We start from the raw sequence: 60,948 nt of genomic DNA, 5'->3' as shown, positions 1-60,948 counted from the left end.
CACTCTGTAATGGATGCAGGCAGTAAATCGTATGGAACTGGGACACAGATCTAGTTCTCACAAGGATAACCGTCAAATAAAAACACACAAATAAAAGATTTGATAGTGTTGCACTGTGCTATAGGACGACCTAGTTTGTAGTGAGCAGGAATAGCCCTCAGTCAGTGGGGGGGGTGTACTGTAATTCAGAGTAAACAGAGACGTCACCCACTTTGTCATAGTGCTTCATTACAGACAATATTCAAAAATAACATATAGAAAGATATTTCATTGTAAAGCATTCTCTTTCTATCGACAGGCTGCGACAAGCATCGTTCCATCACATAAAACATTTATTTCTCATAAAATATTACAAATACTTATATTGCCTCAACTGTTATGCAATATAGAGCTGGGCAACACTTTAGTACAAGAGTAAATGAAGACCCTCTGTGTGTTATCAACAAGACTTCCATTCCTATGGTGAGTTGTGTACTTTCTGAATGCGCACTATCTTTGGCAGTTTGTGTTAAAAAGTGCAACAGATCATAATCCCCCTTCATTCATCTTTACATAAAACAGATACATACGCTCAGAAAGCCCAGCTGTTTCATCCACATGCTTGATTTTATTTTCCGGCTTCAGCTTCACTATGTCCAGTTTTATTATCTGATAAAAGTTAAGTAACTTCCAAAGTCTTCTTAAATGGCTATTAAGATATTTAGGCAACTGTGCGTTAATAAATCCATAGAATATATTTATGTACAAAAAGTGTGCTGTACAGTCATAATGTCTTTCAATGTCCGCAATAAACGTTCTATAGTGTCTTTAAAACAGAACGTCAGGGCCACGACTAGAATATTTATACATTTTGAGAAAAAATGGTTACATAAATTAAGCCATAATTCTATGAGTTAATTGTACATTTTTGGAGAACAAATGAAAAAACATCATAGGAAAAAACTTCACAGATAACGTTGTTATTTTGTAGAAATATTATGAAAATACAACTTCTTTATAGGAAGTTATGATGTATCCCTTTTAATATGAAGACTTTCCCTTAGAGTTGAAGGTGAGTTTCATAGCACTGACTTTGAAAATACTGCCTTTTCTTTATCAAAATACAACCAATTTGTAATAATATTACTCTTTTTTTCTTAAAAGTATACCACTTATTTTATAATTGATTCTTAAAAGTCCAATATCCTTATTTCTTTGCAGTGGCCCCAACACATCGTCATACAGATTAAATAAAGCCACATCGAAGCTCAGAAGCAAAAATCTAAAAAAGCTTTAGTAGTTTGAAATACATAAACGCCTTCACTTGATCTGGAGTACAGTCAGAGCAATGAACAGGGAAGTGTGTGTGTGTGTGTGTGTGTGTGTGTGTGTGTGTGTGTGTTTTCAGTGGTCCAGGTTCAGTAGCAGGCTGGGCAGGGTCTTCAGGTCCATCTGAGGCAGCAGCAAGAAACAGTAGAGCAGCAGCCAGAGCAGCAGCAGCAGCACATACAGCTGAGAGTTCTCACCGCACCTACACACACACACACACACACACACACACACACACACACACACACACACACACACACACACACACACACACACACACACACACACACACACACACACACACACACACACACACACACACACACACACACACACACACACACACACAAAACAAAGGTCCAAATAAGGTCAACAGTATACCGATTGTGAAGAAGAAGATGATTTGATTTTAAAACACATTTTATTTACATTTGTTTTAACTATACACACACCCTGCAAAACAGTTGGACAAACCCTAATACATTACAATAAAAAAAAAAAAAAAAAAACAGATTTTCATGACTACCAAAATAAATATCATTTGAAACATATTACCCATTTAAAAACATCCTCTTTTACACACTTACAAAACAAAGACTACACCTGTGACGGAGCGGGTCACAGAGTGACTGACTCCGCCACTGACAGCCGACACACACACACACACACACACACACACACACACACACACACACACACACACACACACACACACACACACACACACACACACACACACACACACACACACACACACACACACACACACACACACACACACACACACACACACACACACACACACACACACACACACACACCAAACATTTCCTGCTCTCTTCCGTCAAATGAACCATGCAATTTCTTATTTATTTTGTGTTTATTAATTATGGGGAATGACTGTTAAGAGGTAGTTAACCTGTGTATGTTTGGTTCAGATAGTTTCCTCATGTTTGAGGAAATTACATTTATGTATATGCATAAAGCATATAAAAACCCTCTTCGTGCCTCACCCGGAAGGACACATCCAGTGTCTGAGTGGGACAATTCAGAAACATGAACACCTGTCTCCGCAGAGATTGGACATGTTTTAGCTTTTCATCTTTACACCCCAGAGCAACAGTGCGGAGATTACTGGCAAACTTACCGAAACGCTTCAGCTCCCGTTCCAGCGCCTCATTCGGGATGAACGGAGGAACGCCAGACACAGTGATCCGCGTGGACGGTGTCGCCAGCGGTGAAACTTGAATATATTCCTTGTTTAGCATTAATCCGCTCTCAATAAGTTCCGTCACATATTTCTGGTCTTTCAAAAAGACCACGACCGCTTTGTTCATGCGGGAAGCATAGGAGATGTTATGTGACCGACCTGATCCCCCACAGCCAGCAGCACCTGCTCCACTGTGCTTGCGGCCTGAGCCACCAAACGCGATAAACATTTGGAATGCTGGACACTAGCTAACTAGTTAGCTAACAGCTCCGATTATCACCTCCAGTGAGAGCACAGCCGAGTACGATTTTACACGGGAGGGAGTACAAGTATGAAAGGGACTTTGATATTGACTACGTTTCTAAATGCGAGAACTTAAAAAAAAGCTAGTACAAAAATGCTCAGTTATCTTCTCTATCGAGGAAAAAAGGGAGGGCCAATGAACTAGTCAAACACTAGATTACAACACCTTGCGACTGGTCAACATCTGTAGCAGTGATCACTTTAAGTAGTAATAATAACTAAAGCATGGAGGACAAAGTTCTTACCACAAACTAGAGTCCCTGTTATCCACTGCTCCGGGCGCTGCAGTCCTGGCTGTCTCTTTGTCCTGAGTGGGGAAAGATTACAAGTCTCTAAGTACACAGAATCATAAAGAACAGTAATACGTCCATATGGAGGGAACCCACCTTGGCCTCAGTGAAGCGGGGCCCCTTTCTGTGATGGAGGATTAGAGGGATCTGGCTTTCATCCTGTCTGATGGAGCTCCTACTGTCACTCCTGAGAAGACAAAATCCATTTAGGTTTCAACAAGAAAGAGGCCCAGGAAATACAGTCAGAGCAGACATTATTAACAGATATGTGGAACTTTCCCAAATAAAAAAAAACAAGACTAAAAAAGCTACTTGCTCGTTGTCCAAAAACCTCCGCGACAAGCACACTTGTTTGAAATATTGAGGCTTTATAAAGTTCATATGGCTAACATGTTGGCGAGCTATTGTCTGTTGACACACCAAACAGACATAGCGCAACATTAGCATTCATTTGGTGTGTGTGTCTGACCCCTGATGAATACTAGTCCAATATTCAGTCACCTTTTAGCTCTGTTTGGGTCTCCACCACGTGCCGAGGGAAGTCTCAGTGTCTGTGTGATGTTTGCTGCATGCAGTGTTAAACTGTGTTAAGCACACATGTTAGATTCCATTTGATACTCCTTTGATATTCCCAGACACCGGGTGTTGGAGCCAATTTGCTTTGGGTTGTGCACGGGGTTTGTCTATGTGTGTGTGAACGCATCATCATCCAATCTGCGCACCTGGGAGCACGGGAGGTAATTAACCTACACTGAACAAAAATATAAATGCAACACTTTTGTTTTTGCTCCCATTTTTCATGAGATGAACTCAAAGATCTAAAACATTTTCTATAAACACAAAATAACCATTTCTCTCAAATATTGTTCACTAATCTGAAAAAATGTGTGATAGTGAGCACTTCTCCTTTGCCGAGATAATCCATCCCACCTCACAGGTGTGGCATATCAAGATGCTGATTAGACAGCATGATTATTGCACAGGTGTGCCTTAGGCTGGCCACAATAAAAAGCCACTCTGAAACGTGCAGTTTTGCTTTATTGGGGGGGTCCGAAAACCAGTCAGTATCTGGTGTGACCACCATTTGCCTCATGTTTTCAGCCTCCAGGAATTGTGTACAGATCCTTGCAACAAGGGGCCGTGCATTATCATGCTGCAACATGAGGTGATGGTCGTGGATGAATGGCACAACAATGGGCCTCAGGATCTCGTCACGGTATCTCTGTGCATTTCACAATGCCATCAATAAAATGCACCTGTGTTCGCCTTTGGAGACGGCTTATGGTAGAGAAATGAACATTCAATTCACGGGCAACATGTCTGGTGGACATTCCTGCTGTCAGCATGCCAATTGCACGCTCCCTCAAAACTTGCGACATCTGTGGCATTGTGCTGTGTGATAAAACTGAACATTTTCAGAGTGGCCTTTTATTGTGGCCAGCCTAAGGCACACCTGTGCAATAATCATGCTGTCTAATCAGCATCTTGATATGCCACACCTGTGAGGTGGGACGGATTATCTCGGCAAAGGAGAAGTGCTCACTATCACACATTTTTTCAGATTTGTGAACAATATTTGAGAGATATGGTTATTTTGTGTTTATAGAAAATGTTTTAGATCTTTGAGTTCATCTCATGAAAAATGGGAGCAAAAACAAAAGTGTTGCATTTATATTTTTGTTCAGTGTATGTGGGCACGGGTGATCAGCTGGGATGAGAGGTTAGAGAGGAAGCCACACGTTTTTCAACCGTGTTGACCGTGATTGTTTGTGTTTGTGCGTGATCGTTATGTTTTAAACAAGATTTTAGATATGTGAGTCGTAAAAGAACATTTTAACCTTGGACAAATAAATAAAGCATTACAAATTACGTCATGGTGGACCTCATCCTTCACCACAACACGCGCTGGGAACTCTGACTGCTAACCTCCATGAGTGGCCTTTTTTGATGAACGATCGCTGCTACACCGGGGTACTTTGACATTTCTTAATTTAACCAGATCTTCATACAAAGATCAAAGTAGCTCTTGAATTATAATTGTCACCAAGTTTAAAAGTCAAGATGTTTAATAATGTCTTATCTAATTTTAATTGGAACACTGACTGCCTGTTTTAAAAGTTATTACAACAAATATGTGGCAGAAACCAAAGTAAGGAGAAGTTAAATGAATGACTGTGCATGTTCAGTATGCATATAATGTATGTGTATCAACACATGATGTGTGTTGGCATAGGCCTGTATGTGTAAATATCTTTCACATTGCTTGTTCAAAAAGTTTTATTTTAAGCACATTTGAGCATTGTTACTGAACCTGAAATGTAAGAAAAACGTATATAAGATTTTTTATTATCTCATGAATCATATGAATGGTTATAAAACAAAAACAAATACTTTAGATAAGCTAAAATGTTGTTTTCGTATAATTAAAATGCCTGCGTCATCATGCATACATGATTATTTTCTGAATCCCGTGTGTTTAGGTACACATACGTTTCAGTGATGATGAAAACTTGTGTAAATATAAGCGATTGCAGAATACATTGAACAGCTTTTCCTAAAAATATATGCTGCTGACCATAAATATTTATTAAAGTCTTAAGTTAAATTTTCTTAATGTCTTTCATTTTTTGTAAAGCACTTTGAATTGTGTTGAAAAGTGCTATATAAACAAACTTGCCTTGCCTTGCCTTAAGAATTGTAACTTGAATTTCACTGCTGAAGATAATAGAGCTCTCTTCCATTCATTAATTCCACCACAATAATATCTGTAACCATGATCCACTTCTTTATGTCTCTCAACCCTCATAGATCACTTCAGTACATTTAAGGCAATATCTGAGTAAAGTGAGAGAGAGTAGGTCAGAACAGTGCCCCCCCCCCCGGGAGTGTGTGGTTCTCAGTGTTTCTCAGTGTTCCAGGGAGCAGACTAAGAATAGAAGGCCTACCTCACAGGCTCTGTGTTTTCCCTGGCCGAGCCCGAGCTCTGCTGCTCAGCCTCACTGAAATCTCTGCCGCCTGCTGGAACATCAGCACCCCTCCGTCCTCCCATTGGCTCCCCGGGCAACGAACAGGCTTCCTGGGATTCAGATTCTTTCTCAGCCTCCTGGTTGGTCTCCTAATACGAGAGAAATACAGAGAGAGGAATCTTTCAGCTTACAGAAGGGGAAGACCTTTCAACAATTTCATTTTGCTTCATTTCAGAGTGCTGATGACTTCATTTCAGAGTGCTGATGACTTCTTATGTGGATATTCATGATCCCCAGATTATGATCCCTAATACTTTAGGGGACCATTTCTCTAGCACCATCTTCAGGTGTTGAGGTTCATGAAATTATTTTATTCCGCAGATTGCATCTTTTCACTCAGTACATGATAAACCCTTTCCATTTTGGCCACTATGAGCCTATAGTAGGGCCACCTTCAGTTGAAAATGTCCAATCGAAATGACTGCATTTTAATATTTCCACTGCCCTTGTTTCAAACTCTACTTTGTTTTAGGTTAGATACCTGAAATAAGGCAGCAGAGGGAGGTGAGTATATGACGGATATGAGGGAGGTGAGTATATGACGTATATGACGGATGACGGGTGCGACGGAAATACAGGGTACCAGATACACATCTGGTACCCCGTGTCACTACCCGATCCGTCACCCTACCCGATCGGTTCTGCGCATGTGCGAGATGGTCCGGAAGTCCGGACGGCAACCCAAGATGGACACTTGACACAGTGGCTTTTAGCAAAGCTCAAAAAGAAAAACCGAGAGAGATGAGTTATTGTTAATACAACGTGACTTCACTATTATTTAACAACTCTTTTTATTGGGTTCTTTTATTTGGGGTTAAGTACATTGTCAGAATAAGTGAGAAATAGATTTAACTTCTGTTAGACAGCTATCATACTGAATACATATTTACTGTGAATGTATGCAAAAATGTATGGCATATGGCTGTCTAACAGAAGTTAAATTCATTCCTCACTTATTCTGACAATGTACTTAACCCCAAATAAAAGAACCCAATAAAAAGAGTTGTTAAATAATAGTGAAGTCACGTTGTAATAACAATAACTCATCTCTCTCTCGTTTTATTTTTCAGCTTTGCTAAAAGCCACTGTGTCAAGTGTCCATCTGGTGTTGCCGTCCGGAGTTGTCCAACATGGCGGACCCTCTCGCACATGCGCAGAACCGATCGGGCAGGGTGACGGATCGGGTAGTGACACCCCGAACACATCTGGTACCTACAGGTGTCGGTGCATCCTCTCAATATTGTCGTGGTAAAAACATGGTAAAAGTTATTCTTTCAGTGAGACAACAGAGCAAGCTTCTACAGTTGCACTACGTTTTGTAACAGTTCAATATTATTTTGATAATAACATATATTTAAATTAGTGCTGTCAAAATTATTGCGTTAACGGCGGTAATTAATTTTTTGAATTAATTGCGTTAAAATATTTAACGCATTTAACGCATGTGCAGAATGGCCCGCCCCATACGTGCCACCAGTGGCAGCGCCAGGGTATGGCTGGGGTAGGCTACACCCATACCAAGAAATGGCGTAGCCCCACCATGAAAAATGATTTTAAAGTAAGCAAAATAAAGTCTGCCAACTCGCGCGGAGTAAATTGCACAGACAGCAGTTAGTAAGATTGATTTCAGTAGCCACGGTTTTGAAAACTTTTGTCACGTAGTGATCGTCTTCTCAATAGAACATCTTTGATAACGGCGTGGTGTTGTTGCAGGAAGTCCCGACGGAGAATACTCTTGCTGTAGTACAGGGCAGAGCCATATAATAGTAATACTATGGGTCTGGTACAGGGGTGCACATAACTGGTACGCAGGTTATGTGCGTAATCTGAAATGCGTACCGTCACTTGTGTCACAAAGCGCATTTGCGTACCGACGTACTTGTGAAGCTTTTCCAGAAGGCGGTTAGATCACCGGACGACAGAGTCGGTCTCCGTGTGCACAGACAGGGCTGCTGTTAACGTCGGTCTGAACAACGGAACTGTGCCAAAACTACGCCAACCGGCTGCGGAGGGAGACCCCCCCCCCCCTTCACTGGAGAACTGCGCTAAAACAGCTGATCACAACGTTCACACTCTGTGGTCCCGAAGTACTCCACTAGCCCCCCCCCCCTGTCGACTTTCCTGAAGTACTCCACTAGCCCCCCCCCCCTGTCGACTTTCCTGAAGTACTCCACTAGCCCCCCCCCCCTCTGTCGACTTTCCTGAAGTACTCCCCCGTTGATAGAAATCAACACGTAATGAATTAAGACCCCACATGATTGATAGGTGTGTGGGTTGTCTTTCATTTTGACACGCAGAAAAATGTTATAATAAACATAGATACTGTATGTTAAATGGATATATCCGCCTTCTTTCATTTATCTTTCCATTCCCAACAATATACATAAATAAATGGCATATTTTGGACATAGTTCGAATGGTGGTTAATCATGATTCATTAATTTTTAAACTGTGATTAATCTGATTAAAAATTGTAATCGTTTGACAGCCCTAATTTAAATGTTGATGAACTTCATACTGTTCATTCATAATCTGATTGTCTTTATAGCTCACTGTTGAAATAAAAAAAAAACATTACAATTACAAAATAATTATATCTACAGCCCCTAAACACACAAACACACCGCTTTCATAAATAACACACTTGTTCTGTAATAATATGTTTTATGTTTCCTGTAATTTTTGTTAGGAAAGGACATGCCTGAAAGACACGACATTTTCTCCTTCTCCGAGGGTCAAGAAGAACATCCAAGAGGAACATTAAAAGCTGATGTTATGAGATTTTAGGACCAGTCCACTAAGAAACTACTTTTATTGTAAAAACAGTCAGCTGATCGAATTCACATATTTCCACATCTACACTCCATCAGCTGATTATTTCTATTTGCCTCACTTTATGAGCTTCACATCACTTGTGCCTTGTACCGCAGAGTTTGCAACGTCACAAATAAATGGGGCCAATCTTCAGTCAGATGTGAATGTGTAATCTAACATTTTCAGTAAGAATAATGGACGAAAGGAGTGCAAATACAAATACAATTTATTTAAAAGTGAACCAAAAGTTAATCAAATGTTTTAAATAAAAAGCACATATGGACAGAAGGTGTAAACCTATTAAATGTATAAGTAAACACATTTAGTCAAATACAGTGACAGACTAGGCCTGTGCAGTTGGTATCAGCTTTGCCCAGCATGGGCTCCTCCATGAGGCCTGGTCCTCCTCTCTGAGGAAAGACCCTCAGTCCTCTCCAAACCAACAGACGGGACGTCCATCACACGGAGGTTTCTCCCTGAAGTCTCTGCAGCCCTCTGGACACCACGCTGTCTCAATCCGTCCACACTGAATATGAGAGGGGGGAAATGAAAATAATAAATGCTTTAGACAATAAGAAATATAAAGTTGACTGTTGAGCTGCTCAGTTTTTTTAGATTGTCAATACTATTACTGTATAACTAATATCTCAGGTTAAGAGGCACATTCAAATAAAGATTGGTCTTTAAATACATGTTGTCTTTTGAATTCTTTGTCTAAAGTCAAGGATCTAGAACTGGTACTTAGTTTTAATGATACAGTCTGGTTATTATGCTGTTTGGAGGAGGCCTCACAGGTAAGAGCACTAACTAGCTACCATCACATGTACCTTAGCTTGACTTAAATGTATTAAACTTATAGTTAAGTGATATCAAAATACAAATAACTAATGTCATGCAAACATATTAATATTTGCTTGATTCCAGAGTTGAATTTAGCACAATTGCATACAAACATTAAGGGGTTTTAAGATTCTGAAGTATTATGCTAAAAACTCAATAACTTAGATTATTATTTATAGTTTTGCTGAATAGTTTCATGTCTGCTTACCTTAGAAACGTAAAATGCGACAGCAGTGTGCAGATGGGGAGCATGTTAGATTAGCTTGGTAGCTTCAGCTAGCTCTGGAACTTCCAGCTCGGTGGCAGCAGGTCCCGCCTCTTTGCCCTTATTTGGAGCAGGCGGGAACAGGCGGGAGTTGAACTCTGACGTCACTGTCGAGCCGTTAGTGGCCGACTCCGCCTACTAAGGGCTTCTCTGCAACTCTGCAGAATCCTATGGGTGACGTCACGGACCCTACGTCCATTTATATATTCAGTCTATGGTCCAAACGTATGTTTGTCAGAGATCTTTCTTTCTGCAACATTTAGAAATCCAATGACACAATCCTATTGCTTTTTGTCGAGGGAGCCCTTGTGATGCTAGCTTCTAGTGTAGCCACCACAAATACGTGATCACTGCACCACTCTAGAGATTGACATGATCACATTCATGCTGCCCAGGGCCCAGCCAGGAGTTCAAAACTTTTAATCTCAATCAGATCCGATCAGATTTTGAAATCCCATTTTTTGTGATCCAGGTCAGATCAAGTCAGATCAAGTCGGCCAAATGTTGTCCCTGGAGTTCAAAGCAATTCAGGATAGGATCACCCTGATCCAGATTACGACTTTTCAAGATGACTAGATCCTGAATATCAGTGCTTTAATCCTACCGAGCGCCATCTAGTGGATATGAAAAATACTACAAGGAAGACAAGAGACCACATTGCAGAGACATCTATAATGTCTAATTATATTTTTTTATTTGAAAGGTGATGACAGAGGATGGCCTTTTTTTTTGTTGAAGATATTTTTACTTTAATCTAAATTACATTTGTGATTGACAATCTTTGCTGTGATATTTTTATGAGCATAAACATTTATGTCATCGACATTTGGTTGAAAACAAAATAGGCCACTACAAACGTGAGCAAAAATGGAAAAAATACAATGTATTTCCCATGAAGGCAAATAATTGTGTATTATTTCAGTTAACAAACTTTGCCATCTAATTTAAATTGAAACATATTTTAAAATAAATTGTACAGTACATTTTGCTCTGGTAATCCACTGGAAATCCACCCCTCTGGTGGGATCAGGATAATCCAGTTTTTGGGATCAAATTGATCCCAATCCTGTGTTGTCGGTTTGAACTACCCGTTTTGAAGATTTGATCCAGATTAAAGCTTGGATTGGATTTCCTGATCTGATCGGATATCAAAGTGATCCTAATCCTGTTTTTTGGTTTTGAACTCCCCAAAATCCAAATCTGATCCGACCAGATAGGGATTACAAGTTTTGAACTCCTGGGCCCAGATGATGAACTCCTGGGCCCAGATGATGAACTCCTGTGCTTCTGATGGCCCCTTAATATTTCCTCTTGCATCACTGTAAGAACTAAGTAGTAGACCTACTGTGAATAAAGCTCCAACAATAGCAAATGCATAGTACTAACATTGCATTACTAAACCATTTAGGCCTCAGTACTGTAAACGTCTGAATTTCCGATCCTCTAAACCCAGACAACCCCCATGGTCATGATTTGTGAGGCATGCAAGTAGGAGAGATTTCAACTTCTCTCTCTTCACACTGTTGTTGTGAATGTTCATGTAGACAACTGTTTGTATCACCCAAAATGCTTTCAAGGACAAGCTGTCCAAAGCTATGAGCGTTAGCATGGGAACATCAGTGACTGGCCTCAAGCTTTCAGCAGGTCATCTGGTCATGTGTGAGATATTGTGGAGGTGAGAATGTTCACATTGCTTCATGTTCCTGTTTGAGCAGTTGACCATTAGACACACATACAGGCAGACTGGGGCTTGTGTTTTTATAAGGGAGCGCTTTTTTACACTGGAAAAGAAACAGCAAAGCTAACAGGAAGTCTACTCTCTTTTATGTCAATGTTAATCCTATCCATTTGAAGTTTAAGATGTTATTGTAACATAAGCTTTTTGAATAGGTCCTCATTAGCTTTAAGATCTCGGAATATGCTTTTTCAGTATTTTGCAAATGTTCTTTTTATACAATTTTCATAAAATGTTTGGAAACAATTTCCTTCCAAAAAGCAGTATCCTTTGAACTGTGCTGCCAAATACTAGTAAAGGTTGAGACGCTTCAACCCTCGAATGAAAAATAATGTTGAATAGAAAACATTACAAAAATGATAGCACTTCTTATTCCATATACGTTTTAAGAGAGTTTATGTAATTGTTACACACAGTCCTTCAGGTGGTGCGAAAGGGTTATTTCAATACTTTAAATAAATGTAAGTAATGTGTTCATCTTTAATAAGTGTATCCTCCCTATCAGATAGAATGGCTAAGGGAAACATCTATCTAAAAATGCAAATGCTGAGTAGGGGACTGACAAAGTGATTTTAATTCACCCACAAGGGAACATCATTTTGTACCAAATGAATGGCAATCAACCAACAGTTGTTGAGAGATTCAATTAAAACAAAACATGTCAACTTGATGGTGGTCCAACACTTTTTTTTCTGAGGACCAAGAATATCCGTATATCTGTCGAGTGACCTACCAACATTGCCAACCATTAAAACATGGAAATGGACAAAAACTCCACTGAAAATAAACTGAAATACTTGATACTTAATTGTTTAAAAGTGCAAGCTCATTTGAGACTGGAATAGTCTGATTGTACGACTGACTTTACCTCATCATCCTCTAGTATGGAATCCATTCTCTCCCTGTAGTCTTCACCCAGCAGGTCCAGTAGCTGGTCAAGATCCGTCTCTGAAGCTGGGGCTGGCTGGAGAGCAGATACACTCAACACAGAAGGCCAACTCTGCATTTCAACGTCCGGCAGCTCTGTAAACATGGGCTCCTCTTTGTCTGGGTAGAACAGATCCATGGGTTCGATAGAGTCACCGATTAAATCCTCTGCGTGGGAATTTCTATCAAAGTCTGTATAAAATAGGTCCATGTTTGTGGAAACACTACCCGTATCTAAAGTGTTTTGCTGTGTTGTGGCTGTTGTGTCACATATGACTGAACTTGATGATCCGCTGATGTCATGTTCATCCAAACTTTCTATGACCCTTTTTTGTTCTAATTCTGTTGGTTCAACATGTTCTGATACCAGACAGGAAGGACTTTCAACAGAGTCTTTGTCAACATTGTCATTGAAATCACAATCCAATTCAGGAGGATGTTCAGGGCTGTTGACCTCTCCGTCAGTTCCCTCTGCTTGATGTTCCTCGTCTTCCCCAACACAATCTCTGCCTCTGCTTGGCTCAAGACTTGTTTTTGAAACTCCATCTGTGTTGGATGGATGTGTGTTTGCTAAAGTCTCTGAGCTTAAGCTTTCTTGAGGACCTGGGTAGTCTCCTAGAACTCCTTCACTTTCTTCTTGTTTTCCTACACCCCTTTCCTTATAAACAACAGCCTCCTCGGTTGGCTCTCCTCTTGTCTCCTCTGGACTATCTTTTTTCTGACATTCAGTTTCCCCTTCAATCTCCTCAGAGTTATTTCTCTCATTCTGACTTGCAGTTGCATCCTTGATTTGTTCTTCATGGTCATTGGCATTCCCATTAACGTCCACAGCTTTCTCTAAGTATTCCGGGTCTCCATGAGCGCTCTCTTCAACAAGGGTTTGCTTGAGTTGTGACTGATTCGATTGCTCAGTTTCTAGGAGATGTTCAACACCAGAATGAATCCGTTCTTCTGCCTCACACAGTCCACAAGAAGGTTCTTGCTCTCTGCTCTCACTTGTATCCATGTCCATAGAGTCTACTTCTTTCGTAATATCATCCATGCTTTGATCAGGTTCCTGTTCTAGTACCATTTCCTGGTTGTTATTCTCAAGGTTTGCCTCTTTCACTTTGACAACTTCATCCTGCTTTTTCTCAGAATGCCCATGTATTCTCTCATTGGTGCTCTCCAACGAGCTCAGTGAGTAAATCCCTTCATCGATGTAGGACTCAGTATTCGACTGCTCATCAGATGCTCTATCCTCCATGGAAGGGACAAATCCTTCATCTAGATTAGTGATCTCCACAGGGGTGGCACGGTACACATCCCAGGCCGTTCCACTGTCACACAAAGAACTCTCGCTTTGGCTTTCACAAAACTTCTCTGGCATCACCCCGAACTCGCTCTCCATCCAGGAGTCTGGCGAGCCGATTGCAGAGTCGCCAATAACTGACTCTGTGTTTATGGACTCGGGCACCGATGAGCCTGTGGGAGAGTGACTGTAAGGCGGTTGTGGGGAGTTACAAGTTGTGTTGACCTCACTGGTGGATTCATTGGGATCTTCAACCACACTGCTTGAGATGTCTTCCTTGTGGGGGGAATCTGCTAAGATGTCTTCAACCGACCACGAGCGAGCTGTAGGCGGTCTGAAGGGGGGTGACATGGCGCTCCTGTCCTCTGACACAGAGGAAATTAAGATTTTGGGTGGGGCTTGGGCAGAGACCTTCTGGAACATGTAGGACCTCTCCTTCACTCTGCTTCGGTACGCACTATTCCTTATGAGGTTGGTGTCACTGTCACGGAAGTTGAGTCGGCCCATGGAGACGCTTCGTTCAATCGGCTGGCAGCGTTCCTCCGGCTGAGATGGAAACAAACAAGTTGGCAGAATGTATCTGTGCTCTCATTGAGACGCTAATGTTTTGTCAGACATATTATTAAAAAAGAAAAAGGGATTCCTACCTCCTCTATGCCAGGGAAGTGCTTCAGGAACTGAGACACATATGTCATGATGGATTGTTCATCTGGTACATTGATAGTCAAATCTGGGCATGGGCAGACAAAGAACATTACCACGTTGGCATTTCAAAAATAGACTCCCATGTAAATGAGGTTCCCTCCTAGTCATGACTTACAGGGCTAGACTGATCTTATGATAAAACATTGATTGAGAAATATAATGGCTATGGCATATTGACACCATCAGTATACGATTGGTTCCCTATAAGCCTTGCTTCCACTAGGTACAATCTTTGTGTAAAATGTAAGAGCGTCAACCGTTGTGCTTATGTTTTTTTGTAGCTATCCCCAGTTACCTAGGAACTAAATGTGGGAAACATTATGCAGTCTGTCCTGAGTTGCTGGTTTTTGCTAAGCTCTGAGAAAAACTGAGAATGATCTAGTTCTCTTTGAGACAGCTTTTCCAACAATAGCACATTTGGAAACGCTCGTGAGAGGGTGAAAAGTTGTCTGTTTCCGCTTTAGGCTAATTATGTTATTGTGAGAAACCTGTTGAAGAGGTCTAGCCTACAGCATTGTTGAACAGGTTACCCTGGCGTGAGAAAACCTACACTTTTGTGCATTGAACATTATTTTCATGCAGGGTTAGGTTTTTCTTTGTTACCCTCAGGTTCCAGAAGGCGGTGGATACCCAGGCTGTAGTGGGCTATCCTGAAGCTGTCCTCCAGATTCTCCTTGGTGGTCCTCAGATGGGCCTTCCTCATGTCCACCAGGCTGGGGTCAATGGACTTAATGACAGCCAGGAAGGCCAGACCACTTGTCCAGCTCTTCCCAAAGTCATGCACAGCCACACCGTACCTGAGACAAAACACACACATTCAGAGGACAGGGTCAGTCCAGAGAGACAACAAAACTAACTATGAGAGAGACAATGAAATAACACACTAATGGTGCAAGTCAATCATTGATGCCCATCCTACTTGAAATCCATTGTTATACATTGTATAACAATGGATGGGGGGGTGCTAGTGGAGCACGCGCGTGAACTGCGCCGGAGCCTTGCAGCGGCGAAACTGTGGTGCGCTTAATTGCGCAGCATTTGCTCATAAGCTGAAGTGCGCGGTATTGGCGCATCAGATGAGGCTCCCTCCGCAAGATGAGGCCCCACGCAGTCTGCGCGATCTGCGTAGGGAGGGGCGGGCCTGGATAATCTTCACAGATCATCATCACTTTTATAATTGTTGAAACGTAAAGGCTAACGCTAGGAGTAAAAAGCTAACGTTAGACTATAAAATAACTACATCACGGCCACTTGGATGCGCACCACCACTGCTAAGCTAAAGGAGGCTAATGTTCGGCATGATGACATTCAGTAGTCTCATTTAGTCACTTGTTAGCAACCACCGCTTTTATAACATACTGTAGTGTAGAAGCTACATTCACCAGAGAATTATGTTATGTCACAGGTCAAAACGTAAACATCTCTAAAGCTTGTGTTAACCACAGACCTTATTTAAGGCATCTAACCAAAAACATGTTCAAAAAAATCAATGACTTTGAGTGTTGAAAATCTTAACTTATCTCCATGTTTAAGACTCATTCTTGCACCATTTTGTAAATATTGTTATATTTCTTCTACACTTCAAAGATTTATTTCACACATTTCTTTTTTTTAAATGGAAGGCCACACTCACTTGCGTGTTCGCTTCTGGACCCACTGCAGCAGTGTTTTGATGGCCTTGCTGTGTTCGCGCATGGCCGCCGCCGCCGCCTGCCTCTCGCCTGACGGAGCGCTGCAGGACGTGTCGGAGTCAGAGTTGGTGGGGATGGACGACAGGCTGGAGGAGGAGGGGAACTGGCTCCTGATGTTCCCCGTGAGCTCCTTAATCTGGGAGGAGACAGAGTTGGAGTATATTCCCATTAGTCAGCTGTTTTATGCAGGGTTTCCCACAGGGCCGCCCAGATATATTAACGGTCGCCCAAGTATATTTCGCGACCCATTTAGGTTTTTTTTCCTAATTTTTTTTTTTATTCGTCCGTGACCATGACGCCATCTGCGATCGATTAACTTGTGGACAATGATCCCTCGCTTCCTTGCTCTGATCTCGCCTCCTTCTGGCCTGTTAAGTGGCCTGCCTCACACAGGGTGACTGGCTGTCCACATGATGTGGCCTGCCGACATGGCCACTGTCATACAGACCATAAATCAAAGCCCTTGATTGGTCTCTGTGTGTCATTCAAGCTCGGGATCAGCTCAGCTCAGGTGAGGTAAAGGACTGTGTTTAGATAGTTAACTTAGTCTAAGTTCTCAGTGGGTCTCAAACGGTGTGGTCACTTAATTACATTTATAAATACATTTATTTTTTTAAATAGTAACCCATTTCCATATGTTCATGTGTGGGTAGTAGATGTAAACTATAGGGCTATCACTATGGGCCCTGCCTGTACCTGTTCGCTCTGCCATCGCGTGAAGGGTCTGCTCACAAGCGACCATCAGAAAGGTTAATGTTAATGTTATTGCACGTCACCTCAACCCCCCCCCCCCCCCCCCCCAAGTATATTTCAGATCTGTGGGAAACACTGTTATCAGTCAATTCAGCTGTTAGGTTAATAATCTGCTGCAGAGATTTGGCTGAATTGGATACTCAAGTGTTTCATGCTGACACTGTGTTTTACACAATTGTCTACTGAAAGGGTGGGATTAGCCAAGACTGACAAAAACAATCTTAGGTTTGAAGTAGAATCTGGATTTATTACAGTTACCATGCATGGCACATGTAATCCTTTGGACAGATAACCAACAGAGTTACACAGGAATCTAAGCTCTTAAAACACAGAGGGTCTGTTCCGTGCTGATTCTGGTGATAGTTGTATCAGTTTACTCAGCCTGGGAAAACAGTCATGTAATGTCTCAGGGAGCTTTCTAAAGTCTGAGAGACTAATGTGTTGATGTCAGACTTGAACATTGATAAAGAAAAACATGAGATACAGGAACATAGTTATGCAATAGTGCAATCAGCCAAATTAAAGTCATATATGACCACTCACGACCACAGTGAAGGCATGGGTCAAAGTTGATATTCAAACAGTGTTGGCCTGGCATTGCCATCCAATGATATGAAAGCATCAATTGAATACCAACAACATAGCTCCTGTAAAATATATATATAATTGAATATGTAAGAAGTTTTATCAACAGTTAACAATATTTTATTATGTATGTACATATATTACAGCAGTTAGAAAGCAATACATTGGCTAGCTAATACAAATTAAGATAGTACACAAAACAATGATTTGTCTCAGTTGATTGAGAGCAGGTTGTAAAGACAAGAGGGAGGACCTGAAACATTTTGAAATTGGTAGCAAAATCCAAGGTTTCTTTTCTAATTCTAAGTGATCATGTAGCTGTAAAAGAGTTATGCAAAGTATTGGATGATATTTATCTGTCTTCAGGCCTGGACACACCACAACGGCGTCGGCAACCATTTAAATCGCCTTTAGGAGGCATTTTGACAACACTAATCTTTAAGGAGATGGAGAGATCAAAAGTTAAAGGAAGATATAGTAACTGTTTGCAACAATATTTATCTTGCTAACTAATTAGCATAGAGAGCTTTATTTTTCTTCTTCAGTTACTTTTTATTGAACTAAGTGGTGTTAAATGTGTGATTTAAATTAGATTAAACTGTCGGAGGAAATTAAACAGAACTGTGAAGAGAGATTTGAGGGAAACTTCTGAGCTATTGAAAGCACTGCAAATGAAAGCTAGGGGGGGTGCTAGTGACTTACCGCAGAGGTAGACATTAAGGATAAATGGACTTGTATTCTCACTGGCCCCACCATTGTAACCACTGGCCCGGAGCATTCGTCCAAAAAAAAAAAAACGACTAATAATGAAGAAAATTAACACATTTGTTGCAATAGTAATGTATTACTACATTACTACTTGTACTACAACATTTGAATCATCAGTTCTCTCCCTCTTCTTCTCATGCTCCCTGTCACTCTCCTTTAACTCCTCCGGTGACTTTCTTTTATTTGAAGATTGTTTTTTGCCCGGCGCTTGGCCGGTTACCGCTGGTATTAAAAACATTTTTGGCGAATGATTAGGTGGCGCGATAGTCTGTAGTGAAGGAGCGCGCTCCCGCTCACGGGAGCCTGCTCGCGCTGCGCTCCGCAGCAAACAGCTGTTTGCTTTTCACCCAACAACGACAACCAACTCACAAAACGCTATGTTGTAGCGTAAAGAAATGAAACAATTTAACTAAATTGCTAGTCAATTAAAGCAATATTTTTACTGGCCCGAGCGGGCAAGTGGAAAGTACGTTATGCTGGCCCGGGGTGTCTAATGGCGCGTTTCCACTGCAGCGGGTAGCTCGCATTAAGCGTGCCGAGCCGTGCGGGGCCCGTTTTTGGTTGCGCTTCCACTTGGCCTAGTTTTGGCCCGGAGCTACTTTTTCACCTTTTTTCTGGCCCGACTAAATCGTGGTTCTAGGGCCAGGAACAACCAGGCTGAGTCGGGCTGAGTATGCTAAACTAGAGAGAGAATCGCTGGCAAGGGGGCTACAACTACAACAAGATGAACATATTTGACCGTGATTTAATTATAATACACGTTTCTAAATGATGCCGAAGTAACAACACACTGATACCGGTTAGTAAAAACCATGAATTAATGCTTTGACAAGTCTGCAGACAGACGGCAGAGAAAAACCTTTTAGAATGCGTGTTTTCTGAATGGAGCTTGGCTAAGCTAACGTTATATATGCTCAGACCGTCCACACTCACAACAACGGCCTATACAGACATAAATAAACCAGCGACTGTATTCTCCATGACACAGGCAGTCTGTGGTTTGTACTTGTTTAACTTCTGTCTAGTTTCTGAACAGATATGAGGAGCTGTGAGCTCTGAGTGCTAAGAGCTAACGGCTGTGTTGTTTTTTGGGGCGCTCATTGAAGATGACGTCACGGTTCTGCCTATACTGCGTTACTATAGTAACTACCCCAGTTCCTAAACTGTAATGGAAGTGCAGCATTAAAGTGAGCCGGGCCTAATAAGGCCTAACCAAACCGAGCGAGGCCGAGCGAGGCCTGCAGTGGAAACGCGCCATAAATAGTGCTTCCGGGCCAGCGGGCCATTTAATGTCGAGCCCTGCCGGTTACCGGCCGGCCCACATCATCCGACTGGCCCACTTCAGTACCGGCCCATCGGGATTCGTCCCGAACGTCCCGATGGCCAGTCCGCCCCTGGTTGATATATAGTTAAATTAGAAGCTATGAGGATCGATGTCCTCTCAGTCTAATGGTGGACGAGTGGCAGGCAGCAGCGGAGGCTCGAAACCACAGATATTTTCTTTTATCGTCCTTTGTTCAAAGTAAAACTTTGGATCTTTTTGTTGTTTGACGTGCAATACATGACACAGTAGCCTTTTTTTAGTATGGTGAAGATTATTGGTTTTCACCAGAAAATGGGTGGGGCTTCCATCTAAAATACAATTGTAGAATGTTAGGTTACAAAACTATAATTCTCACAGATTTTATAATGTTGAATTACAAATGTGGAATGTCAAGTTACCTGTAGAATGTTACTTATGTAGCCTATGGTAGCCTCTGTATGAAAGCGTGTGAATCCTGACTTGTATATGTGAAAGTGATTTAGGACTCTCAATGACTGGAGGAATGCTGTCTATTTACCTCTGTAATTAATTGAAGAGATCAGTGTATCTTGTACGTTATTGCCATACATCCCGCTCAGGAGTGTATGGAGCCTCATACAGTTGCTCTGCTCCAGAATGAGCTGACAGTCTGTTTGAGGTCATTTTTTCCTCATGGTGCCGGTCCAAGGCATTGAAGTGCAGCGTGATTACATAAACTACCCACAGAGCTGCACTTTGAAGGGCTATTGTGAATGGAAAGTGCAAAGGCTGTGAAGTAGACACTTGATTCTTCTTCCTTTTGGCCTAATTCTAAAAAGAGAGGCATGGGAAAGGAGGGGAAATGGAAACTCAGAGGACAGAGAAGAGGAGGACAAGGTTTAGAAAATGAGATTACCTGGAAGAAGAGGATGATGTTCCAGATGAGTCCCAAGATGATGGAGGAGTTTCCATCAGCAACATCCGCTGCGTCGATACTGACCAGCTTCACCTGCGGACACACGTACATATGTAGCGACAGCCAATCACAAGGCATGATGCAGACATGTGTTCATGCTTCTCTTGTGGTACTCACGTTCCTCTCCTCCAGGAAGGACAGGACCTTGGCGATGTTGTTGAGTCTGAAAATGCGATGTGAGGACTTCTTGAACCAGTAAAGCTGGAGGATCATTGAGAAACAGACAACATATTACTGAATAGTATAACACCACTATGATTTACCAGAAGTCAAAGTCACTGAAAGATCACTGCCCATCACCCTCGCTAAGCCGTTTTCAAATTCACCAGTGGGGTATTTACTGACGTATTTCATGTCGTAGGAAAAAAGGTTTAAATGTGTTTATCAGATTTTCCAAACAGCATTATGGGTATTACACACTGTGCAGTCAAACACGTTAAAACAAGGCGAGAGATTCTGACCAGCTTGCAGCCGGAGATCTCCTCCAGCAGGGCCATGAGGATGTGTCCATCCTGAATGTCCCTGAACAGGTCGTTGACCTCGATGGGGGGGTCACACTGAGAGGGAAAGAAAATAGGAAGACAGTAATGTGATAAGTAGATCATCAATAAATGAATCGGATTCTATTTTGATAATTTTTAGAATTCATCGTAGATGAGTGAGAATATAGGATGTATAAATAATATACAAATTGATAATCTGGTTTAGGCTACTGTCTGTTCAAAGTTTTATCAGTTTTTAAATAACTGTTTTGATGTGTTCCAGTCAGGCTATCGTCCAAACCGCAGCACTGAGACTGCTCTTGTAAAGGTCTTTAACGACATCCACTTAAACACAGACAGTGGCAGAACTTCAGTGTTAGTATTATTAGATCTCAGTGCTGCGTTTGACACTGTTGACCACAGCATATTACTAGACCGACTGGAAAACTGGGTGGGACTTTCGGAAACAGTTCTAAATTGGTTTGAATCCTACTTAAAGGACAGAAACAACTTTGTTTCTATAGGTAAATACACATCTGAGTTAACAAATATGACATGTGGGGTTCCTTAAGGCTCCATCTTGGGGCCTCTTCTCTTTAACGTCTACATGCTACCACTGGCTCAGATCATGAAGAACAACAAAATAAGTTACCATAGCTATGCGGATGACACACACATTTACGTAACAATTTCACCAGGAGACTATGCTCCAACAACACTAGGGCCACCAGGGTGGGTGGAGGGGGTCTGGAGGATGGGTTTTGGGCTGACAGCCCAGGAGCACAGCGGAGGGCCCGGAAGGGATCTCGGGCGGACGGCCGGGGGGCAAGGCAAAGTCCATGGAGGGGCGAAGACCACAGCGGGCAAACTCAGGGGGCCGAGCATGAGGGCGAAGGCAGCGGCAGGAAGAGTCAGGGGGCCCAGCATGAGGGCGAAGACCGTGGCACTCAGGGGGCCGGGCTCGAGGGCGAAGACCGCGGCTCTCAGGGAGCCGGGCTCGAGGCCGAAGACCGCGGCACTCAGGGGGCCGGGCTCGAGGGCGAAGACCGCGGCTCTCAGGGGGCCAGGCTCGAAGGCGAAGACCGTGGCTCTCAGGGGGCCGGGCGTGAAGGCGAAGACCAGACAGCTCCGGAGGCCGGGCAGGAAGGCGCTGACGGGACAGCTCCGGAGGCCGGGCAGGAAGGCGCTGACGGGACAGCTCCGGAGGCCGGGCAGGACCCGGTGTCGGCCGGACAGGAACCAGAGCCGGTGGGACAGGCTTCGGCAGGATCCCCCACGGAAGAGGACCAGGAGTTGGCAGGACCCCCGGCGAGACAGGTAACGGCGGGACCTCCAACGGAACAAGACATGGGATTGGCAGGACTCTCAGCGGAAGAGTAGTTGGCGGGACCTCCAACGGCACAGGACATAGGGTTGGCAGGACCCCCGGCAGAAGAGTAGACGGCGGGACCCCCAATGGGACAGGACACAGGGTTGGCAGGACCCCCGGCAGGAGAGTAGTCGGCGGGACCTCCAACGGGACAGGACATAGAGTTGGCAGGACCTCCAGCGGAACCTCCAACGGCACAGGACCTAGGGTTGTCCGGACCCCCGGCAGAAGAGTAGTCGGCGGGGCCTCCAACGGCACAGGACATAGAGTTGGCAGGACCCCCAGCGGAACCTCCAACGGCACAGGACAAAAGGTTGGCAGGACCCCCGGCAGAAGAGTAGACGGCGGGACCCCCAATGGGACAGGACACAGGGCTGGCAGGACCCCCGGCAGGAGAGTAGTCGGCGGGACCTCCAACGGGACAGGACATAGAGTTGGCAGGACCCCCGGCAGGAGAGTAGTCGGCGGGACCTCCAACGGGACAGGACATAGAGTTGGCAGGACCTCCAGCGGAACCTCCAACGGCACAGGACCTAGGGTTGGCAGGACCCCCGTCAGAAGAGTAGATGGCGGGGCCTCCAACGGCACAGGACACAGGGTTGGCAGGACCCCCAGCGGAACCGCCAATGGACCAGGACATTGGGTAGGGACTTGAGAGGGAACTCGAGAGGAGACTCGAGAGGCGACTTGAGAGGAGACTCGAGAGGTGACTTGAGAGGGAACTCGAGAGGTGACTTGAGAGGGGACTCGAGAGGGAACTCGAGGGGGAAACTGAGAGGTGGCTTGAGAGGGAACTCGAGGGGAAACTGAGAGGTGGCTTGAGAGGGAACTCGAGAAGAGACTCGAGAGGTGACTCGAGAGGGAACTCGGGAGGTGACTTGAGAGGTGACTTGAGAATTGTCTTGAAAGGGGACTCGAGAGGAGACTTGAGAGGTGACTTGAGAGGGAACTGGAGAGGTGACTCGAGAGGGGACTTGAGAAGAGACGTGAGAAGAGACTTGAGAGGTGACTTGAGAGGGAACTCGAGAGGAGACTGGAGAGGGGACTCGAGAGGGGACTTGAGAGGGGACTGAGGGGAGACTTGAGAGGGGACTCGAGAGGTGGCTTGAGAGGTGACTTGAGAGGTAGCTCGAGAGGAGACTTGAGAGGGAACTGGAGAGGAGACTTGAGAGGGAACTGGAGAGGAGACTTGAGAGGGGACTTGAGAGGGAAGTCGAGAGGGGACTTGAGAGGGGACTTGTGTCGGTCGGTACACCGACAGGACACGGGGAGCTGGCGTCGGCTGGAGAGCCAGCAGGAGACGAGGTGCTGGAGTCGGCCGGTACGCCGACAAGACTCGGGGAGCTGGCATCGGCTGGGGAGCCAGCCCTGTAGCCGAAACTGGAGTCGGGCCCATGGCTTCTGGGGCCGGTACTGAAGCCGGAATCATGGCTGCTGGGGCCGGAACTGAGGCCGGAACCATGGCTGTGTCGGCCGGTTCTGTTGCCGGAACCATGGCTTCTGGGGCCTGTACTGGAGCCTGAACCATGGCTGCTGGGGATGGAACCAGGGCTGGAACCATGGTTGCTGGGGCCAGGACTGGGGCTGGAACCATGGCTCTTGGGGCTCGGGCTGCTAGCTTGGCCTTGCTACTCCTTCTCTTAGCAGCCGCCTGAATACTCCGTGGACCTCCATAAGCCAGACGAGTTCCAGAATACGACTCCTGGACAGGAGCAGGAACTGGGGCAGAAGCACGGGTTGACTCCAAACGGAACACACCAAGACGTTTGTAGTCAGCAGGCTGGAAATCACACACCCAGAGGAAGTTCAAAATCTAGCCAGGTAAGAATTTCACCAAGTCTGGTTTCTCCATAGCCAACCGGTGCGCCTCTACCAGAGCGGCCTCCTTCTGCAGAACACTGGACGCTCCCTTCCACCAATCATAGCAGCAAGCCAAATAAAAGGAAAAATGTTTTAGTTCCACCTCAAAAGGATCATCTGCTGGGTCCATTTCTGGTTGGGTCGTACTGTCACGGTTGAGTGGGGGGGGGGGGGGGGGTTGTTCATTAGTGGGTCAGACATTTGAAGCAGGGCCAGAGTGAGAGTTGAGAAGAGAGGCTCATTGTGAGAGGAAACAACTCTCACGGCCAGAGGACAGAGAGGAAGGGGACACGTTTCCACAGAGTAAACACAGTGACCTGAGCTTGGCTGCGTGTATGAAACTAATGCAGGCAGCACAATCACTACTTTCATCTCAATGTACAGGACAAATAGGAGATTAGTGTTTCTTGTTGAGCCTAAAAACAATTGATGAATTTAAACACTTTTATTCTTGCACATCTGGATCCATCTTGTTGTTTCTTTGAATGACCGAGGACGAGTGTTGGCCAAATCCTATTCTGTTATATAAACACACACCTTTGACATTTCTCTAACCCTAACCCTGATAACAGAGGCTATTACACAACTCAATACATGTGAACAGGAATGAATATTAATGAATGATACATCTATTATTCTGATCATAATAATGTGTTTATGATATTGCATCAATCACATTTGTGTTTTCTTTGGGCCTCCATACCACCCTTGTTGTACAACCCTTTAATGGTAGGCTTCTCATTGGTTAAGGGGGAGGGGGTAAAGGACCACCTCGGTCTAGCTAGACCTGTAACACGGCCACATTCTCTCAGATGAACTCTTCACAGCCTAATGAAAGTGTAATGCTGCACACAGGCAGCTCCACACACACACATGTATAATTCACAGAGACAGAGAGACTGTAGTTGATGTACAGCCCCTCCCTCAGCCGCAGTGTGAAGCACCACAGAGAGCGGGGGGGGGGGGGGGGCCATAAACAGCTCTCTGGTTCCACCCAGCTGGTAAATAACGCTCAGTGAGCCGTGCAGTAATAACAGGATTAGCATGTCTGCTCTTTGTGTGTTTCTGCAGACACCATTCAACAAAGATACACACAAACCTTCTCCAGATGCAGGTTCATCCATCGGGTGAAGGTCCTCTTCTGGACCAGCTCCCTCTCAACTGCAATACAAAGAGAAACACATTGCAGTCTTTAGGAAGCCACAGTAACATCAGAGTCTGAGGAAGAAGTCAGATGGTACTAAATGCAAGAAACACACACACACACACACACACACCACACACACACACACACCAAACACACACACACACACACACACACACACACACACACACACACACACACGTTTAAGTGTTGATTTTCAGGACATCTAAAGAAATACGACATGACCTATTTGAGCTTCTAATTATTATATTTAAAGACACACTAAACGATCCACATAAAAGATCCTGTAGCCAAGATGAGGGGCAAGCATGCACTAAAACAGGAAGTGTTGTCCAATTCAAATGTACGAGGGGAAAAAGTCCATTTACAGTTTAAACTCTCCTAGAACCATTGTTTAGTTTTTGCCATTGACCAATTAAACCAATAGATGATGTGAATAACACAAAACATATGTTTTTAAATCTTTTTGCTGTGAACTTTGAGATAATGCCAATTAGCTAAACGTAATCATGCTAATATGCTAAACTAAAAGGCTAAAGGTAGTATACCCTATTACAGGGGAGTCAAACTCAAGGCCCGGGGGCCAAATCCGGCCCGCCACTTCATTTTATGCGGCCCCACAAGAGCTTGCAAAGAACATAATACGTTTATTATAAGGTTCCGCTTTACAGAAGCACGTTGCCCATAAACTACATGTCCCACAATGCATCTCATTTTGTGACATTCTCACTGAAGAGACTTGCAATTATTTCCCCTAGACTTCTGCTTTCAGACGTAGCTAATTATGAAGTTATCACCCTATCCGATAATAATACATTATTTTATATATTTATCCATGTATATTTATATAATCTTAAAGTTACCACCGGCCCTTTGAGTGCAACCATAATTCTAACGTGGCCCGTGATGAAATTGAGTTTGACACCCGTGCCCTATTAGCATCAACCTGCATGTCAGCAAGTTGATGCGAGCATGCAGCTAGGGGTGTGTCAGCTGTAAAAGGGATTGTGAAAGTGATGGCACCAGATGTCATTAGATATGTTTTAAATACATTAGGTCTGTCTCTGCTTGATTACAGTTTTGTTATTTGGTGCTATAAGGATAAAAATAATTACAAGAAGTTTCAAATAAAGCGGCAGGATGTGCATCACAGCACACAGAATAAGTGTGATAGACATGCATGGCAATCTAAGCTGGTTTACTGTCGGACAGAGACACTATGCTTTAGTATCGTTTGTCAGAAATGTGACAGTGACACGCTGCCAGTGATATTATGGGAATGGTTATTCCTTCAACATGTAGCCTTTGGAGAGCATGACATGCAGACAGACAGCGAAGGGAAAAGCCCTTTAAAGAATAGAGCCTCTTCAAAAACACATCTTTATTCTGGACATTATACATCAACTACTTGTGTATGAACAGTTGATTTTTAATTATTAATAATAATAATAATACATTTTATTTATAAGCGCACTTTTCATTTGCGTAAACAAAACTCAAAGTGCTACAAAATTAAAAATGGGTGAAACAAAACAACAATAAAAAAACAATTAAAACAACATAATAAAAGCTGTGACATTCATGCCCGCATGGCATAATGTGGGGGATTTCAAAATCTAGTTAAAGGCTATTCTAAAAAGATGCGTTTTTAGGGCTTTTTTGAAAGCCTCCACAGTCTGTGGTGTCCTCAGCTGGCTTGGGAGGGCATTCCACAATCTCGGAGCAGCGGAGCAGAAGGCTCGGTCTCCCGTGGTCTTCAGTTTTGTCCTTGGTGGGATGAGGAGGTTTGCCTTTACTGAACGTAGGTTCCTCGTGGAGGTTTGTGGGGTGAGCAATTCCTTGATGTAGGAGGGAGCATTTCCATATATGCACTGATGAGTGAAGAGGGTGATTTGAATGTTGGTTTAAAGGATGACCATTTTTAGTTTTCTCTTCCTAACTTAATGACTGTTAAGCTGTTTTTCTTTGTTTATGTTTGTTGTGTCTACGTGGCTAAAATACTTAAATAAGTGTGTGAGTGTGTGGACCCCAGGAAGAATAGCGAATGTTCATGCTAGTGCTAATGGAGAGCCTCATAAAGATAAAGCCAACATCAGCACCACAGTCACCACCTGTCAGCATGACGAGTCACACAGTCACTTTGATTCAAGTAATCAAGTCAGGCTAAACCCTCACAGACACTCATTCCTCCTACGTCCATTGAACTTCTCAACTAACACATGGGACATATAGTTTACAGGGGGGCCATGGGGTGCAGTAGAGTGTCACCATGTTGTCTGTGTACGGCACACTGTCCACATGCACTGTAAGTCATGTGTGAATGTGCTGTTGTCTTTTACTATGCACTATTTAGGATTTGTATCTTTTGTGGAACTGCAGGACGGAATCCAAAACTAATTTTCTTACGAGTACAATAAAGTGTATCGCATCGCATAAATATGAAAGGATTAGTACAAATGTATTGATCCTGAGTTACTATATTAATAACTTCTCCAGGCTAGGGAGGGCACTGCTGCATGTTTACTGTTGACTTCCTCCTCCCACACTCCCTGTGCTGCAGACATGTGGGGGGGCAACCAGGGAGGGTGGGAGGACCTCTGGAAGGGTTACCATGGTAGCAAAGTCAGCTGTTATTCATCTTTATGTCCAGTATGTCTCACACACACACACACACACACACACCACACACACACACACACACACACACACACACACACACACACACACACACACACACACACACACACACACACACACACACACACACACACACACACACACACACACACACACACACACGCGCTATTGAGCTGTGGCTGCCGTACTCATATTGATCCCTTCCTCCTCCACTGAGCATGGTGGGCAACACAGTGGAGAACACAGATGAAGGAGGGGAGTTATTGCTCTTCATCGTGGGGGCTTTAGGGTTGCGGTCCAATTGGCCTCTTAGCTGTAGAGCAGTGGCAGGAGGAGGGGAACGCCCCACATGCAGAGAATTCCCCCCTGATCTCAGACAATGCTGGAGTTGAGTTGGTATTCAAAAGGCGTCGCAGAGTCTTTATTGCATGGATCTTTGTCGGAGCAGACAGAGGGAGGTTGGGGAGGGGGGAGGAAGGGAGGAAGGAGGGAGGTGAGAGAGAGACTGAAGGGAGAAGAGATTAAATGAAGAGCATGTTCTCTAGAACATAAGTGAATCAACGAGAGTGATGCAGCTCCAATAGACCAGAGAGTGATGCAGCTCCAATAGACCAGAGAGTGATGCAGCTCCAATAGACCAGAGAGTGATGCAGCTCCAATAGACCAGAGAGTGATACAGCTCCAATAGACCAGAGAGTGATGCAGCTCCAATAGACCAGAGAGTGATGCAGCTCCAATAGACCAGAGAGTGATGCAGCTCCAATAGACCAGAGAGTGATGCAGCTCCAATAGACCAGAGAGTGATGCAGCTCCAATAGACCAGAGAGTGATGCAGCTCCAATAGACCAGAGAGTGATGCAGCTCCAATAGACCAGAGAGTGATACAGCTCCAATAGACCAGAGAGTGATGCAGCTCCAATAGACCAGAGAGTGATGCAGCTCCAATAGACCAGAGAGTGATACAGCTCCAATAGACCAGAGAGTGATGCAGCTCCAATAGACCAGAGTGTGATGCAGCTCCAATAGACCAGAGAGTGATACAGCTCCAATAGACCAGAGAGTGATACAGCTCCAATAGACCAGAGAGTGATGCAGCTCCAATAGACCAGAGAGTGATACAGCTCCAATAGACCAGAGAGTGATGCAGCTCCAATAGACCAGAGAGTGATGCAGCTCCAATAGACCAGAGAGTGATACAGCTCCAATAGACCAGAGAGTGATACAGCTCCAATAGACCAGAGAGTGATGCAGCTCCAATAGACCAGAGAGTGATGCAGCTCCAATAGACCAGAGAGTGATGCAGCTCCAATAGACCAGAGAGTGATGCAGCTCCAATAGACCAGAGAGTGATACAGCTCCAATAGACCAGAGAGTGATGCAGCTCCAATAGACCAGAGAGTGATACAGCTCCAATAGACCAGAGAGTGATGCAGCTCCAATAGACCAGAGAGTGATGCAGCTCCAATAGACCAGAGAGTGATGCAGCTCCAATAGACCAGAGAGTGATGCAGCTCCAATAGACCAGAGTGTGATGCAGCCAAATGCTTCATCACTCTCCGTGTAGCACATGCCGAATGATGCCTTCAACCAACGTTTTTGCAACTTAATTCATGTTTGACTGAGCAACAAGTTCACCACCATTCATAATGAAAAGTCTATCAAGCCTGCTGAAAGAAACGACTGGTCCAAGAGAAGACATGTCCGAAGACTGACTGTGGATTCCTGTTTAAAATGTATTAATGTCTTTACTGATTCTGTACATTGGTCAGGAGTTTTCAACAAGAGGAATCAATCAATCAATCAATCAATCAATCAATCAATCAATCAATCAATCAATCAATCAATCAATCAATCAATGTTTATTTATATAGCCCAATATCACAAATGTTATATTTGTCTTAGTGGACTTCACAGTGTGTACAGAATATCAGTATGACAATACGACACCCTCTGTCCTTAGACCCTCTGTCCTTAGACCCTCTGTCCTTAGACCCTCACATCGTACAAGGAAACACTTCCGGAGAAAACCCAGTTTAAAGGGAAAATGGGAGAAACCTCAGGGAGAGCAGCAGAGGAGGGATCCCTCTCCAGGACGGACAGACGTGCAATAGATGCCGTGTGTGAAGGTTACAATATGTATTCACTGAAAGCCAAAACAACCCCGATGAATAGTGGTGCCGTGGCTCCGGGATTCTATGTTAAGAAACACTATCAGACAAAGCTAATGAATATGACGAGTTGTCAGGACGTGAGCGCAGAGCCACTGTAAAGACTCAGAGGGGCAGTTTATCAAAGACAGGGGCCCAAGTCCAATCTGGCCCCTCTGCAAAGTACACTCTGTCTGTAGGTACACTATCATGCTGAATAAGGGTCCTTCTTCAAAGGATGTAAATACAGTGAGAAAGCCAACTCCCCTCTCTACGTTAAAAAACAGCAAGACCATAGCTCTGCATTATTATCTCTTGGTAGAAAATAATTAATATAAATGAAAAAACTCGAATGAAACTTTTGTTGTAAACCCTTTTTATCATTTTTAAATCTAACGTTTATCAGCTGCTTGAAAAACACTCCTGCACAATCACACAGGTTTAACGTTTTGAAAAAAAGGATTTAAAACCGGCCTTGACTATAATGCTATTAAACCCCCAAACTGTACTGCATGAGAAACAAGGTGTGTTCAGGTTCAAGTGTGAGTGTATATTCTTTGTGAAAGGTGGAGTTCCCGTGGGGGGAAGGGGGCCAGGTGCATGTTACAGTGAATGAAGGGGGTGGGGGTGGGGTGTCTAAAGATGACCCCGAGGCACCCAAAACAATGCTGCTGGGTCTTCCCAGACCCGAACACCAACTTATACACTTATCCTTTTTTTAGAGACCTTAAGACTTGGCTAACATTGAGAAGATCAGTTGTGTAGTGTTTATATAGCTGTTGTGGAGGACATCATGAAGCCTAATTCCGATAAAAAAAACTAGAGCGTAGTTATTATATCATTTTAACTTGAAACGGGTCACGGGAGACCCGAAAACAGCATAAGGGTCAAGCTATGTTGGGATCCTTACTACCACTAAAAGCGTGGCATGGCAATCAATTAAATGTTTTTATATTTGATGTTACAACTGTCAGATGTTTCTTAATGATGGTACTCAAGTAATCGTTGAGGATTAATCCCCTGGATAGCATGAATGCTCAGAACCCAAGTACTTGTCCAATGAAAAATGTACCTGATGATGGTGGACGACAAAAGGTCAAGAAGAACTATACTAGGCAAGTTGTAATGGTGGTGGTCATCAGACAATAACGATATGATATGAAAAAAAGACTATAATAATGAAGTAGAAATTGAGTTTTTACAGCTTGAACAGCACGCGCTCTCTGGGACCAGATCAGGCCTGAGAGTGTGTGACTTCTCTCTTGCAGGAAATAAATCACCAGAGCTAACAATATTGCATTCATAAGGATGGAGTATGAGGTATACGGTGACCTAATCTTTCATAAAACACTGCCGAGAAACCAGAGCTGCCGGTGGAGCGTACACCTGGAGAGATGACATCAGCTAACGACATTACCTACTGCACATAGAGGACTCTGTTGGAGCTACGGATATTTCCTTTTACAAGTCTGACTCTGCGAGGTGAGTAATTACGTAGGTACTCAATTGGGTGTTTTTATTGTAATATGGAAAATGTCAGCTTTCTAAAAAGAAATGTGTATGTGCTGCAGTCCAGTAAGAAAAGGAAGGTGTTAGCATTCTGAGGCTCTGATACTGCCTAGTTTGGTGCTTTTTACAAATGTCTGTGTAAGCATGCATGTGCTACTGTGAATATATACATTCATCACTTTTCCATGTTGTTCCCCTAGTTGTGTTTAGCTCAGGGATTATAACAGTAGATGCTCGTATGAAAGCATCAGTTGACCCTTTGAAATTACACAACTACCATGGTGTGGAACTGAACTACTGAATATATTGTAAACCAACTCAACAGTAAAATGCTGCTTACACATACATGTATCAAGCAAGTATTATACAATCATTAATAACTGACTGGCACATTTGACTGGAGGAGTACTTTTAGTTAATACTTGAAGTTCATTGAGCTGATATTACCTCTTGTACTAGGCGTATTTCCAAAGCAGCAATCTGAAACACTGTTCTTTGTTTGCCAGCGTACACACCCCCTCTCAAATCTGATAACACTTTTCCACTGAAATTAGATCAGTTCTAGATCTTTATTAGAACTGGTTTGGTTTCTAGTTGGTCCGACTAGCATGAATATCCATCACAATAACAACAATGGCAGACTACGAGATGTTTCTTGTGTTACATGGATGATGTTAGCCTAGCCACCAAAGCCATTCTGACTAATGAATAACTGTATTTAGAGTCAACAAACTACTACAATGATATGAACATGCGGCTTCCGGCCGAAAAGGAGTCGTCCCGGCTGAAAAGACCCCACGGTGTAGGGGCCTTCCTTTGCTTGCCATGCAAACAGAGGAGGAGCAGCTGAGTCTACGAACCAAATGGACACGTTCAGCATGACAACTCTTTTATTACATTCCTGGGTGGAGGAGAGGGCACAAAGGGAGTGAGCAAATATAATTAAGGGGCTATTAGATCTGGAGGCTATAAATGAACACACATCTATAATAAAACGCTAGACAGGCAATGAATGACTCATTGGTGGGATCTGGTGGTGTCAGTGTATTTGCTTTGTGAATCCAACCAAGAAATACAAAGTAAACGTCTTGCATTGCCTCAGAGGGGGGGGGGGTTATTGGATACAGAGCATGCATGTTTTTCAGCATCACTCCTTGAGATCATATTTGCACAGGCACATGTTTCCAGCTTTTATCATAAACTTTATTTAATCAAATAGACTTGTTGAGCTAGGGATCTTATTGAGACCCGAGAACAAGACACATCCTAATCAGAGATCCAGTGAAAAAGACAATATAGACAAATAATGCCAGACAACCACAATCAACTTTTTCAAATAAAAAAAAAAACAATGCGAAGGCTATAACATTTGAAAACCATTCAACTGAATGGGTTACTGTAGTTGAGATTTAAATGAGTTTCCTGATCCTACTTTTAAGTTGGTCTGTTTCTTGTTTTATTTTGAAGTTTTCTCTATCTGTGTCATGTTTGTTTTTACTTCCTTTCTGTGTTAGATTTTCAAAAGCCCTCTTGAAGTCTGCCCGCTGTTCCCGAAGTGTCCAAGCATTGGTACTACACTTTCGGTCTGTGATGTCATTGTGCCCAAAAAGACATATTTTTTACATTTACATCAACGCCGATCAACTGCCCAGTGCGGAAACTTTTAATATTATTATTTAAATCATTAGTGTCTAAAAGTTGTAAATGTGTTCAAAGCTGAATCCAGAGTTATTTGCCGTCTACGTTCACTTTGCTGAGCCAAGACGGGCAGATCGAAGGCGGGGCTTAAGGAAAACTCAAGTGTGCATTCTCTAATGGCCCAAGACCCCGGATGATCCGCGTACTTTTTGTACCTACAGTCAGTCCATGCCACTGAGCAACTTTCACAGGAATACATCGGGCCCCGCCTCCAACTTGTATGTTGTTTTCCATGAAGTTCTGTTCTGTTCGTCCTGCTTTGCTTTACCTGGCCCTTCCTGGATTCTGCGTAACAATAAAACGTTTTGGTTAAAAGAGCCCGTCTACTGCATTTGGGTCTACACTGCTCCACTTCTCATTTCAGGAAAAATTATATGAGGTAGTGTAAGCTTCAACAGTACAGCTTTACATTTTTCTCAGTTTATAAGTCATCTTAACTGTGATACAGACAACAATAGTCAGTATATAATGTGTCCTCAGTGATCAAGTGTAATGCACTCTGACACAACAGATTTAGCAGCTGAAGGCATGAGGGGGCAGTTAAAATGCTGATCTGATATAATCCAAAGTCAAAGTGGGAAAATCATAAAGCAGACCAGTTTTCTAAAGACAAGTCAGCAGTCTGTGAAACTCAGTGTTTCTGACAAACTTCTCATCTGAGCTGTTGTTGAAGGACTCTGTTGACCTCGGTCCCCCCTTACGGCTGCAGAGGACATGCAAGGACAACCCCCCTCCATATTTCCACATAGTGACCTCAAGGCATCTGAAGAAGCATCACTGTGACCAGCATCCATTCAAACCTTTTGCTAGCATGGTGTTACTTACATGAATACAATGCTAGACTGCAGGTAGCTCCAATTCACACAGAGTGCATTTATTGATTTCCCTCTGTAAATCAATGAACAACAAGACATGATGAGTCATGGTCGTGTGAGTCACATCAGCAGGTGGCATTGGTGGACCAATCACATCATTCCTATGTTATGTTAATCAAGCAGTGAAAGGCTTTGCACAAAGAATGTTTACATGTTTCTAAAAAATATGCTTGATTCAATGATGCAATTTTATTGACAAACATTGAACATTGAAAAATGACAGTTTACGGCAACAGTATTTTAGGTAGTAACAACTTTGATTTCATATTTAAAAGGAGATCAGTTGATTTATTTCCATAACATAGCCACACTATCAGCCTGAAATCCATAACACTTAGGTTCTTTGCTCGTTAGTGTGTAACGACAGGAAGTAGAGAACTCTTGTTTGAACCGCAGTGTTCAGCTGACAGGGACCCTGGGATCTGTCTCCATGGTGCTAATCAGTGGTATGAAGACGTCTTCTTCCTCTCTGATAAAAGAGAAAAGCAGAACGCCTGCACATGTTCTGGAACCACCCACACAAGCCCCTGGCTCACTTTGAAAAAAGAGATGAGAGGAAAGCAAGCGATAGAGGTTTTCTGAAGGTTTCATAATCAGACTGGGAGTATGACGGTAGGTTTGTGTCTGGATGTAGCCCCCGGTAGCAGTTAGGATCTGAAATATTCATGCGGGGCTATGACGGGGGGATCCCTTCAGACTGCAGTGCTGCTGTTACATCACCGTTCAGGCTCTTGGCCGCATCATATCTTAACATGTTATATCAGAGCTATGTAAGAAAGTGGAAATGCTTCAGCTTCTGTTATCACACTATTATCAAAATGTAATTTTTGTTACTAAACCCATTAGTATCAGATTGAATTAAGTGTAACATTCTATTCAGGGCATTTGTTTTTTCATAAATGTAGATTTTTGCATGTGAATATAAATGTAAAATGCAATATCTTCATATGCCGTATTCTATCGATTAGACTATTTAGGACGACTTAGGGTGTAAACGGGTATCCAACAATTGGAGGGATAGTGGTTTGACCCCCAGCTCCATCAGTCAAAGTGTCAAAGTGTATATGGGCAAGATACTTCCCAAGAAACTCCTGAAATGGACATGATTGGAAAAAGGCAACTGTGGCTCAGGGGGTTAATAAGTGTTTACCAATCCCTAACCCTGAGAGTGTTGGTGGTTCTCTGTTAACCGCCTTTGCTTTCTCACTGTCTCCGTCCCCACCAACTCATAAAGCTGGCAGTGTCCTTGATCTCATATTCTCAAGGAACTGCACTACTTCTAACCTCTCTGTAAACCCGCTCCACACATCCGATCACCTCTTCATTTCATTCTCTTTACCCCTTTCTAAACATAACAAACTCATCTCTTCTCATCCTGCACCTGTCCGCCGTAACCTCCGTTCCCTCTCCCCCTCTACCTTTGCCTCATCGGTGCTCTCAGCCCTCCCTTCCTCTGACTCGTTCCAACTCCTGCCTCCAAACTCTGCTGCAGAAACTCTCCTCTCTACTCCCTCATCCTCTCTGGACTCTCTCTGTCCTCTCACATCTCGGCAGTCTCGTCAGTCCCCTCCTGCTCCCTGGCTAAATGACGCACTGCGTGCTAATAGAACCGTCCTTCGGGCAGCAGAGCGGAAACGGTGGAAATCCAAACACCCTGACGACCTCCTAACCTATCAGGCTCTCCTCTTCTCTTTCTCTGCTTCCATCTCTCAGGCAAAAAGCACTTTCTAAGATAAGATCCAATCTTCCGATTCCAATCCCAAAAAACTATTTTCCATCTTCTCCACCCTCCTGGACCCCCCCCAAAGCCCCTCCCCCTCCTCCCTTCTGTCAAGCAACTTTGTTAGCCGCTTTGAAAAAAAGGTTGATGATATTCGCTCTTCTTTTTCTGACTCACCTTTACTCACCGCTGGGTCACCAGACCCTCCTTCCACCCACACACTAACCTCCTTCTCCCCTCTCTCGCCAAGTGAGGTTCTTACCCTCATTACCTCTGCCCGCCCTACCACCTGTCCTCTGGACCCTATCCCTTCAAACCTCCTTCAGACTATCGCTCCTGATATTCTACCGTTTCTCACCCATTTCATCAACACTTCTCTAACTTCTGGTCACTTTCCAAACAGTCTCAAGGAGGCGAGAGTAAACCCTCTCCTGAAGAAACCCACTCTCAACCCGTCTGATGTTATAAACTACAGGCCTGTCTCTCTCCTCCCGTTCCTGTCTAAAACACTTGAACGCGCTGTCTTTAGACAACTCTCCTGCTATCTCCATCAGAACAACCTTCTGGATCCGCACCAGTATGGTTTCAAGGCAGGTCACTCCACAGAAACTGCCCTCCTTGCTGTCACTGAGGAACTGCAAACTGCTAAAGCAGCCTCCCTCTCCTCTGTCATCATCCTGTTGGACCTGTCTGCTGCATTCGACACGGTGAACCATCAGATCCTCCTTCACACTCTCCAAGAACTTGGAGTTTCAGGCTCTGCACTTTCCCTCCTCACCTCATACCTCAAAGACCGCACCTACAGGGTTACTTGGAGAAGGTCCGAGTCCGACCCTTTCAATTAACTACAGGGGTCCCTCAGGGCTCTGTTCTTGGTCCCCTCCTCTTCTCCCTGTACACAAACTCGCTCGGGTTAGTCATTAGCCCGCATGGTTTTTCATACCACTGCTACGCTGACGACACCCAATTAATTCTGTCATTTCCCCGCTCAGAGACCCAGGTCGTCGCACGCATCTCTGCTTGTCTAGCGAACATCTCTCAGTGGATGTCCGCTCACCACCTCAAGCTCAACCTTGACAAAACTGAACTGCTTTTCCTTCCGGGAAAAGATTGTCCCACTCTTGACCTAACAATCAACATCGGCACCTCTGTTGTTTCCCCGACTCAGACTGCAAGGACTCTGGGCGTGACCCTAGATAACAACCTGTCCTTCACTGCAAACATCGCTGCTACAACCCGCTGCTGCAGATATACGCTTTACAACATCAGGAGGATGCGTCCCCAGCTGACCCAGAAAGCCACGCAGGTTCTGGTCCAGGCTCTCGTCCAGACTCTCGTCATCTCACGCCTAGAGTAATGCAACTCCCTCCTGGCTGGTCTACCTGCATGTGCCATCCGACCTCTGCAGCTCATCCAGAATGCAGCGGCTCACCTGGTCTTCAACCTTCCTAAATGCTCTCACACCACGCCGCTCCTCCGCTCCCTTCACTGGCTTCCGGTAACTGCTAGAATCCACTTCAAGACGATGGTACTTGCGTACCATGCTGCGAATGGATCTGGCCCTTCCTACATCCAGGACATGGTTAAACTGTACACCCCAGCACGTGCACTCCACTCTGCATCAGCCAAACAGCTCGCTGCACCCGCACTGCGAGGGGGACCCAAGTTCCCACCAGCAAAAACACGTGGGTTTGCTATCCTGGCTCCAAAATGGTGGAATGAGCTCCCCATTGACATCAGGACAGCAGATAGCTTACACACCTTCCGGCGCAGACTGAAAACTCATCTCTTTCGACTCCACTTCGAGCGATAGAACTATTAACAAAACACTTATATACTAACAAAGGACTGGCTTACCTAAAGCCAGTTGAGTAGCACTTGAAATACTTGGCTCTATGAAACCTGATGTACTTATATGATTCTGTTTTCTTGAAGTTTGTATCTTGTTGGTCGAACGCACTTATTGTAAGTCGCTTTGGATAAAAGCGTCAGCTAAATGCAATGTAATGCAATGTAACCCAGGGCTCCGGAGCCGCATGCGGCTCTTTAAGCCCTCTGCTCTGGCTCCCTTGAGCTTAGACAAAAATAAGCATGAAATAAAATACAAACATTTGTAGGACTATTTATATTTTGTTGCGCCATTGAAATTCTTTTGTGTTTTGTATTTTGAGGTGATACTGTGACGCATACAAAAATAAAAAAACGGTTTTAATTAGGTCAATTAAAATATGCGTCACATCCTGCTACAGTCCAGCACCAGCGCCTTTTCCTGCAGGTGAATAACCTGACCCCCGGCTCGATGAGCGAACTATGGATAAATCAAAGAAAAGAAAAGCATCGGAGGAACACAGGGTTTAATTCTGCGTGGTTAGAGTTATCTGCTTTCAGAGCAAACGAGCCTGGCTTACCGGTATGTTTGATATGTGGAGAGAAGTTGTCAAAGGTGCCTTTACGTATTGGAGGAAACACACGGAAGAGGAAGACAGCTGACGATCTTCAGCCATCATTCCATCAGTTAGCTCTTTTTATGGTGCAGCTATATGTTTTATTTATTTCAAAGTGGGCCCATTTGAATTATATTCATTTTCTTTAAATGTGCAGAGGACTCCCCAATTTATTTTAAAGTTGGCCTGTGTATTTTTTTTTAAATTCTCCTTAGACGAGTTCTTTGTTTCTTATTAGAGGTAAACAGTTTTCTATAATGTAATAAATAATACATGTACTACAAAGACTGTAGTTTTCGTCTATGATATAACAATATATACAACGTTATAAAGACAACATCTTAGTGGCCAAAGTTTACAAATCAATGGATGGAATGAAACGGAAAGATAAGATGACAGCCAATCACCATCTGTGTATCTCAGGTTACTCATCTGCTGACATCACATTACATCCAGCTGACGCTTCTATGCAGAGCCATTAACAGAGTACCTCTGCAGAAGCCAGTCATACACTGTTTGTTATCTGTGGTTCAGTGTTGCCAGAGGACACTTTAACTGTAGGGTTGGGGATGGATCCACTGACCCTCCAATTGGTAAACAAACATGTAAGCCTTGAGCGAAAGCAGCCCTGATGAAAAGTAATTGGACGACAGGAAAAAGATAAACAATGGTTTAGTTTGAAACCAAGTATGAGAATCTTAGACTTAGATGTCAAATAACTCTTACATTACTAGTCTGATTTGTCTAGCTTCGTGTTAAATAGTTGTCCTTGAAGCACAAACTAACATTTGATCCAGGTTATCAGAACCCCATAATTGGTTTAGAAAATGTAACAACAAAAATTGGAAACTCTTGATAGTTTGCTTGATGTTTAATCATCCGGCTCCTCCTCATCTTGTTCCTGTCACCTTCTGACTTCTTTAGCAATGTTGCAGTATTCTAGGGATGCACCAATACCACTATTTTTCAGACGAAGTACAAGTACTTACATGGGAGTACTTGCCGATACCGAGTACCAATATGAGTACTTGAATCAATATAATTTGACTCTTCACCCTTCCTCAATTTAGCAGAGCTTATTAAACTGCTTAGTTGAATAATTGATTCCGATTGGTCAATTTGGAAATGTCAGGGGTTATTTATACTATTAATCACACCACTGCTAAGCATAATGCGGTTATCGGAGCAAATTTGCGATTACAAGTACGAGAACATGAGGACAGTATCGGACCTGATACTAATATCAGTATTGGTTCATCCCTACCGTATTCCTAGTAGGGGGTGTTGAAAATAATCGTTTCCACGATGCATTGCGATGCGGACGTGGACGATTCGGTATCGATGCAGTGACGGAAGATAATCGATTATAGTGTAGTAACGTTGCTTCCTGATTTTCCGGCCACGGCTTTACTATAACGTGTTTTTTTTCTGTCACTTTAATATCAAATCGGTCGGTGACGCAGAGATCAGGGAACAGACGTGACAGCGGCACAGCAACACAGCAACACCAAACACGGAGCAGTCTGCTTTATCCATCAACACAAGAACACCAGTCCAGAACCAGCAGCAGAAGGACCCGCTCTGAAGTTTGTGAAGGCAGGAGGAAAAAAGCTTCCACGATCACCGTCTCCTCTGTTCCTCCAAACCCCGCCCCCTCCCTGAAAATAATGAGTGACAGGCTGATAGTGACCTGATAGAAACTTTATTAATCACTTAATCACTGAGATATAATGAAGCTAACTTAATCTCATACATTCATGGGATTTATGCAACAGTAAGACAGAGAATGTAAGTGTGCACCCGCATGCAGTATTGTTGTTTGTATATACAAACAAAAATACTCTGCTGAACACAGCAGACAACAGGAGTATTTACAATAGCATATATGCTATTGTAAATACTCGTGAGACCAGTGAAGATGCACAGCCCTAATTCCTAGATCTCAGCTCTCAACTTTGTGCCTACTGTATTTTACTCAAAGACCCAAGTTTGATAGAAAACAAAACTCCCCCCCCCCCCCCCCCAAGGCTCAAGGTGCAGACTAACATTAGCCTTAAGGAATTGCGGCGTAAAGTAACGCAGCGTAAACCAAAGATGAAATGCAACATGGTATTTCCCTTTAACATTATCAGTTAATGTTAGCGCTGGTCAACCTCACACTGTCAACTCTAAAACTTGATGTCTTGTTTTTAACATTTCAAAAACATTAACCTGTATGAGCGTCTAATAACAGCAGCACTAAGTGCTCTTTCGCACAAAGAAATATGATGCCTTCATTGTTTAGCAGATCAGCAGGTGCACGAGGTTGATTACATGATGGGTAGGCAACTGCTTCAGTATTACATAAAAGCCTTTGTTACATCACAGCAATCTGTCAGGGTGAGTTGACGAGAGAATCATGGTATTGCATTTTATTAGAGTGGGTGTGCTGAAAGCCCTTCAGAATAGTTCCAATAGCAGGTAATGCTGTGGGAAAAAGACCATTTATTTTCCTCATGTGTGCATTGACAGTCACAGTGCATGTACATGTCTGTATGTGACAGGTAAAAAAGGGGACTTCTCAATTATATTGTGGGCTCATGAAAGGCAAGGCTGTAATAACAAATAAATAATAGGATATGACCCCAAAGGAGGTGATTTATGGTTTAATGGCAACATTTATAAACCCTAAGGCTGGTGTCACACTGTCCCGAAATTGACACCAGATGGACACACGAATATGGAATTGTGAATTTCGGACGAAAATGGCCCCGAACTTGGTCAACAGCCAAGCAACAGCCGAAGCAAGTACGATGCCTACCGAAGGCTACACAATGGCACCCGAACCACACCCTCCTGTTATGTTGTTTCCATAGCAACAACAACTTCCTGTCAACAACGTAAACTCACCTTCAAAATAAAAGCATCTAAATAAAACAGAAAGTTAACCTAAATTACATTTAAGACATACAAATGCAACGAAAGTAACACAAACAATGTAATATCCTTTTCAGTTTCACAGACACAAATTGTACTATAATACGATGGCTACACGACGGCATTGCGAGGGCTTCACGTAGTCGTGTTGCCTTCCTAAGACAATCGGGCAGCTTCTTGTTTCCTTCATATTGTCTTCGTGAGGCGAAAAATGCCCGATGGCACCGATGATCACGCGAAGTAAAGACGAAGATGACACGATTTTACAAGATGCCCTCACGATGGCCTTACGAAGGGCAAAATGGACACACGAATTCAACACGAAAACGAACCTTCGCAAGGTCTTTTCGGAAATGTTTTGGCATGCCAAAGATTTTGCCACCGCTCACAAAGTTGCTGCCGGAGCCTGAGAAACTCCACCAGCGGTCATATGATGGCTTAAGATGCCCTCACGAATGGCCCGATCTTGTTACGATCAGAGCCGAATTTGAACATTTCCTTTATCATGTGTCCATCTGGTGTCAATTTTGGGACAGTGTGACGCGGGCTTAAGCCTCTGTAACAATTTCAAAACTGTTTTTTTACCAAACAGCAAGAGACGTGGCTAAAGCTGCAGTGTTTGGCCGACTAATATAGTCCTCTCAACTTCCCTCTCAAAATATAAACACCCAATTCTCCCACAAAACATAAAGCACTCGCTTGTTCACGTGTTGCAGTGCATGTTTGAGCAAGCCAAGTCAAAATGAAACGCCAACTAAACCAAATTGTATTTTTGCTCAGAAATCAAGCTCTTCTATGTGCTTATATACATATACATGTTTTTTCCTTAATATTGTAACAAAATATGAGAAATGTCCTGCGATTTTATTGGTACACCAGTGTTGAAATACATTACGTTGATGTTTAGTTGGTAAATGTAGTGCTGATGTTAGAAAAACTGTTAGAAAGCTAAGCTAACTAGCGTCCACTCTGAGTGCAATACACTTGTGTGCTATAAAGGGACCAGCAGCTAACTGTATATTGGATATGGTTAATAGTTAATGCTGTGTGGACTTGTTTGGGGAGCATCTTACTGTGTAGCTACAGTAACACAGTACACATGCATTTCCTGTGGCTCTCAGGTGACCACCTTAAAGCCTCAAGGCTCAAATGCTTGTCAGATGGTGTAATAGCTTTTTGAAACACTCCATCCCACTACACACCTTTCTGAGGTCGGATTAGGGGGTGTGTACCTCCCCGAGGTCAGACATTAAGAGGGGTTTAAACTTCTCTAGATCTGTTTTCAGTCTTTAGACATCATTCTGTGTCCCAAAGTCGGTTGTTTTTGTTAGATTGCCAAAATAATGTCTGTTTTTAAGAGAGCTGATGAGGTTTTGTTCTATGACATAAAATATGTCAGTAAATAACCCCACTGGTGAATGTCTAAAGCTTATAAGTGTCATAAAATTGGTGGCTGCTAACAAGTGTCTAAATGAGACTACTAAACGCCATCACGCCCAACTTCAGCGACCTTTAGCTTCGCGGTGGTGACATGAAGTCAGGTGACGTGATGAAGTTTGCTTCGACGTTAACTTTTAACTTTCTGGACAAAACATTAAGTATCATATGGCCTATTTGTGACAATATACTGACATTTTATAAAAAATCTCATTGCTATTGTCGAGGGAGCTCTTGGATGCTAACTTGGGTCGAATTACAAAAATACATCATCACTGAATCACTCTATGATGGTCAGTTTTCCGCAAACAAGGCCATTCAAAACAGCTAAAACATTTCTAATTTCTGAAGAGCTCAGATATTTCACAATGGTGGTGCTTCTTCTATTGCCAACCCTACTAACTCCCACTGTCTGTACCAAAATAAGATTTCTGGTACCCATGGATGATGTCATTGACTCTACATCCATATTTTTCTACAGCCTATGATACAAGGCAAAGAAAATAAAGTGTCATTTTATCATCAGAAGGATGATAAATATCATGTGTGTGCTTAAACTGAGGGTAGAGTTCTATTTGACTGCACATGGCACACTTAACAGACAAAACAAAGTGGTAATGATCCCTCACATGAAATCCCAGAGACCGCCTTTGAGAAAGCTCCTTTCTGAATGTTTACCTGACTGAAAAGAGAGTTCAACAGAACACACACTCTGATGTCATCCTGCATCAAACGTCACCACATTCCAGCAGATTACTCAAAGCAGCAGCAGCTTCTAAACGGGTACGATTTCACTGATAAGCCTTACCTGAGGAACAATAAATAAATGAGTTCTTAACAGGATCTTCAAGGTAAACTGAGCATTACTTGTGCACTTTTGAACTGCTGCCTTTTGAAAGAATAAGAGAACACATGAAGGCGTGAACGTTTTCTGACTGCTAGGGGAAACAAGGTGAAACATCCGGAGAGAGAGAAACCAGCCGCTCTCCCTGGTGGGTGGGTGTTTTTCTGTACAGCTTATAGCTGCTCAGTGAAGGCCCCCGGGGGTCGCATGGCAACCTGAGAGCATCGTCTCTTAGAAACACTGCGTGGTGAGGCAAATGGGTCTCTGACACTTTACCGTTAACCCTTTGAAGGCAGTTCTGCTTCAGCATAAAGTCATGGTGCGTTCCAGTTGTACTCGGAAGTGGGAATGTCTAACTGGAACGCCCCCTGAGGTCGGACATCCTACTTGAAATTTGGAGATACCTCGCCATACCCGAGATCATCATACATGTGCTAATGGGATCTCCTCATATGAACATTAAGAGAACATTTGATAATATAACATTGTTACGGCTGCTGCCTTTCTGGTCGTCTTATATGCGTCATTGGCTGCCATCTCCTGGTCCGCCTCCCGAAGACTGTGATTGGAGCACGCCGGGCCCGACGCACTCCAATCGCAGCACACAGCCGGCGCGCACCTGCTGGAGACGACTACAAAGCCAGTGGACTGTGATCACTCTGGAGGCTCTGTTGAGTGAACAGACGCCTCTCGCTACTTGCTCTTCGTTCAGTGGTTAACTTGTGTGGTCTGTGTTTGCTATTGTTGATATGATTAGATGTGACTAGAGTATCTGAGCCTCTACGTTGACTGTAGTCGTTTAGTTTAGCTGTGTTTTATTACAGCCTCCTTTTCTTTAGTTTGTACCACTGCAATAGTGAGGTTTCTTTTGTTTAGTTATGTATATACCTTTGCATTTAAGTAGGCTCACTTTTTAGAGTCCTCCCATCGTTTGGTTTCCCATTTAAACTTGCGCCCCTGTGGCCACCTTGTTTGTTATTTAAACCGGTGCTTTTGTGGCCTTTTGTTTGTCCCAGGCTGCTTGCCTGCCATTTTGTTGTCCTGCTATACAATACAACTGTTCATAATTATTACCAATTCCAACTGGTGTATGTTGCTTTCCTCTTCCCCTAGTCGGGACGTAACAAACATGTTTAGCTCTTCTGTATTATTTATGTCACATTAAATTAACTGTAAATATGGTACTGTTCATCTTCTATCTGCGGCAGTGGCGGCGCCAGAGTATTTTTGTTGGGTAATCTATGGTAGGGCTAACCCATACAGTGGTGGGGCTCAAGTCAGTATGAAACAGTGAAACGCCAAGCATGAGGCTTTTATTAGCTTTTATTAGTCTCCTTTTATCAGCTAAATTACATCGAGAGCAACAGGTGTGAGTTAAACAATACAATAGCCTATTCTGCTAATTCCACGTTGTTACAACATGCTACGCAGCGGCAGAAACAAGAAAAGTTGGCATATAGAATTGACACGGCGAGGGAGAGAGAGACAGAGAGACAGAGAGAGAGAGAGCGAGAGAGAGACACACAGACACAGGTAAACAGAGAGAGACAGACACAGCACACAACAGGTGGCCTGTGTCTCTATTGTCATACAAAACACTTTTTCAAATGACCCATTATTACAAAATATATTCAAAACTCACTATTCACTCTTCAGGTGGGTCGTGTGACTCTGGCACCTGTTCGACTTGTACCTCAATGCGAGGGCGTTTAAGAACAAATCTATCCATCCGACATATACAATTAATCCTAGAAGTTCTGCTGTCTGTCTGCAATTTACTCGGCGCGAGTTTGGGGACTTTTCACTGTGAACGTGACGAATCAGTAATGCATGACGCAGCAGACCCAACGTTTCGTTACTCTGATTGGCTGTAGGTCTGTTCAAATTGCATTCGGAGGCATTTTGATCTGACCGCGCTGATATTATAACGCCCGAGAATTTTCACACCTTTAGTGTATAAAACTCCCCCACTACTTAGACTATTCCTTGCACCCCTCTAGCATAAGCCTGAATGGTCTCAACCATATTTCTTCAGTAAAGTGCACTTGTTGTTACAGCAGGATCAGTTTGTGTGTTGTGGACACCACCGGTAGATTTTCGCAATCCGTGTTCTCAACATGCTTACTTTAACATACTTTTTCATGGTCGGGCTAAGGTAGGGCTAAGCCATTTCTTGGTATGGCTGTAGCCTACCCCAGCCATACCCTGGCGCCGCCACTGATCTGCGGATATAATGCTACGATGTTTGTATTCACAAAATACAAAATAAAGCGTAGTTATTAACCGTTATTGCTAACAATGGCTAACCCAAGGATGCTAAAGCTGTGAACAAGTCAAACAACTTTCCTGCGGGCGTCCATCTTTTTCCACTTGTGCTACTGGACCACAGTCAACTCGCATGTGACATCACTCCCAGTTCCAATGTACAGTATATGGAACGCAGCATTAGTATACTGTTTCTCTGAGCCAGCAGTGAAACCACCTGCATCTCGTAAAAAGCCAGCCTTCCACCCGAGCTGCTCTAGGCGAAAGGAATGCCAGAAAACACTTTAACAGTTAGACAACAACAGCAATAAACATGACTAACTCAAGCGGCAGCAGGTCGTATCAGCTGTGGCTAATAGCGGTCATTTTCTGTGACTTGATGACAAATGTTACTTGGCTGTTGTCGGGCTTGTGTTTTTACATCAGCAAAACACATTTGAGAGTAAAGAGACTCCACCAATCACAATGCTTTTGTAGTTCTAACATCGTCTTTTTAAATAAAACATCACTTTTCATGTAATTTTTGCTGATGCTATTATTTAAAGACCTACATAGACTAGTGCTAATGGAGCCTCGCAGCGGCGAAACTGTGGCGTGCTTAGACTGTAGGTGCGCCGCATTTGCGCTTCAGATGAGACTCCCTCCGCAAAATGAAGAACCCTCCGCAAGATGAGGCCCCCTCCGCGTGGTGAGGCCCCCTCCGCGTGGTGAGGCCCCCTCCGCGAGGTGAGGCCCCCTCCGCGTGGTGAGGCCCCCTCCGCGTGGTGAGGCCCCCTCCGCGTGGTGAGGCCCCCTCCGCGTGGTGAGGCCCCCTCCGCGAGGTGAGGCCCCCTCCGCGAGGTGAGGCCCCCTCCGCGAGGTGAGGCCCCCTCCGCGTGGTGAGGCCCCCTCCGCGTGGTGAGGCCCCCTCCGCGTGGTGAGGCCCCCTCCGCGTGGTGAGGCCCCCTCCGCGTGGTGAGGCCCCCTCCGCGAGGTGAGGCCCCACGCAGTCTGCGTGATTGGCCTGTAGGGAGGGGCGGCCCTAAACATTGGTGTTTTAATTAATGAAGTATAGCCTGTGCACTGGGCAGCTGTTACTATTAGATAAATATGCAAACGGTATCTTTATTGGCACCCAACCAAATGTAAAGGGCTGTGATTAACTTGACTAAGGGCAACCATCATGTATGCATCATCTGGGAAATGCTTCTAGGTAGATATATCTTTCACTGAGAACTGTACAATCTCAACTAAAGCTTGAGATCCCCTCCATTGTTCCCCGTTAATAGCTTAAAGGTTAGGTGTTGCTGTTCTCCCTTCTGGGGTGTTAGCTAACACCTTACCTTAGTAAACAGGATTAAGTGCTCTTTGTTTTGGATCTTCTCCAGCTTTGTTGAGCTCTCAGCGATGTTGAAAGATAATTCAGGTATGTGAATACTTGATATTCTGTGTTCTGATCAGTGAATTAGGACATAACTCAAATACAGACACTGCACCAGTGTTTCCGCCAGACCAGGGCCGAGAGAGCGGTTGGGGGTGACGTCACGTGACTTGAATTTGGAATTGAGCCGTCCCTTATAGATACTATCTCTTTACATATGCACACACACACAATTTTGAATTGCGCCGTCCCTTATACTATCTCTTTACGTCTTCGTGCCGACAGGGACACCCCTCCTGGCATGGTCCTTGGAAGATGCGTCACAGGAACGCGCTTTGCTGGAGGCGAAAAGAATCCCACCAGAGTCCTTTGCCCTTCCAACAGAGGGATGTCCTTGTCCTTTTTCCTTTTGGTCATTTCAAGCAATAAAAACTCTCGATCTTCTCTCAAATGATTAATTTTTTTGGATGCCCTCGGCTCCAGTTCAGGGAGTTGACGGCAAGACGCCCCCCTGGCGGAAACGCTGCACTAAAAAAACTGAAACTTTAATGAAACTTATTATATGAACAAATTACACATGACTGTGTTAGGTTAGTTAAATGCCATAATATTAAGTTGAAACTATTATTTTTTATTTCAACTTAATAGTATTGCTTTCAACTAACCTGATACAATTATGTCTAATTTGTTGAAATAATATATTTAATGAAAGTTAACGCTTCAGTTGTTTCAGTGTGTAGCTCATATACAAACAGGTTAGAGCTTCAGTTGTTAGACTCTGCTCCCTGCTCTACATTACTTTAGAGCCAGTACACCTGGCGAATACTGAATCAGCCTCTGTTTCTCTCTTCTACATTTTGTCTTTCAACTAATTCAGAAAAGTCTTGTTCAGGAATGCGTCAGTGAGCTCATTAAAACCAATCCAAACACTGCAGGGAGGATGCAAACCACAAGGTGAGATATGTTGTAAGTGTTTTTTGAAGCAAAGAAAATACTTTATGATAAGGAAACCTTGAACAGAGTCTGTAGCAGTCCCTCCAAGGCCTCACTGCTGTGTGATCTTTCATCACCTCCTCCACAGACACCAGGTGCTTATTCATAATGTGCTGATTCATCATGGCCTGTCAGCCATGGTCAGCCCACACTGCCACACACCGCCACCGAGACAGAGCTTATACCTTACTCCTACTTCCACTTCATACTGCTGGAAAACAAAGGATGGTAAACAATCAGAATATAGTGTAAGAAGTTTAAAGTCTTGAAAAACAGTAAAGGTTTTAGAATGTTCAATGTGTTTTTGCTGAAATTGGAGCTATTGGTTTTTATTCATTTAACCCTGTGTTCCAAAATCATAAAGTGGCCTGAAATACATTCAAGACAGCTGGAAACGCTAATGATTGACAGCTAAAGCTATACGCTAGTTTATAAAGGGATACATGTGCCTTGTGCATTGCTAACTGATTTGTTTGGATGTACAACAAAAAGACGCGTTATTGTCTTTTGAAAAATCACACATAACAGTATATGCTATAGCTGGGATTTTATCAAAGTGTATATATTAGAGAAGTTAAGAAATGTATTATGGATTCTTCATGAAACAGATACAGAATTAGCTTGCCAATGACAATGCTAACATGACAGGTTCTACCATAATGTTTATCAGCATGTTAGCATGCTAATATTGCTAGTTAGCAGTAAACACAAATTACAGTTGAGTCTGATGGGAACGCGTTAGCTCCGCAGGTATCTTTGCAAGCAATGTGTTTGGGTTGTCACTGTGTTACTATTGGTTATTGTGGGCGTGTGCGCTGTGTGTGTGCGTGCGTGTGCGTGTGTGTGTGTGTGTGTGTGTGTGTGTGTGTGTGTGTGTGTGTGTGTGTGTGTGTGTGTGTGTGTGTGTGTGTGTGTGTGTGTGTGTGTGTGCGTGTGTGTGTGTGTGTGACTGGGTAATCAAAATCACCTGCACCTGTTAATCATTTGTTATGTTTGTTACAGAGAGGCGGAACAGTAGGGAGTCTTCATTTATGTCAACTTAATGCAATCTCTGACTTTTTATTTTTGGTTTCGTTATAACACAGCATCATATACGGAATGAAATTTGACCACAATTTGCATTATGCACAACACATGGAAAGTATGCAACTGAGGACACACACACTTTATTAGCTCTCTCAGCAGCTACAGCTCCCTTATTATACTCCTTTTCACCAACCTATTATAGGTCTCAGATATATACAGAAAATATCTCTGAAGTGTTTGGCTCCAAATACAGATCATTGCAGCATCCCATAAATCCCTCTGTTTCAGCCTTGTTGCAAAAGTGCTGGTTCTGTGTCTGTAGCTTTAAATACTAATGAGCTGTTGCTGGCCACGCCCCTCTGAGAGATGATTGGTTTAACAAAACACCAAGTTGCTCTAGGAGGAGATTCAGGTGATAAGGTGGGCGGGGGGTTACCTTGGTTGGTGATTGGCTAATGGTTACACAAGCCAAAACATCGTTATGACATCATAAAGTGACCAAATCTGATCAGCTCATTTTCATGGATCAGGACAAAAAGAGAAAGAATCTTTATTCCTGAAACCTTTTGAATCTCTTAACACATAGGGGACACATATTTATGTATAAAAGACCTGAGAATTTGATTTAGCATAATAGGAGACCTCTAATGATGATAGTCGCTACAACACAAGGTGTTGGACTAATTCTTTTGACCTAAGGATAGTTCTAATGATTTAATGATTAGCAGAGTGATGGGAACCAATGGGGAACCACTCCTGCATTATTATATTTTGTAAATCTGGTGATTATCTAGCCTTATCGTTTTAAATGAGTTGTGGAGAAGTGACTGTGAGTCAATAGACTGTTGTGAATGGTGACCGCCTGACTGATGAGGGAATCACTCTTTCAGAATGAATGGATACAGTGAATGGAATGAAAGAGAAGATAATTACAGAAAAAGAGACATCCTGACAATCAGAGTTGGGTGTAATAATATTACTTTGTCGGTAACGGAGTAGTGTAACGCGCTACTTTTATAATTCAGTAATCACACTACAGTTACTAACATTGCCCCGACACACGTTACTTCGTTACTTACTAAAATCAGTCATAATCAAACCTCAACAAACACCTGCAAAGAACACATGCTAATGTGAAGCTAACGCACAGCTATTTGTTGTTTGTTTATATCACGTATTCTGTTCTTCTTCTCTGTTTTCCGGTTGTTGCCTGTTTTGAATGACGAATACACACTACCGCCGCCTGCTGGTAAGGAGAGTTATTGCCACTCACGCATGCGCAGTTCGTACGTGCTCGGCTGAAGTCTTTGCGGTGTCTGGTTCCAGTGCAACACATGGCCAACACGCAGGAGAACACGCCGACGCAACAGCGTGAGCAGAGATAGACTGTGCAAAATATACAGATAGCAGGAGACAGAGGACAGCCATGGTCAGATAGGAAAACATTCAGGATCTGGATCAGTCTTATGCGACAATGGAAACTGAACTAAAGAGAACATTTGAAACTTTAGCAGTCTGCGTGATCTGCCTGCAGGGAGGGGCGAGCCGGCCCTGCGAGTAAAGTAAAGTAACGAGTAAAGTAACGAGTCACTTTATGTAGAGAGTAACGAAGTAGTGTAATATATTACTTTTTTTTTTTTAAAGTAATATGTAATATGTAATTAGTGCTGCGTACCGGCAAGCCGAACCGGTACTGGACTTGTAAAAAGTTTCGGTTCAAGTCCGGTTAAAACCGGAACGTCGGGAACCGGTACTTGGACTCGCAAAAAAACTAGCACTTACGTATATTCTGGTGTCTGTGGTTATTTAAACATTCCCTGATAAACGTTATTCAGCGTCAATAAATGAGTGCTAATCCCAGTGTGCTCAGTGTACAACATCACATGTCATTTCACCTTCGATTCACGGTTTGAAAACGTAGCATTTCGCCACATGCTAATGATAACCGGAAGTGAATAATCTTCAGAATAAAAGTATTAATTAATTAGTATTAGTGTGAACTTCCGTTTTTTTCAGAATAAAACTGATTTAAATTAAATAGTGTATTTAATTCAAAATTACGCCATATCAACATTGATTTTAATTTCTAACAGTATGTATGTACATCACTATGTATGTAGTATGTACTGTATAATGTACACATGTAGAGTTGTAGAAAAGACATGGTGCACAGACAGTACAGTACACTCTGACTGTACAGTCACTACAGTGTAGCCTATACTGTATAGTAGGTGTGTAACAGTGTAATGCGTATAGTCTACTCTACACTCTACCTTTCAGCAACGTTTTAACAATTTAGGCTCAGTCAGCTCAGGGACTGTTTGGTTACTTTAGTTTGGTAAATGAAAAAAATGTTTGAACTTTGTAGTAGTTCACTGTAGTTGCTGTCATAAGTCATTTGTAGACTAAGTGGCAAAAAGTGTTTTTTTTACATTTGTACTTTGTAGAGAAATGTAGACACAAGTTGGAAGGGAGCACAATAAACCTGATGAGTTTGAATTTGAGTTGATTATGAGTTAATTTTCAATTGATAATTAGCTCACAATAAGTTCACTTTAGTTACTCACACAACTTGACACAAGACATGGGTTCAGGTCCGGACTTATAAGTCCGGACCTGAACCTGAACCTCTGGACTTGAGTCCGGACCTGAACCTGAATGTGAGTCCAGGTACACAGCACTATATGTAATATATTACTTTTTTTTAGTAAAGACCCCATCTCTGCTGACAATGATGCAGGAGTGTACTGTAGCTTTCAGGCACAGCAACAAACAGAAACGTGTCATCATGAAAGGACAATGACTCAGACCGTATTTGACCTGCCACTGAGGGTTTCCCAATTCCACCCTGTGATTACAGCAGTCCATGGAGCTCTGCTGCTGTTTGGACCTCAACCTGTGGATGCCATGTAATTAGTCTCAAAGGGAGACAGACTTCTGTGTCTCTCTACCAAAACACCAACAGAGGAGCTGCAGCTACTTTGTCTAGGCAAATGAAGAGTATTATTACACCTGCACAGACTGCTGCAGGACTTTACATGAAATCCTCTGAATTATTCTGTGTACGTCTGTTTGTGCCGCTTTGTAGCATCTGAGCTGATAATAACACCTGTAAACTTTTCTGAACACATTTTTCTTTTTGGTGATTAGGGTTAAAGACCAGATCTACACCAGGGCATCTTCAGAACGCACCGCTTAACCTGTTAAGCCCCAAGCCTGTTGTTCAGGTCTCAGGCTTGAAAATGACATTCCCAGCCCAAATGACCATATCTTCCCTTCTAAAAAAGCAAAAAGCCAATGGGATTTTACCATTGGATTTCGGAATATTGCAGAGAAACAGATCAAACACGTGTTTAGGACCCTTGCATGTTTTGTTCAGCAGGCACATGCTGTGTGTTTTGGTTCAAATGTAATGATTTACTAATGTAGGTTAAAAATACAGAAATATTGAACTGGTTAAGTGGGGCATGTGCTGTATGTTTCCCTGTCTGTGACAAACATGTACCCTTAGTAGGGTTTGACTCAACCTTAATATATATATATATATATATATATATATATAATATATTCGGCACGATGGCGTATAGTCTCTTGATCTTTGTAGAACAAAACATTGAAATCTCTTCAGCGTGGGTGAGCCACCGACCTCATTTCAGGAACCTAACAAAAACCCATGGCAGCCGGTGTTAAAACGCTAACTCATTTCAGGTCTTATGACTTATTCCTGCACCTCTCTATAGGATACCCAATTAGTGTTGAATCATTGCAAGTGTCTGATGCATCACAGCACTTCACGGAGAAGTATTAGGATCATAATGCTTTATTATTTACTTGTAGTCTTTTTTTTCTTTTCTTTGGGATCTGAAAATGCATTGGTTGTACTGAGAAAATGATTTCTGAGGTCTGGGATCACAGCAGCATTACGACCAAAACCTCCAATGTTAGTTTCACTAGGAGTAACAGAAGACTATACAGTTGAACACATGTTGGCATCAACCGTATTATCGATGTATTGACTCACTCTGACCAGGAATCTCTGATAAATCCCAAAAATCAATTCCGAACTATTATTTTGGACTGATTTCTTTCTGATTGTGTGACTGCAGGTGAGTGAATATGTCCTGGTGATGTTATGTTCTTCTGAAAGTTAACCCAATCCAACTCCAAGCAAATTCAAAGATGCAAATCTACTATCGCACCGGAAAGCATATTTCCCCTCTTAATAATGGAAGTGAAAGGGAGGCAAATGTTAGTCTTGTAAACATGTACTCATGCTCTCAAAGACCAACATGACCCAAGTCAGTTCCTAATTGTTCTCAGAGTTAAACTGAGAGAATACTGTATTGACGATAACGTTGCTCTGCTTCTTCTGGATGTGGAAATAGCAGCTGTTTGCTAAAGGTTAACGGCTTGTTGGTTATCCCACAGAATGAGCCTTATCAATAGTGTTCTTATCGTGATGCCAGACTTGCAGGCCTTGTATTTAATAATCCATCTCTTCTATTATTACTCATTGTTCTTACTTGTAGTGTGTGCCAAAACACACGATACGAAGAGACGTTTGAATGTACGGTATATTTCTAGTTCTCTTTTCTAGCTTTGGGAGGATCCAGGTTAGAGCTGAACAAAACTCTCATTCTCATCAACTCAACTTCTTCCACTTGAGAGAGCAACTGTTGCTAGTGTGCCCCTCTGCTCTCTGTACAGCCTGGCACAGAGTCCTGTAGTCTGCCGTTCAAGCAGCTGAGCAAGTCACCCCGACTTGTTACTCATTACTTTGATGTCAGCCCGTCTGAATGTGGACGCCAAACAGAGGCTTTTAATCACACTGTACTTGTTCTATCTATGGTGCATTACAGTCGTGCATTTCTAAATACAGAATACAATAATAAAGTCCCGTAAAACACAATAGAAAAGCAGCTTGAAAATGAGGGGACCTAAGTATAGAACTGCACTTCAAGGCTCACAAACCACAGACTAAGAAACACTTGTTTCACTCATTTGTGTGATGTAACTTGCTTCCCTGGTTCATTTGGTTGTGTGTCTTGGCTTTTCTTTGTGTGACTTGCCAGCTGAAGAACATGTGACATCATCCCAGTGGCTAAAAGTGTTTCGCTGACCTCATCTACAGCGAACATCAGGTTCTGGTAATGCTTCAGAAACAAGCAGCCCCCCACTCAGGAACACACTGCTCTGATATCACAGTGAGACAGAGAGCGTTCAGAACATTGGAAGAGGTGGAATATCTCTTTTCTGTCAGATACAAAGCAGAGACAGATCCTATGGCTGGAAGACACAAATACTGGAAGGGACCAGAGGGACCAGAGGGGGAAGAAGTACTCTTCTTTTACTTATGTAAAAGTAGCAATACTACAGTGTAAACTACTTAAAGTACCAAAAGTAAAAGTACTCATTATGCAGAAAGGCACATTTAAGCACCACATATTTTAAATAATGTTAATAAATGTATAGTGCATGTATATGTTCATCACGTCAATGTTGTATTGGAAAAGGTGAGGAAGTACAAGTACCTCGGTTGTTTACTTTAGTACAGTACTTGAGTAAATGTACTTAGTTAAATTACACCACTGGTAGGGACTAGTATTTAGATTTTGATCATTCATATTAAGCTGTCTCTTGAAAATGTCCGGCTTTAAGAAACAGCAACACAAAACTACTAAAGCCCTCCTTCATAAGCACTTTTTACACTTTCAGTTGTTGTTTATTTGACAGCTGTATTCACAGGAACATAAAACACACTAAAGCTGCTAAAATGTATCAATTTATCGATTCGATTGTCTTAAATAAAGTCTAAAACCAATGCAAAGGAATGCCTTTTGCAAAGACCCACACTGGTGCATGCAATCCAAATCTTTCTGAATGATTGATTGCTAACAGAGGAGCAGTATGATGGACAGGGTTTCATACGCAGCTCTAATTCTCTCTCTGTCCAAACCAGTGATAACTCAAATTAAATCAAAATTAGATATGAGGTTGATTTTCTCTAAATCAACAACCAAACCACTGTTCTTGTTGGATCTGAAACTAATGTGTCCTGCTGCAGTAAGATGAACTTTACTACCATCAAACCCAGCAGCTGCCCTGCGCACTTGTGAATGAAATACCACAGAGCAGGCAGAGTTACAGCGTGGGACACAGCAGTTCGATATGGGCTCACACTCAGATGAGTTACTGTGTCATATGCGGAGCTTGGTAAGAAGATGTAGGGACTGTGTGTTCTGGAAAAGCACCCAAACACTCCGAAGTTACGCACATCTGAACGGCTCTATCCCGAGAGCAACGCAGCGTGCAGGGCATGGTGGCTGCTGCACAGACCCCGTTACAACTATAGGTTTTATTATCACACAGTCATATATTATACTCTAATATCTCCTCCGTCCCAGGATGCTCCTACCTTGCAGGTTCTGCACTCGGATGTCGCTGATCTGTCCGATTAATTCCTCCCGCTCGAACCACTCGTGTCCAGCCATTGTGAAGCGGGGAGAGCTGCAGGGATCCCGGCCAGGAGCAGCGAGTCTCCCCGGCTGGAGGAGGAGCTGCTGCGGTCAGGAGGGGACTACTGTCCGACCGAAAGACTGCCTGCGCAAGGGACTCACGGGATGGGTGTCGCTCACCGGCTGGGCATCGCTGCTGTTAGGGTTCGGGTTAGACCCGCGGAGACTCGGAGGGAGCTGTGCGGCTCCGAGAGGACAGCCCGGGGGGAGAGTGAGGAGCCGGGCAGGGAGAGCTGCAGCACCTGGCGGTATTTCCGAGGTGGAGGAGCCGATCCAGAGCCCGCCCACCTCCGCCCGCCTCTCTCTCTCTCTCTCTCTCTCTCTCTCTCTCTCTCTCTCTCTCTCTCTCTCTCTCTCTCTCTCTCTCTCTCTCTCTCTCTCACACACGCACACACACACGCACACACACACACCAGGGTTGCCAACTTTGGGTACCTGGCTGGAGTGAGATTTTGATATCATGGGTTTAATTACACATATGCGCACTAAATGACTGCTATCGTGTCAGCAGCGGGACCTTAGCATATATATAGGATATTGTGGTGACCACCTATTTAACCACTGGGACATAATTCAAACTTGGAACTACAGTTGCGGTTATTGTTCCCACACGGACATGTTATGGGTTACCTATAAATAGTGTGTGCCCTCTTAGCTCTCTCTCTTGTCGACCTGGGCTGCGACCCGACAACATGTCCTTTGCAGCTTGTAAATAAATTACGATTCTTGCACCTTCCTTGCACCGCCTCTGACTCCATATCTCTCGGCACTACACTGGTGACACTGGTGACCCGAACACGGCAAAAGGAACTCAAATTTCTTTCTCGAAATGCCGGGGATGTTTTGGAATCGTCCGTGGCTGCCACCGGCACGCGGACTGAGGCTCGGTGCACGCCCCGCAGAAGAGCTGGGATGTTGCTCGCCATTCCCGCATCAGCCTTCCATTCAACAGGGGGTCGATGCACGACCTGCTGGGTCGACCAGCAACCCGATTGCTACCTCGTGGGCTTGTTTCTTCGGGGCGTGCGGCTGCACGTCCAGGCTGCGCTAGCTGACGACGACTAGCGGCTAACCACGAGGGGCTAACGACAGCTAGCAGCTGCCCATGGCAGCCAGCTAACGGCTAGCTGTTAACGGCTGTCGACATATTTCTGTTAACATCTGACTGTTGACAATTCTTTCCGGTGCCGGAGAGGAGGTTCGACCAGCCGGTTGACCTCATGTGGACACTCTCATTTTTTTTCACCACCTCGACGGCGGTTCCAGACGCCACTCACGGTATCATCGACGCCTGGGTGGTGCACTCCTGGACTCCGTCTCGCCTCGACAGTTCCGGACGTCGCCCATGCTCCATCGGCCCATGGGTGGCGCGCTCCGGGACCCTGTCTGGCCTCTCCTGCCTTCCGAGGATATCCAGACGCCACTCACGTTCATCGACGCCTGGGTGGCGCACTCCTGGACCCCCTCTCACCTCGACAGTTCCGGACGTCGCCCATGCTCCATCGGCCCATGGGTGGCGCGCTCCGGGACCCTGTCTGGCCTCTCCTGCTTCCCGGTGATGCCTCAGCACCTGCTGAGGACTTCATGCCCGCCGCCGCGGCACGTCTGCCTGCGGCCGGGTTGTGCTCCTTCCTCCCGGGGGGACTGCTCCTCTCTTCCGGGGATACCTCGACGCCTGCCGAGGACTTCATGCCCGCCGCCGTTGTGCGTCTGCCTGCGGCCGGGTTGCCCTCTCTTCCGGGGATACCTCGACGCCTGCCGAGGACTTCATGCCCGCCGCCGTTGTGCGTCTGCCTGCGGCCGGGTTGCCCTCTTTCCTGCTGGGTTCTCCGCAACACCTAGTGCGGCCCCCTTACGACGGCCCGCCCCCGGTGTGGGTGCCCTCGCCCTCGTTAGGGCCCCTGCCCTCTCCTGCGGCCCCCTTTCGTGGCCCGTTCCATGGCCCGGTCCTCACCTGCGGCCCCACCCTCCTCGGCCCTTGTGATGTTTCCTCCACGGACGTGGGGATATATATTTTTTGCCATGTTTGAATTCTGGGGGGGCTTGTGTGGTGACCACCTATTTAACCACTGGGACATAATTCAAACTTGGAACTACAGTTGCGGTTATTGTTCCCACACGGACATGTTATGGGTTACCTATAAATAGTGTGTGCCCTCTTAGCTCTCTCTCTTGTCGACCCGGGCTGCGACCCGACAACATGTCCTTTGCAGCTTGTAAATAAATTACGATTCTTGCACCTTCCTTGCACCGCCTCTGACTCCATATCTCTCGGCACTACAATATATACAATATATACAAATACACAATATTGGACACAGACTATAAAGGGCACACAGTTTCATTCACTAATGAAAGTCAAACACATGTTTGTTTCCACAGTTTTATTGTGTGCATAGGCCTGTCGCGATAAGCAAATAATTGACTTATCGTACGATAAATAAAAATGAACTCGATAACTTTTCTGACCTCGATACATTTACATTTACATGAGGATGTGACTAGCAGTTTGAAAGGATGTACTTGAATTATTATTATATATTATCATTATGTCAGTGGTCTAAAATGGTCACACAACGGTTCAGTTTAAAGTGTGGCATGTCATTTAACAGGAAAAACATGGGTTTAGGCTAATTTCGATGTCGAAAACGGCTTTTGTGAGAGCATGAATCGAATCCCAGAAAATGTTCAGGAGATCAGAATCTCAAAACAGATGCATGAATGTTCCTTCTTTTATTTTACATCTCGGAAAGTTTGGAGAGTTTTCTTTGGAAATGGTATGCATCTTTATGGGTGTGAGGTAAAATGTGTTGATACATTTAAAGTTTGCTTCTTTGATTTTATTGCTTGTGAATGGAAAATGTATTCTTTCACAAATATTCAGTCAAGTAGTTTCATCTATCTGCATCCCTAAGTCCTTTTCCCAGATCTTTTTTAAAGTTAGAAAGGATGACTGAGCTCTTTTAGAAAAAACTGCATTAAGTTCACTAATTGTTTTTGATCGTGCTCGATGACATCAATATCTTCTTCTCTTCAATATCTCCTCCTCTGACTGTTTTTAAATGCCTTTTTCTTAATGTCTTTCCTTCTTGTAAAGCACTGTGAATTGCCTTGTGTTGAAAGGTGCTATATAAATAAACTTGCCTTGCCTAAGGTCTGCTGCATGCTTTGTTGCATGTGTTATATTTGATGAAAACATTTAAATATTAAGAGTAGGCCTACATATGTAACAGAGTTATAAAGGTTGGTGTAAAATCCGGGTTAAATTGGAGAATTACGTTATCTGGTGTTACAAACGCGTGCCTGCATTACTGTAGCTTTCTTACCACAATGGATTGTGGGAGATTCTCATACCGCGTGAGGATCTGTTGAGAGTAACCCCTAGTTTCCACCGGGTGCGTCTGCGCCGCGGTTTTGGTCCGACCTCCTCTAGCGTCATAACCAAGCGGCAAACTCTGGGCCACTTCCGGGATGCGAATCAGGAAGTGCCTCAAACTACAGTTCATCTAGTGGCCAGTAGGAGCAGTCTGCAGAAGGGAGCAATTTCCATAGACCCCAATGTTAAAATGCCCAACTTGACAGCAGAAATAAACATGTTTACATCGTGGTTTCAAAACATTTTATTCTCAGTATAGTTATGGCGTGTTTCCACTACAGCGCGGAGCCCTGTTTAAGAGGGCTGTGACGTCAGCGGCCCGCTTTTGGTTGCGTTCCCACTTGGCCTAGTAGCCTACCGGCTTGCGGGTCCTAATTCACAGTTCTTCTGGCCCCATAAAATCGGGGTTCTAGGGCCAGGAACAAACAGGCTGTGACGTCACTCTCGACTGCTGATTGGTCAGAGAGAATTGTTGCAATATATGCGTCGACGCATCGCATATAAATATATATATATATTAGGGCTGTCAGTCAATTAAAATATTTAATCGCGATTAATCGCATGATTGTTCATAGTTAATCGCGATTAATCGCAAATTAATCGCACATTTTTTATCTGTTCTAAATGTACTTTAGAGGAATATTTTTCAAGTTTTTAATACTCTTATCAACATATGAGTGGACAAATATGCTTTATGCTAATGTTTATTATCATTTGAACACTGACAAATATTCTCATGAATATTAAACACAACAACCTGGAACCTCTCATACAATAAAAATGGTGTGTGTGTGTGTGTGTGTGTGTGTGTGTGTGTGTGTGTGTGTGTGTGTGTGTGTGTGTGTGTGTGTGTGTGTGTGTGTGTGTGTGTGTGTGTGTGTGTGTGTGTGTGTGTGTGTGTGTGCAACTCAAGGCATATGCTCGAACGGGAGCTGCCTGGACGCTGCAATCATGTTGCTGCAATCATGAGTGTGCTGACTTCTCCTACAATGTCCCGCTGTCTGGCTTCCTGCATCAAGTCAAGTGCTCGGCGCAGTGGTGTGGATAGGGCGCTCCTCTGTTTTCATTTAAACAGCTCCTTATATCCGTTAGCGCAGCTAGCTAGCACCAGATGCTAACAACAACAATAGCCGCGTTCACACTGCGGTACGGTAATGCACGTAAGGTCTCTCTCTCGCTCGCTCGGGCCACACACACCCTCCCGGTCCTCCCGATGGCCAGTCGGTGCCTGCCGGTGAGCGTGGAAGTGTGGTCTGCCACAAGCGGGCGGCAGGAGCGGGGCTGTCAGCAGCATCAGCTTGTAGATGGTATTTTAAACTCGATGCGCTCTGAAACTACGGGGCGGCCGAGGAAAAAAATACACATGCGTTAATCGTTAAAATAATTAGTGGCGTTACATTTTTTTTTGCGTTAACGCGTTATTAACGCGTTAACTTGACAGCCCTAATATATATATAGCGAAGCTTGCAGCATTTTTATAAACAGCATTTTTGTTAACAGAGGATCAACAAAAATGGCAAAGAAAAGCACACCGTGGTCCC

General features: G+C 43.8%; 1 protein-coding gene across 1 annotated transcript; it reads right to left on the bottom strand.

Annotated features, from left to right (window-relative positions):
• Positions 1-207: 207 nt before the first annotated feature.
• On the bottom strand, positions 208-56,320 carry clmna (calmin a). Its single transcript, XM_034078305.2, has 13 exons — positions 55,932-56,320; positions 25,580-25,641; positions 21,231-21,326; positions 20,887-20,970; positions 20,710-20,802; positions 16,348-16,541; positions 15,318-15,511; positions 14,657-14,739; positions 12,660-14,555; positions 6,057-6,226; positions 3,208-3,298; positions 3,067-3,128; positions 208-1,510 (listed from the first exon to the last, which is right to left on the bottom strand). The coding sequence occupies exons 1-13, from the start codon at positions 56,005-56,007 to the stop codon at positions 1,384-1,386; spliced, it is 3,228 nt and encodes a 1,075-aa protein (XP_033934196.1). The 5' UTR covers positions 56,008-56,320; the 3' UTR covers positions 208-1,383.
• Between the last annotated feature and the right edge of the window lie 4,628 nt (positions 56,321-60,948).

Source organism: Pseudochaenichthys georgianus, unplaced genomic scaffold (assembly GCF_902827115.2).
Source record: "Pseudochaenichthys georgianus unplaced genomic scaffold, fPseGeo1.2 scaffold_409_arrow_ctg1, whole genome shotgun sequence".
Taxonomy (NCBI): domain Eukaryota; kingdom Metazoa; phylum Chordata; class Actinopteri; order Perciformes; family Channichthyidae; genus Pseudochaenichthys; species Pseudochaenichthys georgianus.
This window is presented reverse-complemented; position numbering and strand designations above follow the sequence as displayed.

Coding starts and splice junctions, on each gene's coding strand:
- clmna (XM_034078305.2), bottom strand. CDS start 56,007: ATGGCTGGACACGAGTGGTTCGAGCGGGAGGAATTAATCGGACAGATC. Junction 3,129..3,207: donor CCCGCTTCACTGAGGCCAAG/GTGGGTTCCCTC, acceptor TTCCCCACTCAG/GACAAAGAGACAGCCAGGAC. Junction 1,511..3,066: donor AACAGGGACTCTAGTTTGTG/GTAAGAACTTTG, acceptor GTGTGTGTGTAG/GTGCGGTGAGAACTCTCAGC.